The sequence below is a fragment of the Miscanthus floridulus genome, chromosome 8, assembly GCF_019320115.1.
Source record: "Miscanthus floridulus cultivar M001 chromosome 8, ASM1932011v1, whole genome shotgun sequence".
NCBI lineage: Eukaryota > Viridiplantae > Streptophyta > Magnoliopsida > Poales > Poaceae > Miscanthus > Miscanthus floridulus.
Genome location: NC_089587.1, coordinates 161539303 through 161611391, shown reverse-complemented (window position 1 = coordinate 161611391; position 72089 = coordinate 161539303). Strand labels below are relative to the sequence as shown.

Sequence of the window (72089 nt, the reverse complement as noted above, 5' to 3'; positions counted from 1 at the left end):
GAATCAAGCCATGGGCATCCCTGATGACCAAGAAGGTGTCTGTGATGTCCTCCATGGCTTGATGAGGACATTCATGTGGCTGCAGCAACTCAACCTCACTGATGAGCAGTGGGAGGATATCCTTCCCAAGCCCGACGTTCCTGAACTCGTGGCCCTAGCGCGCAAGGCCTGCCGAGATGGCTGCATCGCCCACGCCATGCTTGAGCTTTGGGTCGATGAACAGTTGAAGTTCATCGTGTCCGAGGCGCTCTTGACGGTCTATGCGAAGGTAGAGGCAGCGCCAGCAGGGTGTCGGGATTACAGCATCTGCCTGGAGGATGAAACATCTAATCCTGTGGCTGGCCTTGTTGTGGAAATGCCCGGCTATGGCCACGCATTCCACTACAAGTGTATCAACAAGTCGTTCGGTCAAAGATCCACTTGCCCGATGTGCCGACGAGATTTGTCTATGTATCTTGACCTGGCAGTACAGAGATTCCTCTCGCACTTCACCGAAGAGGAATATTGATTAAGCTCATTGTTTTATGTTGTATAAAATACTTATTACGCATCATACTCCTCTTTATATATTTGGTCAAAATTTAGAATCTTTGAGTAAATCTTCGCTCTGTCGCTCTAACCGTCGTGATCTTGTCCGCAACTCTGCTTGTTTTATTTCCTACCTTCTCGGAGCTCTCCCATTCTCTCTGTAGATCAAAACCGTGAGGAACATGCAGTTGCCTTCTCGTACATGTGCTCAACACATAAAATACATGACTTCGTGCCATTAGGCCAGACACCCAAGGTAACAAAAAAAAACAAACAGAAACCAACTGAGGAAACTTCATCCACTAGAGCACCTTCACTGTCCGAGGCGTTCAAAAAATGATAGGCGGACTTTCTTGCTTGTTCAGTAACATTTCAACACCAATGACTCTTCTTTTCTGCATTAGATTAAGGCCATACTTGCTCCTCGGTTCAAGGTTCTAGCAAGTTTAACAAAGTTTGACACAGACATGCAAATAACACAACATACTATATTAGCAAGGGTTCCTACTACATGAGCTCAACACATACACTACATGACTTCATGTTGTCCCACAGATCAAAGCCAGTCATGGCTACTACTACTACTTGTGGCAGAACCTCCTAAATTATAGGGCCCATATGCACCTGTCATTGTCCAATGACCTTTGACATCAATGCATATGTTCTCGGTAACTTAAGAAGACTGTCGGGTGTCCTCGGGGAACCCCGAATCATCCATGATTTCTGAGCAGGATCACATTACAGAGTCATTGCAGTATTACCACATTTATTCAAATATCTACACCAGAGTAAAAACAATGGAAGTCTTACAATAATATAATTTACAAAACAGTAGTTTCAAACCTCACAACTAAGTTCGATGATTATTACAAAATGAAATAGTGGAGTGGCATTATAATATAATACAAAACACACAATGAAACTGCCCTGCCCAAGGGCCACACATTTACTTCTCATCGTCAGACCGAACAATAGTCATGCAGCACGATCCAAAACAGATCTGCTCATGAGGCTCACCTGCAACAGGAGTCAACGAACCCTGAGTACAAAAGTACTCAACAAGACTTAACCGAAATAAAAACTAATAAACTCAGGAATGCAGGCTCAGGGATTCAAGGTATGGCTTTAGCAATAATCAAAGTTCTTTTGTGTAAAAGCTCTTTAACAAAATTCTTTACTTCAAAGGTAAAACTTTATAAGTACCACATATGAATCTGCCATGATCCGTAATGAGATCATGAACTTCATATCAATCTCTTTCTCAAACCTTATTCAAGTTCCAGTTATTAATCTACGATGATGATCAGAGAATTGAGTCTCCATAACCGAGGAGCAACGATGATTCGAACCGATTAAAACCCAGCTGGGGATTCTAGACCACACGACATATGCAGGTCCCCGACTTACATATATCAACCTACCCTCAGATCCTCTAAACAAGAACGGGTCCACACCACCCGAGAATACAGTACTCCACCAATCCAGCCCATTGCCACGTGGGTACACGCTATTCTCGCCATCTCTCCACTCCCAGTGCGTGAGTAGCCATTCTCGTAATAGATTATCCAAGTTAAGGCTTACTGGAGTATGCGGTTAGTACTACAAATTCTCAACTCACACAGGTCAATCAACGGTACGGGCCTTAATCGACACAGGCGGAAAGAATCCGCTCACAAGACCTCCGTGTCTTGTGGCTCACACACACCGAGTCTGAACGGTCTAGATTTATTACTCCACATGTCCATATCACATGATAACATAAGTAATCATAGTCCCATTTAAAACTTGCAGGTGACAGGTAATCACCCGACTTTCATCGTTCTAAGCATAGCTAAGCATAACTAGGCATATATAATTTTTAGACTGGTAACAAGGTGGATACAGAGAAACAAGGTTGGTAATGCATCAAATTAGGTTTCCACTTGACTTCTAATTACTTAATGCAATAGATAAAAGCAAAAGCGGAAATAACTTTGTCAAACACAAGGTAGGTTTAAATGCATCCGGGGCTTGCCTTCGTTGACGGAAAAGTCTGGTTCCTGCGACGTGTCACAAGTATTCGATCCAACCTCAACAGACGGATTAACCTCCTCCGCAACTTGATTAACTACCACGTGTTCACCTTCGTTCACTACACATAGTAACAATGCCATGTTTAACATGATGCGGAATACGAAACATGATGCTTGATGATAGATGCAAAAGTTAACAACTTGAATACAACTTTCCTTCGCGGTACAGTTACAAGTCAAACCAATGAAACCTTATTCGTAACACCTAATTCAATTGCCAAGGATCATTACCAACTAATGACCCTAGGACATCACTCAATCAAAAATTCAATCAAAACCTAAATCATTAAAGGTTACTATTTGCTTTTATGAATTAATTATTTAATTAAGAATTATGAAATAAATCAACTTGTTCCAATAGAGTCCAAAATTTTTGTAAATGTTCATCTCATGATAACTAAGTGGCAAAACAATTTTCAGAATTTTTGGATACATAAATAAGCCTAGAAAAATCATGGAAACTCATTTATTAATTAATTGAGCAATTTTTATTTCATTCAAAAAGTACTGAGAAACAACATTTCATATTTTTATTAAATAATATACATCACATAGAGGTCACACAAAAATTTTCATAATTTTTGGAACTCTAAATAAATCTACACAAAAATAACAAAAACTATTACTATTCATCCATTTCTAAAAAAAGGAAAAAATCATTTTCAAATCACCCGCTCACACAAACAACTCGGAAAGAACCAGGAGCTCACACAAATAACTCGGAAAGAACCAGGAGCTCACACAAACAACTCGGAAAGAACCAAGAACTTACATAAACAACTCGGAAAGAACCAGGAACTTACATAAACAACTCGGAAAGAACCAGGAACTTACATAAACGACTCGGAAAGAACCAGGAACTTACATAAACAACTCGGAAAGAACCAGGAGCTCACCCCGAACGCACTGGAGCATAAAGCTAGATCGGAAGAACAATGAATGAGTGGTTCAACGTGCACAGGAAGCACCAGTAGCTCACCCCAAACTCGATGGAGCAAAGAACGGGGCTAGAGAAGCAACGGTGAAGCAGGTCGACGATCTGAGCAACCATGGCGGAGCAAAATGTCGACGGTGGCGGTACTCCGGCGACTGTGGTGGACAAAACTATCAAGCAACAAGGTATTAAGCACCACGGCATCAAGGCGAAGCTAAAGGTACACTGAGCAAGAGCAACGGCTCACTAGAAAGCGCTGGCCACGACGGTGAGGTTGCCGGACACGAGGAAGAAAGGCGCGCACAGCGGGTTCCCGGTGGAATCAGGCACCAAGACTCGGTTGGCTAGGTGCACAAGGAGTAGGCGGAGCTGGAACAAGCTTTGCTGAAACGGTGGAGGCACTACGGCGACGGCAAACGCACGACGGAGCAGCGGCGATGGCGACTGGAAAACAGAGGAGGAGAGTGGCGAAAAACGGCGACGGTGAAGTCCTTATAGAGCGGCTCAGAAGCAAGGAGAAGCCATGCAGGAGCCTTTCCCGTGCCAGCGCGAAGCCAAGGGCGGCCACCGTCGCGTCTGGAAGCAGAAGAAAGACCGGAGACGGAGAGTTGGCTTCCGCGGTTACTGTTCATAAAAATTACCAAACTGCCATTCGATTTTAAAAAAATCCAAATTACTCCCAAATTTATGTAACAACTCAAAAATCTCCAAAAATAAAAGTTGCTCCAAATTTAAAGTTCTACAACTTTGCTTTTATAAGCACCCCCTAATTCAGTCTACATTTTGAAATGCAAATTTGAATTCAAAAAGGGAACATTTAAAGAATCTCGCCTTTTCAAATTACTTCAAATTTTTCATAACAACTTTGAAATCTCCAAACACAAACTTTGTACAACTCAACAAGCTCTACACTTTTGCTTTTAGGCTCAACCCCAAAATATACTTAGATTTTGAAATGGGTTTTCAGGGTAGAATTTAAATACTGAAAATCAGAGTTTTCGGAAATTCAATTCAATACAAAGAATTTTAACTCAATTCAAGCCATACAAGTCAACACATGTAACATAAAGGTAAACTTGTTTTAGTGTGTGCATATCAAAATTTTTACTAACACATAAATGATGTGCTATGCATATGATGACATGGCATGTTTTAGTATTTAAACACCCGAGGTGTTACAATCCTTCCCCCTAAAAGAAATCTCGTCCCGAGATTCAAAGTCCAAGGGTAAGTAATGGAAAAAAGAAATGTGTCAATCCAAAAACATTCACAACTTGTTCATAAAATAGCTAAGGTTCCTTTACAAACAGGGTTCGCCACAACAGAGCAAACTAGCATTATGCTATATCGACGCAAGAAACTCTGGAAATTTTTCTAAAAAGTAATCTTCTGATTCCCAAGTAGCTTCTTCTTCTGAATGTTGATTCCATTGTATCTTGTAGAACTTGATTATCCTCCTTCGAGTAACATGATCTTTCTGATCCAAAACTCGGATAGGATATTCGGAATAAGTCAAATCTGGTTCAAGTTACACTCCTTCAACCTCAACATTCCGCTCAGGCACTCAAAGACACTTCTTCAATTGAGAAACATGGAACACATCATGTACCGCTGATAGATGTTCTGGTAATTTCAAGCGATATGCCACTTTTCCATACCTCTCCAAAATTTGAAATGGTCCAATATATCGAGGTGCCAACTTTCCTTTAACACCAAAACGGGTAACTCCCTTCATTGGTGATACTTTCAGATATACAAAATTTCCTTTGTTAAACACCAATGGTCTTCGTCGTCTATCCGCATAACTCTTTTGCCGGGACTGAGCTATCTTCAAATTACTTTGTATTTGCCTAACCTTGTCTTCTGTTTCTTTCACATGGTCAACTCCAAAGAATCTTCTTTCCCCGGGCTCAGACCAACTCAGCGATGTTCTACATCTACGGCCATAGAGTGCTTCAAATGGAGCCATTCTAATACACTCTTGATAACTATTATTGTATGAGAATTCTGCCAAAGGTAAGCATTCGTCCCACTTGTCGGAATAGTTAAGGACACAACACCTTAACATATCTTCAAGTACTTGATTGACTCTTTCCGTCTGTCCATCCGTCTGCGGATGATAAGCTGTACTATACAGAAGTTTTGTACCTAATGAAGTATGCAATTGTTTCCAAAAACTAGAGACAAACTGTGTACCCCTATCTGACACAATGGTCTTCGGTACTCCATGCAGACTCACAATTCGCTCTAAATACATCTTGGCATATCGGATAGTGGGACATGCATTTCGAACTGGAAGAAAATGTGCTGACTTTGTCAGTCGATCTACAATCACCCATATAGAGTCAAATCCCTTTGATGTCTTGGGTAGACTGACAATAAAGTCCATACTAATGTCCTCCCACTTCCAAGATGGAATAGGTAATGGTTGTAATTCACCAGCAGACCTCAAATGTATAGCTTTCACCTTTTGACAAGTATCACACTTTGCTATATATCTAGCAATTTCTATTTTCATTTTAGTCCACCAAAAACTTTGCTTCAAGTCATGGTACATCTTGTTGCTTCCTGGATGGATAGATAACCTAGTAGCATGTGCTTCTTCCAGAATTGACTGCCGCAACTCAGGAACCTTTGGTACCACCAGACGATCCTTGAACCATAACACACCTTCATCATCTATGCTAAAGCATTCTGCTTTTCCATTCCTGACCCTTTCTTTGATATGGGCTATACCCTTGTTTTCCTTCTGAGCAGCAATAACTTGATCTTGAATAGTGGCTTCAACAATTATGTTGGTCAAGCTACCTTGTTGAATTACTTCTACATTCAATTTCTCCATTTCTTGACATAAAGTCAGACCCATTGTTCCCACTGCCAGACAATTACAATAACTTTTGCGACTGAGGGCATCTGCAACCACATTTGCTTTACCGAGGTGATAATGTACTTCCAAGTCATAATCTTTAATCAGTTCTAACCATCTTCGTTGTCGCATGTCAACTCTGATTGAGTAAAGATATACTTCAAGCTCTTGTGATCTGTATAAATATGGCACGTATTACCAAGCAGGTAATGCCGCCAAATCTTCAGAGCATGGACCACAGCTGCTAACTCCAGATCATGAGTCGGATAGTGTTCTTCATGTTGCTTAAGTTGCCTGGATGCATAGGCAATGACTCGGCCTTCTTGCATCAACACACATCCAATACCAATACCTAAAGCATCACAATAAACATCAAATGGCTTCTCGATATCAGGTTGGGCTAATACTGGTGCAGTGGTCAACAGTCTCTTCAAGGTCTGGAAAGCCTCTTCACAATCAGATGACCAGACAAACTTGACTTGGTTCTTCAACAACTCTGTGATGGACTTTGATACTTTCGAGAAATCTGGAATAAACCGACGGTAATACCCTGCCAATCCCAGAAAACTCCGAACCTGATGAACTGTGGTTGGCGGTTTCCAATCAAGCACATCCTTAACTTTACTTGGATCAACTACAACTCCTTCAGCTGACAAAACATGTCCAAGAAACTGTACTTTCTTAAGCCAAAAATCACACTTGCTGAACTTGGCATATAGTTGATGTTCTCTCAAGCGGTTCAGAACAGTTCTGAGATGTTCCGCATGTTCTGTCTTATTCTTAGAATATACTAGAATGTCATCTATAAACACCACTACAAATTTGTCTAACTCAGGCATGAATACTGAATTCATCAGGTATATGAAATGAGCTGGAGCATTTGTCAAACCAAAAGACATTACCAAATATTCATATAATCCATATCTTGTGGTAAATGCCGTTTTGGGAATATCTTCAGGCTTTATCTTGATTTGGTGATATCCTGAGCTCAAATCTATCTTGGAGAAAACTTTGGCACCGGCCAATTGATCAAAAAGCAAATCTATCCAAGGTAAGGGATACTTATTCTTGATGGTCACTTCATTCAACGAACGATAGTCAACACATAACCTCAGGGTCTCATCTTTCTTTTTCACAAAAATTGCCGGACATCCCCAAGGTGATGAACTAGGTTGGATAAACCCATTCTCAATCAATTCTTGCAACTGAGTCTTCAACTCAGCCAATTCCTTAGGTGGCATCCTATAAGCTCTCCAAGAAATCGGAGCTGTTCTAGGTTGCAACTCTATGTTAAACTGTACATCCCTATCAGGTGGTAGACCGGGTAAATCTTCAGGAAACACATCTGGAAATTCACACACTACCGGGATATCTCTAATCTCTTTGACAGCAGTTGCACAAATCTTGCCCACTGATCTTCTTAAGGTGGGAAGTTGGACTAGAAGTTGAGAATTACTATCTGGCAAACTCACCCTTATAGTTCTATTCAAAGCATCTATAACAGCCTTATGCTGGTACATCCAATTCATTCCCAAGATTACATCTATATCCTGATCTTTAAGGATAATCATGGTAGTGGGAAAAATATGCCCACCTAGGTTTATGGGTACCTGGTATACCATTTCCTTAGTACACAGACATCCCCCGGGCGACTGTATAAAGAAACTTTCCTTTGTTGCCCCAATTGAAATTTCATACTTCACGACAAATGTTCTATTGATGAATGAATGCGATGCGCCAGAATCAAAAAGTATAACTGCAGGGTGATTGGCAATAGGAAACATACCCATCATCACTAGCTCCCCTTCCGGAATTTCTCCAGCTTGATTGGGGTTCTTGTTTGGTGCCTGACCCTGTTGTTGATTGGCAGGGGCCTTCTAAAAATTTTGATTAGCCTGCCTGGGATACGGACATTCCCTGGAGAAATGACCGGTCCTTCCACAATTATAACATGGATAATTGTGACCCTGGGACATTGGAGCATTGCCACCAGGAGCATTGGTCTGTTGAGAATTCGGGTAGGTTATAGCAGGACGGACATTTGACTGTTGCTCGGCTTGAAACTGCGGCGAACGATAAGGAGGACGATTATGATGTACTGGATGATAAATCACCCTCTGCCTCTTCTGATTTCCCCCAAAAGATCCAGATGGCATACTCTTTTTCTTCTTGAGCTCCTTATGCTGCCGATACTTTGCCTCTGAAGCAATTGCAATATTTACTGCCTCATGGTAAGTGACATTGGTACAAGTTGTCATCATAGTCTACAACTTGGTATTCAGGCCTCTCATAAACCACCTCTTCTTCTTGGCATTAGTATTGACATGTTCAGATGCATATTGTGACAGGTGATTGAATCTTCCCACATACTGCATCATGGTTTGATCCCCTTGCTTCAAAGCAAGGAATTCATCCAGCTTTATAGCCATAACTCCTTTAGGGATATAATGGGCTCTGAAGGTAGTACGAAACTCAGCCCAAGTTATTGGAATGCCAGCTGGTTGCATAGCCACTAAGTTTGCCCACCAAGCACTTGCTGCTCCTCGAAGTTGCTGGGCGGCAAACGCAGGTTTCTGATACTTCGTGCATGGAATAAGATCAAATTTCTGCTCCATGGTTCGAAGCCAATCGTCAGCCTCCAATGGTTCATCTGCCTTGGTGAACACCGGTGGCCTTGTGTCTGTAAAATCAACATATGTAGCCTCCTGCCTGTTATGATGGTGACCACGGTTTCCTTGCATCTGATTCTGATTACTTTGAGCTATCTCATGAAGCAAATGAGAATTTTTGGCCGTCACATTGACAAGTGCGGTTATAGCATCAGCCAGATTTGTTGGAACTGGTGGCGGATCTAGAATACCGTCCTCATCTTGTGAAGTTCCCAGAATATATGAACCCCATGTACGACGCATCTTCTCATAACAAACCAAACTTTATTCATAAGTCTTTATTGAATTGCACAAAAGCTTACTCCAGACACATTACATAGAGTTTACTAATATAAACACCAGAACCTGTAAGTACCAAAACAAGACTACATAACTTAACTAGAACTAACTATTATACAACTCTACTCCTTTCCTTGATCACTTCAAACTTCCAGCTCGGTATCCATTCCGGAAATATTACCGCCTTCATTATCACTTTCATCGATCATTACTAATTCTTCAGGATCTTCTTCTTCTTCTTCTTCTTCTGATTCGTCATCATCAGCAAGGATGACACCGGGGTCCATGGCATCAGCTTGGGGTTCATGATTTAGATTTAGGAGATTACTTAGCCTATGAACTTCCTCATGCAGATAAGTATTATGTTCTTCTAAATCTTCTACATAGAATTCTAGCTCATGAGTTCTAGCTCTAGCTACATTCTCTCTATGCCAAGCTTCATTTCTTCCTTCCACCGTACGAACTAACATACGTTCGTAGTTCCTGTGCACGGTGGTGAGACGTCTCAATTGATCCTATAGTTCTCCTACCTGGATAGCATCCAAAGCCCTATCTCTAGTAGCTTGTGCTAACTCTGCAGAAATCCTCTGTATCTCTGCCTGGGAATCAGGCCTAGAGCTGCTACTGCTAGCACCATCATTCCTAGGGGCAAGTTGGTGACGAGGAACTCCTTTGGGTCCAGTGGACTTATGGGGCATCATCTTGGTATGAGCCATACTGTAGGAAGCTAATTTAATCCAAGTAAGACCACTTGATCAAAGTCTAAAGAGCAGCTATGATGGATTACATTACTCAAACCAGACTCACTACTAAACTCCAGACTTAGAGGTGAAGGAAGTAACAAGTGAATTAATTATGATGCATGAATCGTTCTTACGAACAAAAACATCAAAGCTTATAATGCACATAAACAACATTTGTTTTTATATAGGGCATAGTAAGATTACTACTCCACCACACAAAGCCTTTTAATCAAAATAAGGAATGGCGAGAATGAATTAAGATAAGTCAGAAGCAATTTGGACCAAATTAACAAGTTAAGTAGATTTGTCCCAAAGCATTTTGAAGTTTTGTAAAACAATACTACAAAAACCTTGTAACGATCGCTCCGATACCATTCTGTGGTAGAACCTCCTAAATTATAGGGCCCACATGCACCTGTCACAGTCCAACGACCTTTGACATCAATGCATATGTTCTCGGTAACTTAAGAAGACTGTCGGGTGTCCTCGGGGAACCCCGAATCATCCATGATTTCTGAGCAGGATCACATTACAGAGTCATTGCAGTATTACCACATTTATTCAAATATCTACACCAGAGTAAAAACAACGGAAGTACAATAATATAATTTACAAAATAGTAGTTTCAAACCTCACAACTAAGTTCGATGATTATTACAAAACGAAATAGTGGAGTGGCATTATAATATAATACAAAACACACAATGAAACTGCCCTGCCCAAGGGCCACACATTTACTTCTCATCGTCAGACCGAACAATAGTCATGCAGCACGATCCAAAACAGATCTGCTCATGAGGCTCACCTGCAACAGGAGTCAACGAACCCTAAGTACAAAAGTACTCAACAAGACTTAACCGAAATAAAAACTAATAAACTCAGGAATGCAGGCTCAGGGATTCAAGGTATGGCTTTAGCAATAATCAAAGTTCTTTTGTGTAAAAGCTCTTTAACAAAATTCTTTACTTCAAAGGTAAAACTTTATAAGTACCACATATGAATCTGCCATGATCCGTAATGAGATCATGAACTTCATATCAATCTCTTTCTCAAACCTTATTCAAGTTCCAGTTATTAATCTACGATGATGATCAGAGAATTGAGTCTCCATAACCGAGGAGCAACGATGATTCGAACCGATTAAAACCCAGCTGGGGATTCTAGACCACACGACATATGCAGGTCCCCGACTTACATATATCAACCTACCCTCAGATCCTCTAAACAAGAACGGGTCCACACCACCCGAGAATACAGTACTCCACCAATCCAGCCCATTGCCACGTGGGTACACGCTATTCTCGCCATCTCTCCACTCCCAGTGCGTGAGTAGCCATTCTCGTAATAGATTATCCAAGTTAAGGCTTACTGGAGTATGCGGTTAGTACTACAAATTCTCAACTCACACAGGTCAATCAACGGTACGGGCCTTAATCGACACAGGCGGAAAGAATCCGCTCACAAGACCTCCGTGTCTTGTGGCTCACACACACCGAGTCTGAACGGTCTAGATTTATTACTCCACATGTCCATATCACATGATAACATAAGTAATCATAGTCCCATTTAAAACTTGCAGGTGACAGGTAATCACCCGACTTTCATCGTTCTAAGCATAGCTAAGCATAACTAGGCATATATAATTTTTAGACTGGTAACAAGGTGGATACAGAGAAACAAGGTTGGTAATGCATCAAATTAGGTTTCCACTTGACTTCTAATTACTTAATGCAATAGATAAAAGCAAAAGCGGAAATAACTTTGTCAAACACAAGGTAGGTTTAAATGCATCCGGGGCTTGCCTTCGTTGACGGAAAAGTCTGGTTCCTGCGACGTGTCACAAGTATTCGATCCAACCTCAACAGACGGATTAACCTCCTCCGCAACTTGATTAACTACCACGTGTTCACCTTCGTTCACTACACATAGTAACAATGCCATGTTTAACATGATGCGGAATACGAAACATGATGCTTGATGATAGATGCAAAAGTTAACAACTTGAATACAACTTTCCTTCGCGGTACAGTTACAAGTCAAACCAATGAAACCTTATTCGTAACACCTAATTCAATTGCCAAGGATCATTACCAACTAATGACCCTAGGACATCACTCAATCAAAAATTCAATCAAAACCTAAATCATTAAAGGTTACTATTTGCTTTTATGAATTAATTATTTAATTAAGAATTATGAAATAAATCAACTTGTTCCAATAGAGTCCAAAATTTTTGTAAATGTTCATCTCATGATAACTAAGTGGAAAAACAATTTTCAGAATTTTTGGATACATAAATAAGCCTAGAAAAATCATGGAAACTCATTTATTAATTAATTGAGCAATTTTTATTTCATTCAAAAAGTACTGAGAAACAACATTTCATATTTTTATTAAATAATATACATCACATAGAGGTCACACAAAAATTTTCATAATTTTTGGAACTCTAAATAAATCTACACAAAAATAACAAAAACTATTACTATTCATCCATTTCTAAAAAAAGGAAAAAATCATTTTCAAATCACCCGCTCACACAAACAACTCGGAAAGAACCAGGAGCTCACACAAATAACTCGAAAGAACCAGGAGCTCACACAAACAACTCGAAAAGAACCAAGAACTTACATAAACAACTCGGAAAGAACCAGGAACTTACATAAACAACTCGGAAAGAACCAGGAACTTACATAAACGACTCGGAAAGAACCAGGAACTTACATAAACAACTCGGAAAGAACCAGGAGCTCACCCCGAATGCACTGGAGCATAAAGCTAGATCGGAAGAACAATGAATGAGTGGTTCAACGTGCACAGGAAGCACCAGTAGCTCACCCCGAACTCGATGGAGCAAAGAACGGGGCTAGAGAAGCAACGGTGAAGCAGGTCGACGATCTGAGCAACCATGGCGGAGCAAAATGTCGACGGTGGCGGTACTCCGGCGACTGTGGTGGACAAAACTATCAAGCAACAAGGTATTAAGCACCACGGCATCAAGGCGAAGCTAAAGGTACACTGAGCAAGAGCAACGGCTCACTGGAAAGCGCTGGCCACGATGGTGAGGTTGCCGGACGCGAGGAAGAAAGGCGCGCACAGCGGGTTCCCGGTGGAATCAGACACCAAGACTCGGTTGGCTAGGTGCACAAGGAGTAGGCGGAGCTGGAACAAGCTTTGCTGAAACGGTGGAGGCACTACGGCGACGGCAAACGCACGACGGAGCAGCGGCGATGGCGACTGGAAAACAGAGGAGGAGAGTGGCGAAAAACGGCGACGGTGAAGTCCTTATAGAGCGGCTCAGAAGCAAGGAGAAGCCATGCAGGAGCCTTTCCCGTGCCAGCGCGAAGCCAAGGGCGGCCACCGTCGCGTCTGGAAGCAGAAGAAAGACCGGAGACGGAGAGTTGGCTTCCGCGGTTACTGTTCATAAAAATTACCAAACTGCCATTCGATTTTAAAAAAATCCAAATTACTCCCAAATTTATGTAACAACTCAAAAATCTCCAAAAATAAAAGTTGCTCCAAATTTAAAGTTCTACAACTTTGCTTTTATAACCACCCCCTAATTCAGTCTACATTTTGAAATGCAAATTTGAATTCAAAAAGGGAACATTTAAAGAATCTCGCCTTTTCAAATTACTTCAAATTTTTCATAACAACTTTGAAATCTCCAAACACAAACTTTGTACAACTCAACAAGCTCTACACTTTTGCTTTTAGGCTCAACCCCAAAATATACTTAGATTTTGAAATGGGTTTTCAGGGTAGAATTTAAATACTGAAAATCAGAGTTTTCGGAAATTCAATTCAATACAAAGAATTTTAACTCAATTCAAGCCATACAAGTCAACACATGTAACATAAAGGTAAACTTATTTTAGTGTATGCATATCAAAATTTTTACTAACACATAAATGATGTGCTATGCATATGATGACATGGCATGTTTTAGTATTTAAACACCCGAGGTGTTACACTACTACTAGTACTACTGATATAGGACAATGAACAGTACCTAGAGCACACACAATCCCAATGTCAGTGAATCGGTTTGGTCTTGTTGAGATAGTTGAGGTCATAAGGACTTCCGATCAAGTTGAGATAGTGAACCATCTTGAAAATTACGCAGTCTCCACTGACATCGACACTATAGGCAGAGAGCCGATGGGCATCCACAATAGTGCTGCAAAGCACAAAGATTTCTCTAGAATTATGGTCTTCAGCAACTCTGGTAATGCATTGTTGCCCAAGAACCACACGAACAACTTAAACGATTAGGCATCGCGTAGCTCGGTCATGTACATGACGCCCCCAAGTCACAAGCAACCTATTCTATTCTCCTGGCTCCACAACTAGCTACCAAAACACATTGTTTGTTATAGAGTACACATCCGTGGTATGGTAAGTAGTTGCCATCTATAAACATGATTTTGGTTAAAACAAATGATAATCGAGGAAAGGGGGAAGCAATGAGGTTAGCAGACACAATAATAAGTTCATACAAATAGTACGGTTTAATATGAAGAACATTACCTTTATCTAGATCCTAAAACCATCAGGGAACGCGATTGGGAAAATGCAAATGTGTGAGGGAAGGGGGGAGCAAGCAGATTGATGCAATGTTATCGGACGAGGGAAGGGGGGACACTCCTTTCATATAGACCTTGCACGGTTGATGAGAGTGAAGTGAATGCGGCAGGAAAGCTGGACACAAGGAGCTTTTGACCACCATGACACGCTTGAGACTTGAATGCCTGGTGCAGTTGTGATGGGTCTTTTCTATACTTTTATTTGACTCCAATCCAAGCGGTCACAACAATCGAGGGGCAGACTAGTTGCTACGACATTCAAAACTAACGACCCTTTATACTGTGTCCTACGAGATTAAATATATAGCGGCCGGACTTTCTTGTGTTCGTAGTAAAATTCAACAGCTATGTCTCATCTGTTATGCATTAGATCTAAGATGATACTTGTTGAGATGAACTCCTCGCTGCATGGTTCTTGCAAGTTTAACAAGGCCTAAGATAGTCTGATACTAAAGAAATCATGACAGGCCAGATCATAGTTTTGATGAAACAACCAAATACAGATCGTGTCAACTCTTGTGCCGTATATGTGGGGTCGTGGGCGTGCACCCACGCACGTGTGGGTCGTGGGGTGGTCGACCCCATGTCTTGTGAAGGCACGAACTACTATATAACAACAGAGACAAAGGGCGAGAGGAAGGCTCATCCGTTATGCATTACATCTAAGGCGCGAACTACCAAACACGTATCAATAGTACTAGTAGTCATGAGTGGCTTTGATCTTGCAAGAACCAAACACATATCAGTAGTCTTCAATAAAATTTGTTGAACCTGCAAGAATCATGCATCGAGGAGTTCATCTCAACAAGTATCACCTTAGATGTAATGCATAACAGATCAGCCTTCCTCTCACCCCTTGTCTCTATTGTTATATAGTAGTTCACGCCTTCATGGGTAGTGGGGTCGACCACCCCACAACCCACACACGCGCGGCTCACGCCCACAACCCCACATATATGACACAAGAGTTGACACGATCTGTATTTTGTTGTTTCATCAAAACTATGATCTGATCTATCAAGATTTCTTTAGTATCAGACTGTCTTAGGCCCTATTAAACTTGCAAGAACCATGCAACGAGGAGTTCATCTCAACAAGTATCGCCTTAGATCTAATGCATAACAGATGAGACATAGCTATTGAATTTTACTGCGAATGCAAGAAAGTCTGGCCACTATATATTTGATCTCGTAGGACACAGTATAAAGGGTTGTCAGTTTTGAATGTCGTAGCAACTAGTCTGCCCCTCGACTGTTGTGACTGCTTGGATTGGAGTCAAATAAAAGTACAGAAAAGACCGATCACAACCGCACTAGGGATTCAAGTCTCAAGCGTGTCATGGTGGTCAAAAGCTCTTTTTCTCAAGTATGAAGTCATGTTAATCATCTATAGTTAGAACTAGTATGTTTTGGTAGTGGTGGATGACATTGAGTAGTGGGATTGCACTGCTCTCCTCTTATTTGCATGTATTAGATAAAATTTGTTGAACTTACAAGAACCATGTAGCGACGAGTTCATAAGACCAAGTCTCATTTTTTCTCATCTTCCTATGATGCTTGTTACTGTGTCATTTACAATTTTAAGTTTGGGCCTTGTTTTTAAATCTAGATCGACGCGTAGGATTGTCCGGCAGCTGAGAAACAACACGGGCTAGACTTTAATGCACCATGCAATGTGACATACATCAAATGGAACTTTGTTTACTCCTTTGCTAATTTTCCAAGAACAAGGGAACATGGAGCCCCTGAACGAGCACCTCGCAAACTTGAAGCACCTCCAATTGAGTATGGAGCACCTAAACAGGAGAGAAACAGATGATTACAGATCTTCTGTTAACACAAGATTTGCTACGATTCACTTTCCCAAGACACGTTTACATGGACGCCTAGAACTTGAGCGAGGCGTCGTTTGGTTCCTTGAGAAAGAACCGTCGCATTAGACGATTCACTTCCTCGAGACACGTTTACATGGTATACGTGATCCTTCAAGAACACAGAGTCTCTGCCTACATAAACCGCCAGCCATATTTCCCCAATGCTCTCCACCTCGTCATAGTTGCGCCTTCGTACTCTGCTCCGATGCCGCATCCATCGTCGTTCCTCATGCGCGTGCTCTAACTCTACTTCTTCCTTGACCACGTCATGATGGATTGGCTCCCGATGGAGTTGGCCACATACATTGTTGGCCGTGTCACTGAACAGTCATATGCCCCCATGGACGACCTTGCTAGCCTACGGGCAACCTGCTTGTTCATGTGCTCAAATAAATGTGAAATTTTTATGGTAGGCTACTAATGCTATGTGTATGCTGTGGTAACAATTTCAGGAGTTTATGCTTGATAGTTTAAGAGCAATAAAAATAACAAATGTCCTATGTTGCTTTGCTCCTAGTCTGAATAGGCATGCATGTTTGTATTAATTCGCTCAATTAAGTTATGAATCATGCCTTGATAACAATAAATGACTTGTATTTATTTTCTTAATATTTTCAAAAAGATAAAAAGCATAATTTTTGGTTAAGTAGATTTTTAGTTATAGTTGCTTAAATTTCTGTGGCTGTTTCTGCCCAAACCCAGACAACGTTTCCTTGTTGGTACTGTGGGGCCTTTTTAATAGTAGAATTATCTCTAGGTGTTTATAAAAAAGTTGTTTAGAATTTGCTAATATTTCTAAAAACTCTAGAAGCACATTTATTGGACATGTATAACTCTAGTTATAGCTGTTTAAAGTGGCATGTCAGATTTTGTCCATGTTTTGGACAGAGATGCATTCATTAGATTAATTGACCTTATTATCTGTAGAATCATCTTAAGATGATGATAAGAAAGTTGTAGGTAACTTTATAATCTTTCCAAAAAGTTAAGAATTATGTTTTTTGGAGGTCTAGAACTCTAGTTATGCTTCTCTGAAGTTCCTATTAGTTTTCTGTCTATAATTATACCACTGCTATTTGGGCTGCATGCGCAGTTTTGCTTGTGTAATTATTTTCGTGGTGTAAATAATGTTTTCTGTGGTTGTAGTGAATACAAAAGTTGTAGCTAATTTCATAATCTTGCTTGTGTTAAAATTTAAAGACCATAGGCCAAATAGTTTAGGAGTTACGAATTTGACAAATGATCTATCATGTTTGGTCTATGCTCTGTGTAGATTTGAAGAATTGCATTGTTTGACCTAATTAAGTATGAAATCATGTCTTAGTGATAATATAATAGTTATAGTTATTTCATTAAGCTTTCCAAATTATCCTATATCACCCCTTTTGGTTTTGTAGAGCACTAGTTATAAGCTTGTGAAGTTGCATGGCAGAATCTGTCCAAGTCTGGATAGAGGTGCTCAATTGTGCTTGATTGACCTTGTTAATGGTGGAATCACCATGTGAGGATAATAAACATGTTTTAGATAATTTAATAATATTTCTATCAAGTTAAGGTTCATGCTTGTTGGATGTCCATAACTCCATTTATGCATTGTTGAAATTACTACTACTTTTCTATCCTAGTTCTGTGCAGATCTGAAACATTGGCATTTTTTACCTGGTTACCTTTGGAATAAGCTTTTGGTGATAATAACAATATTGTAGGCATTTTAATTAGCTTTCCATAAAGTCTAGGATCATTTTTTCTTTGGATGTCTGGATCTCTAGTTATGGTTAAAACAAGTGACTGTTGTGCAGATTTCTATGCATGTGCTAGGTGATTGCTTTGGCTTGCTCTTGTTTTGGCTAAAAATGTTGGTTAGTTCTTGATCGATGTATGTGTGCAATATCTGAACTTAAGTTCACTTATGTGCCATGCCTAATATGCTTGCTATCCCTCTATAATAGGTTGTGTGATGTTTAGTTAAATAACTCTAGGTACCTATGTCTTGCATGATCTTATGTTTGCCTTGAATGCTATTATGTTATGCATCTCATATTACCATTCTTCATATTCATGCATCTGCATCTTGCATCTCATCTAGATACACTAGATGAACCATGTGAAGGACATGATGTTAGAGCCGTACCCGAAGACGGTGTATGGTGGACCTATCCCGAAGATGGAAGGACTAAGCAAGTGCCGAGATGGGAGATGCTTGCCAAGCGAGTGTCATCTAACAAACACTGACCTAGTGTTGGATCACAGGCAAGCCCTGGAGCATTCTAAGCCTCCTATGTTTTTATAAATATCACTTGAGTCCTTTATGTTTGATGCATTAGGTTATATGAGTTGATTGGAACCACTTGATGCATATAATTTCCTTATCTAGAAATATATCTTTAACCCTGTGTAGGTCCAGGATCGAATATATGCTTAGCCATGCTTAGACTGGTAGAAGTTGGGTGATTTCCCATCACCTGCGAGATATAGGTGGATACTGAAGCACGGTTGGCTATATTTGCTATCGTGGAAAAGAACCATGGGGTATTGTAAATGGACGCCGAGCGGATTCTATGTGTAGGTTGACTCATTTGTCGATTAAGGACCGTACTATTATTGGCACTTCTGACAAGATTGAACGCAAGTCTAGCACTTAGCTGGTCGAATAACTCATTCTGACCATGAAGCCGAGTAGCTCAACTCAGGCTAGGCTCCATTCTATAAAAGTGCGCACTCTGGATGGTAGTAAGGATGTGCGGGGAGCCAGACGTGAGCCCAAGGGTAGGTTGGGCCTGAACATCCTGGCAGCTGGTTGTCCCAGATTGTGCGCGCTGGGTGAACCCATGGAATGTGGACCTGAGTTGTACCAAAGGTGACCTAAGGCTACCATGGCTGGTAGACCTGGGTTTGTGTTAGAAATAAATTCCTAGCTGGTTGAAATCAATTCGAATCGTCCTCTCTCCTGGACAGTGAGAAACTTCTAATGAATATGAAAATCTTACACCGGCTATGGTTACTATTGTTATGCTACTAAATGATATACCACATATTTGGCATAGGTTAGTTGCTAATCTAAAGATGAATAGCTATAATTAACTTTGTCACCGAATTGAAAAATGTATAGCTCAACAAGTGGCTTTTATGCAAAATTTTGTCAAGCTAGCTCCACCTATAAAGCCTGGCATACTCCTTGATGCCACTTTATTTTTGGTTTATGATGTGTAAGTCTAGCTGAGTACATTCGAGTACTCATAGTTTATCCCACCATATTGCAGGTGAAGTTCTTGGCCTCCTAAAGATGGTGGCTAACCGTCGGTGGGCTCGGTGACTCTATATTTATTTATCATCTATATGCTTTTATCAAAGGATGTCACTTAAGCTAGCAATGTATTTGGAACTTATATTAATGTAATCATTTGAAAGCTATGTTGTTTTCACTAATCGGTTTTGAATCCCAAACTTGTACTATTATTTATGAATCCATTTGTAATATTTTTCCGCTACAACTCTGTGTATATGATGTGTATTTGCTTAATCACTCGATCTTGGTTATGATGTTGATTTACCGAGGTCCTTCGTGACACTCGATGGACTAGCGGGTTTATATAAGTGAAAGTATGCCCGTGTCAACGTGCTCAACGGGGACAGCCATACTTGATCTTGTATAAATTGGATGGTTCTATCACAGCTGGCATCAGAGCAAGATTAGGCATAATACTATCATGTACATAGTTTTAAAAACAAAGTTTGGTCTTAAAAAACCTATTTTAACTAAAACTTTAGCTACAGGAAAATTTGTCAAAACTTATTTGCAAAACTATGCTAGCGACATCCGCCTTTATGCCCAGTTAAGGACTATTAGGTGGCTATCTAAGTACTAATTATGGGGGATGTACTTTATTGCAATTTTTACTTTCATCATCCATACGATGTGCTATTGTATGGATGCCGTTCACTTGAATGGTAATGTAGGGATCACTATACCACTACGCCTAGGTAAGAAGGTAAGTTGATGAGTGGCATGACCACAAGTGTGAGCGTGTGGTCGAGGAGAGCTAGCTTTGATACGACTGTATACGCATGCTTGCATGTGTGTATGGTGCGTATTTAATTGTGGGTAGCAAATTTAATGATCGGGTAGCTTTGATACGGAAGTATATATATGGGTATATATATATGGAAGTATTTAGCTTGCAACCTAGAGCCTAGACTTTCATTTTTGCATATATAATTGTGGGGTTGGGCTGAAATGAAATCCTCCTGCAGGTACGCTAACCATGAATACGTAGATTGAATGTAGCTGATGACTAGCTATATATCAAGAGAGTACGTGTTATGCCACCGACATAGAATGTGATTGCCACCTTAGGCTGGCAATTTTGTGAGGACGAATAGGATGGCCATGCATCATGATTGTGCTTGTGCATAAATATGCTTCCCTCACTTTGTTCTAATACTAAGTAACTTGTGATCAATGTGATATTACTATCTTCCCTATGTGGAGCTAGGCAAAGTGCCTTGTCCCATGCCGCTTGAATAGCTATGCTTGAAGATAGTGTGTGATTAGCTTCGCCTTGTATGTCGCTTCCAAAGGAAATAGATCGCAAGTTAGTAGTTAGCAAAAACTTCACCCCTTCGAAAACTAATTTGCTAAGTATAAGTAAAACTTGTTTCGAAGAGATATTCACCTACTCAGTAAAAAGCAAATAAAAGATAACAATACCTTATCACCATGTTTTGCATGATATGTGTAGTGGTGTTGCTATAGGTAACTGCTTGTTATGTGCAAGCTTTGTGCTTAGTAATAGTCACTTAAGCTAATTGGATTGAGTGTTTTGAATTGCTTGTTTAAGACCATGATGTATGTGTGGATGCTCGATACCTAGGTAGTACCGTAGCTGTCACCCCTTTTGTCCTCAGTAAGCATATGAATGTTGAAGAGCGCTATCCTAGAACAGCGCCCAAGTTTTGATAATCTCATGGTTGTCACCTCCAATTAAGTTCTCTCTTAGGAGCCTAAACCTGTACATGTGGTTGCTAGCCCTTGAACGTTGCGCTACAAAGACCTATATCCATGCCTTTGCTTGACCTTAAGCCCAAGCTTAGTTCCCTTAAATGCTTGCATGTGTTGTGGTTGTCCCGCTCCTGTGTGGGAGGACCCTGCTCAAAAATCCTTGTTGGACATCATTGCTCCTTCTCCTACAGATGATCTAGTGCAACGCTAATCGCTATCTACCCTAGCTTTGGAACCTTTTCCTCACAGATCATGTCATTTCCTTATTAACTGAATCCCTAGTCAGTGCATTGGCTCTATCCCTTGAATCTCGTTTGTTTATTTCCAACTCTTTCAAGTCTCTAGATGTTTATTAGTCTTGATCTTAGGTTGCTGCTCGGCAAGATCAAATCTTATGTTAATCTTTACCTGGTAATCACCTTGGTGAACACAAGGCGTATATGGAAATTAGGCAGGAGTTCCCTGCTCAGTTGTCTTCGGTAATTAAGCTATGTTCTATTGCGCTATGTTTTGATCTTCAGATCACCTCCTTGTTGACTCCTAACCTTGTGACTACCTTTGCTTGTTATTCCTCCTTCACAAGGTGCTTGCTCCTATGCAACCAAATTTGTGCCACATGAGAATTCTTGTGGGTTGTATGTTCAGTAATGGTGCCATGATTAGCAATCTACGGTGCCACAACGAAACCGAGAGCCCCTATGGGTGCACACATAAGGCTGTGCTACTCGGCACGTGCTGGTATCGAGGTTCCTTGTTATGATCCATTGCAGAACTACACCGATGTGTTTTTTTCATGCGAGCTCTTCCTTTGTTATCTCTCCGTATCTTGTCAGAAGATCAGTATGTCGAACCAAATACAATAGTACTTCCTTCTGGAGTCATCCAAGGATAACCTTTGAAGAATAGGTCACTGACATGAACTTAACAGACTACAAGAGATGGTAGACAAGTGACTCTACTTGACTGTCCCTATCATAACATCGGTCATTTAGTGAGCAACTTATGTTATCCCCGTTGAATCAGAAAGGTGCACCACACTTAAGGTTGAACAAGTTATCAGTCGGATGATAAATGGACTAGGATATTATGTCCTATGATAGGTCACCTGGTGCGTATGAGCTTTCTATCTTAGCCTTGATCTTTAGGTGCAAGATGATCAACTGACCTCTTCGGTGTGACCCTTTTCTGTTGACCTTGATATTGACTGTCAGAACACGCATCAACTATGATTATTGCTGTCAAGCAGGAAGTTGTGGAGATTTTAAATGTTGAGAGACAACTAATTAGTTACCAATAGGAAAGTTAAGTTACAGCCAGGTAATAACTCTTTGGTAGCTCCGAAGGCTATGTCTCACAGAACAATGTTAGATGAAAAAACAGCAAAACCAGACAGCAATGCAAGTACCGCCTTCTTCTTCGAACCCTATGGTATCAAGTCAATTCCATCTTGGACAATCGCATGGGTAGTGCAAGCTACTGTATCGGCTAAGTAAAGAGCTAGAGAAAGCACATCCCTAGTCTCGGTCAGCATCATTATGTATATGGTGCTATCAAAGAATTTGTTCAAGACCCTATTGGAGAAAGTACAGAAGGGTAGTTTGAAACGGTCCCTTATCTTGTAGGACTGCCCCTCCATGTGAAGTATGCATTGTGCCCTACGAAAATAGCCCACCAGTCCAATGCTTGTGTATCGTTGAGCTGGTGCCTAAATTAACGGTTGAAGTTGTTCCCTGGGAAGCATATGAGGAAAACCCTAGCCTCCATCCTCAGCAAGAAAATTACCGCTATCATAAAAAGAGTTAAAGACTATGAACACACTTCCCAATGTGTAAATCAAAGGAAAAGAAGAACGGGAAATCTATCGAGATTTCATGGCACTAAACCGGTTATCTTTAAGCCAGTGATTAGTGGCTCAAACATAGTTTAATTCACACAAAACTTGGTGATCTCATTCCTCGCTTAAGGTATTTTGATGTCTTAAGTTGGTTTGAGGATTGGTTGAGTAAAGCATCCGATTTGAGAGATGTTTTGATAGTTCGGTCACAAAATTTCAGAACAAAGCAGTTTTGGTAGATGATTTGTTTGGAAAGTCAAACGATGTCCGTTTGAGCTGAATTTTGGTCAGTAGTTAAAGGACTCTTGGATCTAAATTCCTACCAAAATTTGTGCACCATGGAGCAGTAGTTTGCAGGATATGAACTGATTACCGAGAGGTACAAAAGCTGTGATTTCTCTATTCACTACTATCATCCCTCCAAATAGAAGGTCGTGTTTGTAATTGATACAAAGATTAGCAAGATGGTCAATGTTTTGTCATTAGATAATCCTGTAGGTGCCCTAGAGGAGACTCCTTAAACCCCTTCATGCCTCGCTTTTGCCCTCTCATATCAACAATGCTTGAGCAGTCCCGGTATTCTACAAGTCAATTTGTGCTTTTGCGAGTCAAAAACAATTTGAAATGTGTCAAACAACAGATTTTAGATTTTGCTTACGAGTTGTTGATTGATAGTAGAAAGGAGGCCTCAATGTCAAAAGTAGTCCAACCAGGCTAATTTTGTGACAGTGCAAGTCAACCCAACTTACTGTGCCACTGCACCATGAAGGCAAATAGTGCTCAACCTGCTTGGTAGTGTAATGTTTTTCCAGTCGGTGTATACTTGCAACTTTCGTTGCCCTCCAGGCCTCGCTATCATCCTTCTTCAGTAAGAATTTCCAAGGAGGACATGTTCTTTGGTACCTTCCATGTGTTTTTACCCAAGGGGTTGCATCAGATTCAACCCAGATAATTGTTGCCGCTTGGATACAAGGATTCCCTCAAATGATGATCGTCGAAAACACTGAGTCAACAGAGTCAGCTATCACCTTCACCACTCACTCAATGGACTCAGACAATAAAGTATTATCATTAGAGAAGGGGAACTGCACACATGGAACATTATGTAGTTTTTCCATTAGTTGGCATCTAAGTGATTGAACGGTTACGACCGACATAGATATTGTCTATTGGTTACTCAGTTTCTCACAACCTTAGAGGATGTTTACCCCATCTATGATCTCATCCCTTATGAAAGGTTGTACTCAAGCTACTTTGGTAGAGAACTGCTTTTTGAACTTTGTGAATGAACATAGAACCATTGTAATGAGTAGCTTTCAGAAGCTTGCAGTCTAGTGCAAAGTTCACATGGTCCATGCTTGTCGATAGAATATCGTCGGTAGTCCACCGAGGGATATCCTACGATGGTAGATTTGTCATAGAGGTGCACATAATCAAGAACAAGAAGGCAACAGAGACACAAGAGTTAGACAGGTTTAGACTGTCAGCACGACGTAATACCCTACTCTTATGGTCTGTTGATTTGTATTGGCGATCATATGATATTGCGTGTCTAGATGCCTTAGGCTAGGCCTAGGATCTGTAAGGGGATGTCCACTAGGGGACCCCTGCCCCTCCTTATATGCTCTAGAGGGGTAGGGTTATAAGGAAAGTATCCTATTTGGTATTATACAATATCTTATTGTAGTCTTGCGGTGCACGCCTTGATCTTGTGGGCTGGGCCACCTCTAATGGTGTAGCCCATGTCTTGTCTTGTGGGTATCGAGGGTCATATCCCCCACAGCTAGTCCCCGAGCACCTTGTATCCTTTGAGCAATGCTGTCTTGAACAAGTCCGAGCATTTTGACGTGAAGCCGATCAGTTTAACTGGTGATCCGAGTAGTGGAAGTCAAAGCTAGCCAGTTTTACTGGTGACCTAGGCGGTGAAAGTGAATGCTGACCAGTTTAACTGGTTAGAAGACCTCGGACTTAGCCAAGTAAGGCTTGCTAGAAGGATGTAAGGGGCTCAAGATGAAATTTGAAAATTCTTCCACTTAGGAGAAGTGTAGCCACTTAGACTCTGTCAATAAGGAGGGTAAATCAAGAAATAAGCATTGCATTCACTGCTAGGTGAAGTGTAGCCACTTAGTCCCCGAGCCTGCTAGAAGATGAAGAATGAATCTTGTAGCAGGGTCAAAGAAAAGAAGTCTGAAAGCTTGCCAATGTCATCTGTCATGTGCGTATCAAGACCCTAGACATGCTACCCAAGATCAGCACCCTGATCCGAATAGCATGGAGCAACTTGATAGCACATCGATGAGACATAGAAAGATCTGACCACCAAGGGAGTCCCCAGCTTAGCTGGTGATGCTTGCACATAGAAACCGAGCACCGAGGAGTCCCTAGCTTAGCTGGTGACGCTTGCACGAAGAATCCGAGCACCGAGGAGTCCCCAGCGTAGCTAGCGATGAAGCCCATGCGATGAGCAGTCCAACCAACTAGTCACCGAGCAGGAGTGAGGGCCGAGCAGGGGTGAGCGCTGAGCTAGAGTGAGCGCCAAGTAGTCCAACTAGTTGGTTGGCAGTGAAGTCCGTCTGATAGGTGGTCCGACCACCCAGGGAGTCCCTAGCTTAGCTGGCGATGAAGCATGAGCGACGATCAGTCCAGTCAACTAGTTGGCAGCGAAGTGAGCATTGAGTAGAAGCGACCGGTGAACAGTCCGATCAACTGGTCGGCGATGAAGTCCATGAACCTAGCGGTCTGACCAGTTGATCGGTGGAGAAGTCCGAGCACCAGGTGGTTTGACCACCTGGACAATGATCCTACAATACAAATACAAATATGTAGAACAGGTAGTACATGATGTAAAATATATGAACTCCAGAGAAGAATCAGCAATGGTGATGAAATAGCATATGCAGCTCGGCGATCAGTTGTTGTGAACACTTAGTGTTATTATGAAGATATATTTATATTTAATATAAACTGCCCGACCAGTTAGTGTGTAGCTGAGTCTCCATCCCTAGCTAGCCTGTTAACCATAACACGGAGCATGGAGCCTGTGTGCGTGTAGGAACAAAGCGTTGCTAAGGAGCCGCTACCGACCACCCATAACATAGAGGGCAGACGCTCGTGCATGTGTAGGGAGGAGCCAAAGACAGGGCCATCTCTGGGGACATCCGAGCATCAACATGACTATTTGGGGATTTGCCTTAGACTTAGCTGTATGTCATCTTTAAGATGGTATACATGAAAGAAATTTGTTTGGAGAACAAACATGGAGAAAATAGCTCGGAGAAACATCATGGCGATATATGAAGATTGGAGAATATTTATAAGAATATTAAAGTGTGACTTAGCTTTAGACAGAATGTTTGGTCGGTGGCGTATGGCATTATCTGGTCAGCATTGATGGCGAGCACCCGGTAGGCGGTGAGTTTTCGATCTCTTCTGTTCTTGATGGCGACGAGGCCCCTAAAGATAGTGGCAACCACTTTGTCATGATCCTAGAAGGCATTATTGTTGTCCTTAGGTGGTCGGCAAGCGTCTAGCTAACCTGATCGATGGATGGGATCAGATTGTCATTGCTGATCCGCTTCCTTGGGTAGTGGGGGAGCGGGTGGCGAGTTGTTGGTGAAGGCGACCTTGGAGGTGGTTTTGAGATCGGATCTGCTGTTGTAGGTGTTGGGGTGGTCGGCACATAATCGATCTGCATCGGCTCGATGAGCTCTTTGTCTCCATCAGCATTGATGACCCAGGAGATCAATCTGACCATGAAGATCTGGCTGGGCTGTGGGAAGGACAAAGAGCCTACAAAACGTACCATCTTGTTTGACATGGAAATAGCACACACACCCCTACCTGGCATGCCAACTGTCGATAGAATATCATCGCCAGTCCATCAAGGGGTATCCTGCAATGGTAGATTTGTCATAGAGGTGCGCATAATCAAGAACAAGAAGGCAACAGAGACACAAGAGTTAGATAGGTTCGGGCCGTCAGCACGACATAATACCCTACTTCTATGGTCTGTTGATTTGTATTGGTGATCGTATGATATTGTGTGTCCAGATGCCTTAGGCTAGGCCTAGGATCCATATGGGGATGTCCACTAGGGGACCCCTGCCCCTCCTTATATGCTCTAGAGGGGTATGGTTATAAGGAAAGTATCCTATTTGGTATTATACAATATCTTATTGTAGTCTTGTGGTGCACGCCTTGATCTTGTGGGCTGGGCCACCTCTGATGGTGTAGCCCATGTCTTGTCTTGTGGGTACCGGGGGTCATATCCCCCACAATGCTATATTCACTAGTGAAACAGAGATTGTGGGTAATTAGTTTATGCTCCGTAGTACTCTTCGTATCCCAAGAATGAAGTATTGTGATGTCTTAGATTTCTCCCAAAGTAACAATGTTTCATGGAAGCCAACGAAGAAAAATTTTTAGACAAAACTTACTACAAAGAGCAAGTATTAGAAAGTGTCTTGACCAAATTAGCCTCTCTGATACTTTGATATTGGAAAATGGATGACATGCTTCTCTTCCATTAAAAGTCTTTCGCACCGAATCTCGGGGCGAGATTCTCGTAAGGGGGAGGGCTGTAACACCTTTGACTTGGACAACGCACCTTTGATTACATGTGGACCCTTGTTAAGATTATGCAAGAGTAATGTTAAACATGCTTATTTCATGTACATTACATCAACATGCATCCATCTTGACCAGTGAAAAAGTTTCATGAAGTTTAGAATCAAGAAGTCACATGAAATGATAAGTTATAATATTTCTTAGATTGCTTTATTAAGTAAATGGGAATATGAGATATTGACCAAACCTTGATACCTTGACCAAATGACTCTAATTGAACTCTACAATAAAAGTCATGAAGGGTTCATGTTGAGCAAAGGTCAAAAAAATGCCTTAATCAGTCAAAAACTCTAATTTAAGCTTATTGTGATGCTATTTTGACCTATGTTGACCAATCACTTACAGTGCTTGCATGGAGTTGCACCTTAAATAAAAGTTGAAGTTTCAGTGGAGTAGAACAAACTTTGTTTTTAGACCAAGAGCCAGATCAACTTGGAACTAAGTCAAACTGAGGCTTGAAGATTAAATCAACTGCTGTCTTAGGCTCCCGGTAAAATTTTCTAAGTCCCTAAAGTGACAGCAGTAAGTTAACTTCTTTGCGACATTTTATTGTCCAAATTCATGCGGTGGCTCAATTGGATTCCTTAAGATGTGTTTAAGTACAATTCATGGTGAAAACAATAGATCAAGTCTCATGAAATTTGGAGTTCATTTGGATCTTCAAAAATAGTTTTCATTACAGCAAAAGTTTACTTTGTCACTTAACTAACAGCAACACCGGCATTCCGCGTTCTCCAAATTTTGTTAAGCAACTTGATTTGGTACAAAAATAAAAGTTGGAGTATACATGATGGAGAAGAGCATTTATAAAGATGGCACCAGTTTGACTTCGTTTTGACCATCGATTTAGAGTTTTCTTTGTCGCTGTCATTACGTTGACACTGTCCACTTGGAGCAAAATTAGTTGCTGATGGAGGACCCTAATGGCCATGCACCCTTAATAGAAATTGTAGACCTTTCAGAGTGCAGCCACTTTGCTTAAGGCACCTAGAACCAAATATGCCCTGAAGATGCCCAAAACTTGGTTCTCATGTCACCACGTCATCGCCTGCCAGGTGCTCTGGGAAACTCCTCAATGGGGGAGCATGTAGACACCATGCAGGGCATCAGTGCCCCACCTCCATGACACATGGTCGTGCCCTTGCTCCTCCAAAACCGAGCGCCCGAGCTTCTCCTCGCCTCCCTCACTCGCTTTGCCGCTCCTCGCCTCGCCCAGTCGCTCTGAGCCAGAGCGCGGACGTCGAGCTGCAGCCATGGCCGCCGGTGGTTCTCCCATGGCCGCAGTGCACTCGACCTCTCCCATTTGCCTCTGGGCCAAGCCACCACCAGCCCTGTGACCTCCCTCTCCGCCTTGTGCATGCTTGCCTAAAGCATCTCACCGCTATTGCCGCTGCCTTCACCGTCGCTGCAGGCCGTCGCCATGCCATGCCACCCGTGCATGTGGCCAGGAGACCACAGACCACCTTGGGCCAAGCCAGGCAGCCCTGAGGGTGTGCACGACTCCCCTGGTCCGTCCCCGCCACTCCATCGCTGCCGACGTGCATACTCCTACCGGATTCCGGCCTCCCCACCGGCCCTCCCCTGCTCTCTGTTAGTAGGAAGAGAGGAGGGACCTCACGCTCAAATAAGAGAAAAGGAAGGGGCCTAAGTGTAGAAATCATGACTTAGTTGAATAGTGTAGTAGACTGTGGGTTGATTCAGGAAAAACTCAGGGGCCTCGATGTAATTGTGTTTTTCCTTTATGCATTTAATTTGGCTGAAACTTTGGAAAATCATTGTAAATTGTAAAAAAATCCAAAAATAGCAAATGAGTACTTTTTGGAATCCTTGTGAAATTATATATGCAATAGATCTATTATATGGCATGATTTAGTTTAAAGTTTTTGCTATAAAAATCAATTTATTCAGTTAGGTTTTTAATACTAGTTGTGTCTTGTCTTTTTCATAACTATAGTTTTTGTACTCAAATAAATGTGAAATTTTTATGGTAGGCTACTGATGCTATGTGTATGCTGTGGTAAAAATTTCAGGAGTTTATTCTTGATAGTTTAAGAGCAATAAAAATAACAAATGCAATGTGTTGCTTTGCTCCTAGTCTGAATAGGACTATATGTTTGTATTCATTGGCTCAGTTAAGTTATGAATCATGCCTTGATGACAATTAAATAAAGCATAATTTTTGGTTAAGTAGATTTTTAGTTATAGTTGCTTAAATTTCTATGGCTGTTTCTGCCCAAACCCAGATAGGGTTACCTTGTTGGTACTGTGGGGCCTTTTTAATAGTAGAATTAGCTCTAAGTGTTTATAACAAAGTTGTTTACAATTTGTTAAGCTTTCTAAAAACTCTAGAAGCATATTTATTGGACTTGTAGAACTCTAGTTATAGCTGTTTAAAGTGGCATATCAGATTTTGTCCATGTTTTGTACAGAGATGCATTCATTGGATTAATTGACCTTGTTATCTATAGAATCATCTTAATACGATAATAAGAAAGTTGTAGGTAACTTTATAATATTTCCAAAAAGTTAAGAATCATGTTTTTTGGAGGTCTAGAACTCTAGTTATGCTTCTCTGAAGTTCCTATCAGTTTTCTGTCTATAATTGTACCACTGCTGTTTGGGCAGCATGTGCAGTTTTGCTTGTGCAATTATTTTTATGGTGTAAATAATGTTTGCTGTGGTTGTAGTGAATACAAAAGTTGTAGATAATTTCATAATCTTGCTTGTGTTCAAATTTCATTACCATAGGCCTGATAGTTTAGGAGTTATGAATTTGACAAATGATCTGTCATGTTTGGTCTATGCTCTATGCAGATTTTAAGAATTGCATTGTTTGACCTAATTAAGTATGAAATCATGTCTTAGTGATAATATAAGATTTATAGTGCTTTCCTTAAGCTTTACAAATTATCCTATATCACCCCTTTTGGTGTTGTAGAGCACCAGTTATAAGATTGTGAAGTTGCATGGCAGAATCTGTCCAAGTCTGGACAGAGGTGCTCAATTATGCTTGATTGATCTTGTTAATGGTGGAATAACCTTGTGAGGATAATAAACATGTTTTATATAATCTAATAAGATTTCTAGAAAGTTAAGGTTCATGCTTGTTTGATGTCCATAACTCTAGTTATGCATTGTTGAAATTACTACTACTTTTCTGTCCTAGTTCTATGTAGATCTGAAACATTGGTATGTTTGACCTGGTTAGCTTTGGAATAAGCTTTTGGTGATAATAAAAATGTTGTAGGCAATTTCATTAGCTTTCTAGAAAGTCTAGGATTATTTTCTTTGGATGTCTGGATCTCTAGTTATGGTTAAAACAAGTGACTGTTGTGCTGCTGTCCAGATTTCTATGCATGTGCTAGGTGATTGCTTTGGCTTGCTCTTGTTTTAGCTAAACATGTTGGTTAGTTCTTGATCGATGTATGTGTGCAATATCTGAACTTAAGTTCACTTGTGTGCCATGCCTAATATGCTTGCTATCCCTCTATAATAGGTCGTGTGATGTTTAGTTAAATAACTCTAGGTGCCTATGTCTTGCATGATCTTATGTTTGCCTTGAATGCTATTATGTGATGCATCTCATATTACCATTCTTCATATTCATGCACTTGCATCTTGCATCTCATCTAGGTATGCTAGATGAACCATGTGAAGGACGTGATGTTGGAGCTGAACCCAAAGACGGTGTATGGTGGACCTATCCCGAAGATGGAAGGACTAAGCAAGTGCCGAGATGGGAGATGCTCACCAAGCAAGTGTCATCTAACAAACACTGACCTAGTGTTGGATCACAGGCAAGCCCCAGAGTATTATAAGCCTCCTATGTTTTTACAAATATCACTTAAGTCCTTTATATTTGATGCATTAGGTTATATGAGTTGATTGGAACCACTTGATGCATATAATTTCCTTGTCTATAAATATATCTTTAACCCTATGTAGGTCTAGGATCGAATATATGCTTAGCCATGCTTAGACCGGTAGAAGTCGGGTGATTTCCTGTCACCTGCGAGATATAGGTGGATACCAAAGCACGGTTGGCTATATTTGCTATCATGGAAAAGAACCATGGCGTAATGTAAATGGAGGCCGGGCGGAGTCTATGTGTAGGTTGACTCATGTGATTTCATTTGTGCTAATTAATGACCGTATCATTGTTGGCACTTCTAACAAGATTGAACACATGCCTATCACTTAGCTGGCTAGATAACTCATTCCGACCATAAAGCTGAGTAGCTCAACTCAGGCCAGGCCCCATTCTATAAAAGTGCGCACTCTGGATGGTAGTAAGGATATGCGGGGAGCTAGACGTGAGCCCAAGGGTAGGTCAGGCCTAAACGCCCTGGTAGCTGGTTGTCCCTGATTGTGCAGCGCTGGGTGAACCCGCAAAATGTGGACCTAAGTTGTACCAAAGGTGACCTAAGGCTACCATGACTAGTAGACCTAGATTTGTGTTAGGAATAAATTCCCAGCTGGTTGAAATTGATTCTAATCGCCATCTCTTCCGGACAGTGAGAAACTTGGCTAGCCCCAACATCATAGTAATTGGATTATAGAATATGATGGTTCTGATGAATATGAAAATCTTACACTGCTATGGTTACTATTGTTATGCTACTAAATGATATACCACATGTTTGGCACAGTTAGCTGCTAATCTAAAGATGAATTGCTATAATTAACTTGGTTATCGAATTGAAAAATGTATAGCTCAACTAGTGTCTTTTATGCAAAATTTTGTCAAGCTAGCTCCACTTATAAAGCCTGGCATACTACTTGGTGTCACTTTATTTCTGGTTTATGACGGGTAAGTCTAGCTGAGTACATTCGAGTACACAGGGTTTATCCCACCTTGTTGCAGGTGAAGTTCTCGGCCTGCTGAAGATGGTGGCTAACCACCGGTGGGCTCAGTGACTCTATATTTATTTCTCATCTATATGCTTTTATCAGAGGATGTCACTTATGCTAGCAATGTATTTGGAAGTTATATTAATGTAATCATTTGAAAGCTATGTTCTTTTGACTAATCGGTTTTGAAACCCAAACTTGTACTATTATTTGTGAATCTATTTGTAATATTATTTCCACTGCAACTCTGTGTATTTGATTAGATGTTGATTTACCAAGGTCCTTCGTGACACTCGACGGACTACCGGGTTTATATAAGTGAAAGTATACGCGCGTCAACGTGCTAAATGGGGACAACCATACTTGATCTTGTATAAATTGGATGGTTCTGTCACAACATGCGCCGCACTTGTCATGGCCCAGCAGGAAGCCACCTAGGTGCGAGAAGACAAGGCGGCCATAGTGTCCAAAGCCGTTCGTCAAGCGGCTACCACAGCGCTGGCCGCTGCCCAGCTTTAGTTTGGCGAGGCGGTGAACGTTCGGGTGGTGGAGCAGGGTTTTCTGCTAGGATCGGACAACAATGAGATCGATGATCTCATCGAGAGCCTCTAGCCAGCCGCCAACGACATCTTAGCGAAGCTGAACATGGAGTAGATCCTGCACACCCACCTTGACCCTTGATCTGTGGGATGTATCAGTAGTTAGAACTAGTATGAAGTCATGTTAATCATCTATAGTTAGAACTAGTATGTCTTGGTAGTAGTTGGATGACATTGAGCAGTGGGATGGCACTCCTCTCCTCTTATTTGCCTGTATTAGATAAAATTTGTTGAACTTGCAAGAACCATGGCAGCGACAAGTTCATACGAGAAAGTCTCGTTTTTCCTTGTTTTCCTGTGATGCTTGTTACTGTATCATTTACAATTTTAAGTCTAGGCCCTATTTTTAAATCTGGGTCGGCGCGTAGGATTGTCCGACCACTGAGAAACAACATGGGTCGGACTTTACCGAATGGCAAGGGCAGGGATAACACAAACTTTTCCACTATCCATGTGTATATGCGATGATGGTTCTTGTTGAATATTATTAGATTAATTATGAAATATCTCTCTTGAATCTTGCAAAATGTATTTTCATTGTTTATGATATCAAATAAATATCATTAGATTAATTACGAAATATTTTTGTTGAACTTGCAAGAACCTTGCAGCGAGGAGCAAGTTCACCTCAGTCTAATGCAGAGCAGAGGAGCCACTGATACAAACAGGTATGGACTAATAACACAACTAATTGGCTAATTATTAGAAACTCTTAGAGATGCTCTAAGCACCTAATCTTGAAGAACGAGCACCTCGCAAACTTGAAGCACCCCAAATCGAGTATGGAGCCCTTGAATAGGAGAGAACCAGATGATTATAGATCTTCTGTTAACACAAGATCTGCGAGAAGATCTACAATCATCTAGGTCAAGCTCCTGTTCAACGGTAGCACCTCACAAAGGATGGAGAAGGAGCACCTCGCAAAACTAGCACCAGCACCTCTAGGCGATGAAGATAGATGATTGGCTCATGAGTGTGTGGATTCAAGAGTGTGCGGATTGAGCCCAAGAGGTGCATCTAGACCTGGGTTAAATAGGCCAGCCAAAGATGGAGAAGTGCAAGTAATAGTGATGCAAGTACTAGTAGTTGGGAATTAACTCTGACTTTACCGCCGATAGACCAAATCTGACCGAGTTGGACACATCTCACTCTTCACTCTTTAGTCTACCCTTTGACTACTATGACTGCTTGAATTGGAATCAAATAAGTATAGAAAAGACCTATCACAACTGCACCAGGCATTCAAGTCTCAAGCGTGTCAGAAGCTCTTTTTCTCGATTCACTTCTTGTGTCCAGCTTTCCTACCGCATTCGCTTCACTCTAATATTTTACTATGCTCATAAGAAAGTTTGATGCGGCACATTTCATCTTATCAGACACAATATAGTACAGAGCTGTGAGTAAAACTATTGCCTATGGAGTGGCTTTGATCTGTGTTGAACCCAACTCATCTTATTTTTGTGTATTTGATAAGATTTGAACTTGCAAGAACCATGCATCAAAGATTATTTTATTCAGAATTTTTATACTTCACAGAATCACACAAGGTCTGGCCATCTAAAACCTTGACTACCCGAATGACGTGGTCCTGCATTCTCATGTAGGCACACGCGCGTGGGTGGCGTTAGCAGCCTGTTACAGCAGGGGACATCACTTTCGGCCCGTCGCATTGACGTGACGGGGTAAAGCCCCACCGTCCACCCACGCAAACGTCTCGGGTGTGGGGTGGTCGACGTCCCCAAACTATAGCACCAGAGACAAGGGGCGAGAGGGAAGATTATACACCTGCTGCCTTATCTCTCCAGAGCTCCCGATTCCATCCTAAAGCTTTTGCCTTCCACCCTACTATGCCACCGATGCCTCCTACTAGGACCATGGTGGAGCCAATGAGGTTGTCTATTGATGGGGAGGCCCCGGAGGCCTTCCACGCCAGCAATCCTCCACCGACAGATGGACCTCTCGTCAGCGTGGTCTCTCACCCGCCAGTTCCCCCTTTGGAGGTGGATCATCATCGTACACTGTTCATGTTTTGAGCCGGCCACCAACGCCGTCTTAGCGAAGGTGGATGTGGAATAGATCGTGCACGCCCGCCTTGACCCTTCTTGGTATTTATTAACTTATCACTTGTTTTAGAAGCCACCTATTAATTACCTACATCTCCTAACATTACTTTACTAGTTTTTCATCCCTAGTGATGGTGCCAGAGATGCTTGTTGGTACTACCTAGCATCACTACTAGAATGATACTAAGTAGTTATTTATCATTTTATGTGACTAGAAAGAATATAAAGATGTATGAATGAAAAGAAATCTATAAGCACACAGATAATTATACCATTATAGCACTTCACCCGGGAGTATTCTAGGTATCGTTATTTATATTTTACCATAGGGAAGTTCTAGCATGGACATATATTGATAACTTATATCATTGATGGAGAAGTAAACCATAACCAATATTCTACACATAACAGGGGTAAGTCATAGGATTAAGATATATATATATATATATATATATATATATATATATATATATATATATGATAAGTATTGATCATCAATAATGATAAATCACTCAGGAGTACTCCTTTCTATGGCATTAGCATGGTCAGGTAGAATATTAGAGGAATAATTCCTAAGTCATTCTTAATTACAAGTCAAAGCATACATTGATTAGTGTAATTACACCTAGTAATCATGGCTAAGATCATCTTATATCTACACATAAGGGATATTACTAAGGAAGATTAAGAACAGAGCTTGTCTTTCTTCATAACTAGATCCTACTTGTATACCTATATTTGGGGAATGGACTACAAAGGACTCAACAGGGAGTGTCACATCTGCGATCTATCACATGGCCCAAAATATAGGGTGTATTCGTAGGTAAGCAACATATAAGCACCACGCTTACACAATGTTGACCACTTCACCCCATGTACTTTGGAGCGAGTGCTTTGCAAACTTATCCATAAACATAATGATAAACTAGCTATATTAAGTATATAATCAAAGTAGACGATGAACATTATAACAAAGAACATGAAAAAGATGAATACTAATATTGTCATAGCAACTATAGCAAACATATAAAAATAATGGAGATATAAAAGAGAGGGGATACAATGATTATACCAAACCACGCTCTTGACACAATCAAGAATCCAAGCGAAGCCTGCTTGCCTCCCTCTAGATCTAACCTAACTAGCTATGCCCTAAAATATGGTGGAGCTCTGACGATGATTAGGGTTTATGTCTTCTCAAATGACTTGATGCCTCAGGGGGGTGGTAGGGGCTAATATATATAGCCAGAGCATCAAACAGTGAGCCCTTGGATCAAACCGACTTAAGGAACTACGTAGATGCAACCTAGGAGGCGATGGAGAACCGACATTGCAACACGAAGGCTGATAGGGGCCCTAGGGGTCGGGTGGCCTACAGGTGGGGCTGGGTGGCCCCACCTGGCAGCCTCTGCCTCTCTACCTTGGCGTGGTGCCTCTAGTGTCCTCTAGAACCTTCTAGTCTCCGTTTCGTGGTGAATAAGTGCAATTAAATCTGACATATAGGTCCACCTTTACGACCTTCTGGTTAAACCTTGCAGAAAATACAGATTCAGCAAAACTTATAGGAATTTATTAGTTTAAATCCCTAGATCTTTGTTGGTGATCATATTTATGCCCTTATTCATGTTATATTGATGGTTTATAATGGTTGTTAACTACCGTCAACAACCCTTGATCTGTGGGACGTACCAGTAGTACTAGTACTCATGACTAGGTTTGATCTGCTGGGACGCCCTTGCAAATATGTGAACTCTTATTTGCATGCATGTTTGTGTGAACTTTTGCTGCACTTTGTATTAGGTGGGTTAAACTCTATTGAAGCGTGGCGTAGCTCAGGTCGTTTGGTCATTTTGTAGCTAGTTTCTTTTCACTGCAGATTTCTTTCTAGTTGTCTTTGATCTAAACTTAATTTGCTAAACATTCATGAGTGCCTTTGATCTTTGTTAAAGCCAACTTGTGTCTTTGATAAAATTTGTTGAACTTGAAAGAACCATGCAGCGAGGAGTTCATCTGAACAAGTCTCGCCTTGATCTAATGCAGAACGGAGGAACCAAAGTTGTTGACTTTTACTGCAAACGCAAGAAAGTCTAGCCGCTGTGTATTTGATCTCGTAGGATAGTAGAGTGCCGTAGCAATCAGTCTACCCCTCGACTATCATGACTGCATGGATTGGAGTGAAATAAGTACAGAAAAGACCTATCACAACTGCACCAGGCATTCAAGTCTCAAGCGTGTCATGGTGGTCAAAAGCTCTTTTTCTTGATTCACTTCTTGTGTCCAGCTTTCCTGCCGCATTCGCTTCATTCTCATATTTTACCGTGCTTGCAAGAAAGTCCAAATGCGGCACATTTGATCTTGTCAGACACTATATAGTACAGAGCTATGAGTAAAACTATTGCGTACGAAGTGCACTCGGTCACAACATTCGTATTAGTAGTAGTAGTAGTCATCTGTGGCTTTCCCCTTCGTCGATTGACACTAACCAAAATCATGCTTACAGATGGCAACTAGTTACCATACCACGGATGTGTACTCTACAACAAACAATCACAACTTTTCCCCTGACCACATCCCTCAAGTATATTTGATGAAATGCCGTTTGCTTGTTTCTTGTAAACCGTTTGCTCGCCTGATAGTCCGAGCAACATAAATTTGAATGGGCCAGACATGTAACTAGTTTCAATTTTATTTGTTCCTTTAGGGATTCAACGAATGTATTCGTACAAAATATGTTTCCCTGTATAACATGAGATGTGTCCGGCTCGGTCAAATTTACGATGCTTGAACTTTTTGCGTGTGTTGTAAAATTTGAATAGTTATGTGGCTCCTCTGTTAGGCATTACATCGACGCAAGACTTGATCGAATGAATTCTGTTATGCATGTTTACCATACTATAGATCAGAAAGAGTATCAGGAAGAAACCTGCAGGCAAAACCAACAAACAAGGGCTAGAAATCAGCTACCAATTGACCAAAGGACCTGATCTACACCATGGTCAACAGAGCTTAACCCACCTAATACAAAGTTCAACAAAAGTAAACACAAACATGCAAATCAGACTTCACAAATCAAAATCTCTGTACATTTGAACGTGTCTGACATAAAATACAAGGGAAGATACATAAGGAAGAGTAACAACATAAGGAAAGAGTAACAACATGTACTCCATCTGTACTCCCAACATAAGGAAGATACATCAAATGCAACGTGAGATATATCAAAAGGAACTTTATTTACTCCTCTACTCATTATCGGTAGCACTGTCCTCATCCTTGTCCTTGTCATTGGTATCAATGTCGTCGTCATCCTCCTCTATAGCCATGAGGCCCTTTTGCTCATCAGCGGTGATGCGGTTGGCCAACAGTCCAATTGTCTCTATCTCCAAAGGGGTCCACCAGAGCTTCATCTTGATTCACCATAGGCACGGCGTCATCCTCCTTCACCATGGGCACGGCGTCATCCCCCTCCCATGCGTGCTTCGCAGAAGACTCACCCTTCACCATGGCAGTGGCTAAGAGTGAAGTAGGTTTGGAGAAGGCAACCGCACGTTCCTAGCAATTTTTAGATCTGCAGTGGAAATGGGAGGGCTCGGGGAAGGAAGGAAAACAAGCAGAGTTGTGGAAGAGATCGCTGCGGTTAATATATCACTACTACAGAGGAGCCATTGGTGTTTTTTTGGGGAACAAAGAGGAGCCATTGGTGTTGAAATGTTACTGCACATGCAAGAAAGTCCGACCTCTGTACATTTGAATGCGTTTGACACACTGCACACACATTAGTTTATATTACAAATAAGTTAAAGTTGCTGCAAAATAATGACAACATCCATCCAAGAGGAAATTAACATGTCCATAGTCAATCAAACAACATTGATCCATTTAAACATGTCATGACAGAGAGATACATCAAATGTTGCTTTATTTACTACTTTGCTAATGACTCCAACTCCGAGAACAAGGGAACATAGGGAAGATAGTAAGGTCTGCCGATGATTTCTGGCAGGATGTCACGTCTACCATACAGAATGTAATGTGTAGGGATGACATGAACTTTTCTGATGTCCATGTTATATGTGATGACGGCTCTTTCCACCCCAACCCCAACAAAGGAAACCAAATTCTATTCTGGGTGAACTATAACCGCTGTGTAGCATGACTCCAAATCAAAGTAACCCATTTGTTTCTTAGTCTTTCTAAACAACTTACGTAGGCTGATAGTATGCTTCAATGTCCATTTATTATTAGTACCATAGTCTTCAAGGATCCGGATCAAAAGCTTAGACATATTACGACCACCAATAGTACATTGACACAAGTGACCCTATGCTTGATGGATGGAGCGAGAAAAACCATGCGGCTAGTTAGGAATTTTCCTCCATGCCTTTCCCTCCATATCCACAGCAGTATAAGATGGTAACCCTCACAGAACCCAATATAGTGCAGACAACCATTAAGAAACACAGTTGCTGATTTTAACAATGTTCACTCAGCCTCCTCACCCCATTTAGATTTCTTAAAGATCTATGCTGCAGTTTTAGATGAGTAGATGTCCACACCCACACACTAACAATCCTCCTCCATATATTCAAACACATGGAAGTGCATGGAAGCTATCGGATCGAACACCAATCGAGCCTCACCAACAGAATGGATTCTAGGTGACAGTACCTTCAACTCCTGGGTTGCCATATTACAGACGACATAGCAGTATCTATCAGTTCCAAGGCACCAGCATAGGATGAGGCTGTTGCAGCAATCTAAGACAGCTACATTGTTCATGGTGAAGGGCAAGAAGGACAAGGAGGGGTAAACACCTGATGATGCTGGTGAAGTTTCTTTGGCCATAGATTCCATCATAGAAGAAGTCAGCCACAGTCTAGGGCATCAACTTATGGTTGTTCGAGATGAGGTGTCTCTAGGAGCGACAGACACATTTGCAACAGAACAATGAATGGGCAGAGAGGCGGCGAAGGATCTTGACAAAGACATCATCCATGAGGCTGGCCAGTGCGTTCCTCTTGTTGGGGGCCTCCTCCATTTTGTCGTGTGCATGCAGTAGAATAAGAGCGTGCTTAGTAATGAGATCACTGAGGAGGAAAATAATCCAAAAAAGATCCATCAATGAAGTCCACAACTCATACCAAAGTGCAACTTTAACAACCATTAACAGTATTCATGGTACGACCTCATCTAAATTTAGAGTAGCACCACATAGATATATAACTCAAACTATAGTAGCAGTTAATGGAGCTATAACCATTACAATTCTAGCTAAATCAAGTCTAACCACCACACTTACAATCAGTACACAAGCTCAGAGCTTCTTCCATAGGATACAGACAAAGATTAAGAGGACTACAATTACAATAGTTTTGAAAGACGAAGAGGGTGGAGCAGCTATTGGGTTTTAAAGATAGAAGTCATAATCATCAGTTAAGGCTAGATTTGAGTTGGTTCTTAACTTAAAGGCAACAATTCCTTCTTCATAAGAGTTGTACTTTTTATAACAAGCACCATGAAACCTATGAACTTGTCTATGATAGTCAGGCCAGTTGTAGTAAACTCCTGGCTCATGGCCATCGAACACAACATAGCAGAGATGACTCATCTCAAATCTGCACAACCTGAATAGGCTGCCTTAGTTTTCACAAGTATATTGTAAGTGAACAAGTAGTAGTGATCATCATTGGCATCAGTACCAACATGTGCATCTTAGACATTAATTAGTGGCCTCAGTCATGTGAATGATGGACACAAAGCATTGATTTGCTTTCGATGTCCTTCATCTTGTTTGGAACCAAATGGATAACTTGGTTGTCAACAAGGAGAAGACACAGAAAGCAAACATATGAGCTGCATCCTAATACATCCAACAACCATGAATACATCATTGGCACAAAAATGTGGCCTCAGATATGTTACAAGTTCAAAATACCATAAGGACTCACTAGGTGGCACTTGAGCATACGAAACAGAAATATAGAATCAAGCAAGCACTGGATAGAAAAAATAGTTTAAGGTAGAAGCGAAGGGCCTATTTGTTTGCCTAGATAGATCTGCAAGGGACATGCGATCGGCAGAAAACCAACCAGTGTCACCTTCTAGTTCTTTTCATCATCATATCATTGGCCTAACCTAGATCTCCAATGCTAGAATGTTTCTTGTATACCTCATGTTCAAGCAAGGACCAAAATAGTGAAGCGAACAGAAAAAGGTGAGAAAGGAGACCTACGGATCGGATCTGTCGCCTCTACCACGGCACACGATGGACATGGACTGCCAATGCCGCCATGCTCCACCAGGAAGACCCACCGCCTAGCCTCCAAAAGGAAGCCTGAGCCACCACAGCACACTGGGGATCCTCTGTTGTCCGCCGCCACTGCAGCCATCGCAAGTCCAACGGTCATAGATTTGTTTCCTACTTACAGGGGATAGGGATATATCCAATATATAAGTCAACATGTCCACACAGAGAACATATACTACTCCAAATACATGTCAACATAACCAGTCGTCTAGCGCAATGGTGAAGACGGTCTATTCCTTGCTCTAGGGTCCCGGGTTCGACTCCCAGGTCTCATGTTTTTTTAGTTTGAATTTATTAAACCCCGGCGGCAACAAGTGGCACGCAAGCCGTAGGGTCCGACAGGTTGGATGGAGATGGAGAAAGGTCCCATAGATACACGTGACACATAAGTCATTAGGTCCCAAAGGTCAGATGGTCCCATAGGTACACGTGACACGTAAACCGTCAGGTCCCACAGGTCGGATGGAGATGGTGAAAGGTGTCAGTCGGGTCCCACAAGTCGGATGGAGAAGGGTCCACAAGCACAAGTGACACACAAGCCATCGGGTCCCACTGGTCTGAATGGACATGGAGAAAGGCTCCACAGGTTGGGTCCCATAGGTCGGATGGAGAAGGGTCCCATACGTACACGTCGCATGGAGAAAGGATTGAGCGGAGACTTTTATGATGAACTGCAAGCGTCACGGATGAGTAACTGCAGGTCCCACAGGTACACGTCGGATAGAGAAGGTACCACGTGGAGATCTATGACGAAGTGTCATCATTACAGATCGAATATTGTCGTCACAGATTAGTAATTAATAAAATGACGAAGCCTGTTCGTCATAGTTATGAATAAGATCGTCACAGACGAGTAGGAACAGTCATGTGAGTGATCTGTGACGAAATCATGTGCTGTTCTGTGACCTTTTTTTACGATACCCTGATTTCGTCATAGATAAGGGGGTTCGAGGTTCATCACAGTGATCAACGACGAAATCGAAATTTTCATCATAAAAAGCGATTTTTATGACGATTTTGGATTCGTCATTAAAATTTTTGTCATATAAGTGGATATTCCTAGTAGTATTAGTGCCACTAAAATGAGTAAAGAACATTGGGTGGTTTTTCCCTGAAGTCATGGTATTCTAGAGATGCAACTAAAAAATTGCATACGACAACATCAAAAAATAAATCGTAATGCTTGTAAATATCTGTACATTATTCACTAGCATGTACATTCATATATTTTTTGCGAGATCTAGTTACAGATACGAGCGCACACTCACCTCTATGAACACACGCACGCATACCCTACCCCTATGAGCATATCCGAAGAACTGAGTTGGACCGGCAAATCTCGAGATTGACTGAATTCACCACTGAAAGAATAGCGTTGTTAAATCCTAGAATAAATCCAGGAAAATATGAGCACTCAGTGTCAAGTCGGGGACTTGAACCCTAGTGGGCAGGTTCCACCACAAGGAAACCCAACCAGCTGAGCTACGCTCGGACTTAGATCAACCTTGTGGTTCCTTGTTCCATTGCTGATTCTCTTCGTGTCATATTTGACATTTGAATTCCCTCAGCAATAGGTGAATTGTCACCAACACTTGTTGTTGGCATTCTATTACGCCTCCTAGCATTTTCTGCCCAATTGGTAAGGCCTTGGGAGATATTATCATCGAAGATCGCCTTCTTGAAAGAACTTCCCATCTTCATTAGTGCAAAACATTGAACATTAGCATCAAACTAAGAGTATGATTGTAGTATTATGCTAATAGTTGAACCAAACAAATTAAAATGGAATATATTACCATATTGATGTGCACTTTATAATAATCATTTTGCTTTTTTTACTTAACTAATTTATGTATTGTTTAAATTGGCTAGTCCATAAGTTAAAATAAATTACCAAAAGGTGCCTAAACAAAATGAGTTCAATATGAAGCTAAGTTTAGCCAACTTACCTGAGAGATGAGAGCATAGAGAGGTAGGGTGCTGTATCCACATAGGAGTTGGCTGATGACACTGAAAATGCATACGTAACATGAATGCCTGCTTCCTCGAAAGTTTAAAATGGCATAATTGACAAATATTGTAGGTTACCTTAGCACCACACGAGTAATAACATATGCCGGTTTTCCCAAAATGCAGGAATTAAACCCATATGTTACCTGCAAGGTTTGGTGAGTGTTAAGTCGAGCTTGTTTTATACATATTATCGAAAACATACATAGAATATCCTAAACTAAATGAAACATGTAGCAGTTTGGTATTATGTTCTATATGTTTGGGTGTCGATTTGATTTTATCATGATGACATATATTTTTTATCTAATAACAGTCCATGATGTAACTATGAATTGTTTCAAAAAAACCAGTAGACATTTGTAGGGTGAAAAAAAGGAAAATGGCTTATTGTTCTTACCCACAACCAAAAGAACAATGCAATTTCAAATGCATTTTGGAACAAGATGATATGAATCAAGAGAAGGACTAGTTTAGGACGGTGGAACCAAAAGAGTTCATCTGAAGGAGTTACAACTAAAACCCCTTGTATTGCCGTATGCTTTTGGGTAACCTCTAAAGCCAACTCCGTGATAATATGCTCCATCTTACTTCCGAGCACAAGTAGCAACTGTATGGAATAAAACACAACCAATATATATGTCATGATTTATTAGTGACATGGAACTTTATACAGTAGATATATTTGTTGTGAAACAATTTTACTACAAAAATGCAATAATATGTATTATTTATATTTCTGTAGGTCCAACAAATAAAAACAGTAGGTGCAAATGCTTTTAAATTTCTATCTTTATGACACACGAGTTGTTTACTTACAATGAATGGGACTACTGTTATCCAAATGTAGACGTACCATCCTATGATGACAACAATAAAAGAGTAGTGTTAGTCTTTCACGTAAGACATTTCATTTAATATAAAAGTTAAATGAGATGTACGTGATGCAGCCATATAGGTATATGACAACAATCCACCACCAGTATCATAACTTATTTATGCATAAGTGTAAAAATTTTAAGCAATACTCATTGAGCTTAGAAACATACCATGAACATTAAGTAGCAAGAATATCATTAGCATAGCCCAAAGGTACCAGCTGTGACAAAAACACATATACATTTATTCATCAATTATGATGTTTTTTATTATTAAGAGACTATGTGAACAATATGGATATCAACATAGTGGCTTCAGTTGTTTACCTTATGCCAACGACTTTCTTGAAATCCACTTCCAATGCTCTATTCATATAATTATAAAAGTTGAATTTTGGATGTCCCCTGCAGTGTTTCTACCAAAAACGGACAAGAAAAACGTAAACTCTTCTATATTTACAAAATGAATAAATTAGGAAATCTGTATGAAGTTGTATATATGTCAGGCTACCATGATGAAGCCAAGTCGCAGGGTTGTATAGTCCTCCTCAGTGACTGACCCATAGAATTGTTTGAAAAAAGAGCGCTGGAGTAAAGTGTAAACAATATTATTTTGTATGAACTGATGCTAACAACATAAATTACGCGCTAACTTTTTGAAAAATACATGGGAAGCATGGAAGATATATACCAGCCAACCGAATATTTCCCATCGTTTTCCATGACCTCTGAAGTGACTTTTAATAAATTTGAATTCTTGCACATGCTTGATCATTTGAGGAGCTACAAAATTTGGCCCCGACAACACATTATAAACAAACAGTTTATATATAAATTAATATAATAAAAAAATGTAGCGAACTTGCTAAACTAGGCAGTATATATATGTGTATACCACTATCATCGTTTTGCTGGATCTTCTCCTCCCAATATTTCCAATTTCTTGTCTAAAGATAGAATGAACAAAATATTTAGAAAAAGAATATTGTGATAGTACATTTTGAACACAAAGCTTCACATTTTCCATACCTGTGTGATTCCAAGAATAATTGTAACAGCACTGAGAACCACATGCGTGACTGCCAAGACGAAGATAAATATGTGCAACTCATGAATGGCAGTTATCGAAAGAATTGGAACTTTGCCCTGTAGAATATGATAGAATACAAGCATGTTATGAAAGGTGAAGGGCAACCATAAGTAAAATGACAGTATATTATATCGTTTGTAAGCAACATTTGGAAAACTGCTTTTCCTAAAAAAAAGAACATTTGGAAAATTGCATTATTATAAACTTACTTTTCGATATAAATAAATGTATATTATATCGTTTGTAAGCAGCATTCGGAAAACTACTTTTCCTAATTAAAAAAAGAACATTCAGAAAATTGCATTATTATAAACTTACTTTTCGAGATAAATAAATGTATTGATATTATCATTTCAAAATGTCCTAAATACTAAACTCGCCATTAAAAATAAGTGGATGATGACTGTAAAGTTCACATAACTGAATTTATTAATTTTTTTGACATCACGATCCAATTGATTATTTTATTGATGAAGAGAGTACCAAACCAATTTTAAATTAAAACATGCATGGTCAACAACAAGAAGGTGAGACGGAAGCTGGTGAGCCGGTAAACGCCGGTAGTAGTAGATTTGATCGCTTCCAGATTCCAGTAAACGCCGGTACGGTGCCGGCCGTGGACTTCCCTTCCCTTCCGTTCCGTCTGGGCCGGGGGTCCGGCAAACCCAGTAATGCAAAGCAAATACGCTACGGCAGCGCTACGCAGTACGCACACGCACCTTGCTGAGGCAGTAGTCACTGGAAGCGCCTCCTCCCGCCAGGAGCCTCCTCGTGCCGCCGGCGAGCACGAAGTGCGCGGTGGTCTTGACGGCGTTGGCGGCGGGGAGCGAGCAGGGCAAGAGGTGGTGCATCAGGCTCTCCCGGACGCATATCTTCTGCGTGGCACCCTGGAACACGTTGAGCAGCAGGGAGATGAACCCCAGCAGCATCAGCTCTGCGTTCGTTTCGTATGGCCATCAGCACAAGACGCAAGTCGGCGTTAGGCACGATGACCGGTCAGCAACTCAGCACAAGCAGAGAAACACAAGCATGCATGAACATGATGATGCTGGTAGCCTGGTAGTAGATGTGGAACAAACCTTCTTTGACCTTGAGGAGGGCATCATACAGTGGCTTCCGGCGGCCTTTTGTTAGCCTCTGCATATATGATCATGCAAGAAGAAGAGTTCATATACACATGCATAAAGCTCAATCAGACAGATGATTAGATCGGACGACGATCCATGCATGTGACCGGCGGTGGACGGACGTACCTTGCCGAGGCGGTGGAGCAGTCGCTCGAAAAGCAGGGAGATGACGACGATGATGGAGCATACGGAGGCGACGATCCACGTGGGCGTGTGCTCCAGCGTTATCTCCTCCGCGCCGTCGGCTTTGGCGCCGCCGCCGGCCATGGCCGCCGAAGCCCACCCAGCTCCGCAGCAGGCAGGTCCTTGGCGGATTTCAATCACACCTATGCCACCGTACCTGCGGTGCTTCTTAAACTTATTCCGTCCCCTTAATTATTTACGCCTTATCTTGGGCAGCAATGTCAAACGGGCGGGCCAGACTGGTATTCGTCACGCACAGAAGTGGTGCGCATGGATATGATTGAATGAATGGGCTGCCTCTTCTTATATATTGGCCAGTCTCAAGTTTGACTACTAATAGTCCAAGAAAGAAACAACAGCATGAAATATCTTGAGACCTTCCTGTATTTTACTGGGCAATAATGCATGCGCATACATATATGAACAAAATTGCTGCCAACAACCGATTAGAACATGGAAAAAGTCTACTTAACCCTTACCTTTCATACTTGGTCTACTTCACCCCCCAACTGTGAAACCGTTTGTTTTACCCCCCCCTGAACTTTCTAAAACCGTCTATTTTACCCCTGGGCGGTTTTTGACAGCGGTTTTGCCACAGTAACGGTGGGTTTGCTACAGTAGTGGTGGGTTTAAATTTCCTTTTTTTATTTTCGTTGAATCTTTGAAAAATCACAGTAAATCATAGAAAAATCATAAAATAAAAAATCTAATTTTGTTGGACTCCACATGAGTAGATCTACATAGTAAATATATAATACGGTATGCTTTAGTACAAAATTTTTACTGTAGCCTTAGATTAATTAGAAAATCTAATTTTGTCTATAATTAATTGGAATAATTCATAGCTGCAGCTTCTATGGTCCAATTGTGGTGAAATTTTTATGGTACGCTAATTATTATATGCTTGAACTACAGTAAAAATTTCGTACTCATTGGACTATGTATAACTTAGTTATAGATAAATTCTAATTAATTACAGACAAAATTGGATTTTCCAATTAATCTAAAGCTACAAAAAAAATTTGTACTAAAGCATACCGTATTATATATTCACTATGTAGATCTACTCATGTGGAGTCCAATAAAATTAGATTTTTCATTTTATGATTTTTCTATGATTTACTATGATTTTTCAAAAATTTACCGAAAATAAAAAAAAAGAAAATTCAAACCCACCGGCACTGTAGCAGACCGCTGTTACCGTAGTAAAACCGCCGCTGAAAACCGCCCAGGTGGTAAAATAGACGGTTTTAGAAAATTCAGGGGTAAAACAGACGGTTTCATAGTTGGGGGTGAAGTAGACCAAGTATGAAAGGTGGGGGGTTAAGTAGACTTTTTCCATTAGAACATGTATTTTGTCTTGTTATTAATCAACGAAGACTGAGTTAGTTAGGGCAGTCCCAATGAAAAAAACTAGTAGTTTCTATAACATAGGATACTGCACCAAAAAAGTACTACTTTTCAACCTATGGTTTCTATGAGTAATAATTATTTTCTCTTTCTCTCTCCCAACTCTATCTTCTTCCTCCAATGGGAGTGCGACACGAGCTCCCTAGAAACTGGTGGTTTCTCCCCAATGGCGATTTCATGATTTTTTGGTGCATTGGGTCAAGAGTAGACCTGATTTCTTCATGAAGAAACCATTTCTATGATTTTTGCTCTCTTTCTTTATGAATCACGTTGCCATGTCAACGTTTTACCTACGTGGAAGTCATTTAATAAGGATAGAAACCATCATCAATGCACCATTGGGACTGCCCTTATATTCTCCCGTTCAACTCAACGGTGAGCCAGCAGATCGAACCTGCTCCACATATATAGCCCCCTAGCAGTCTAGCTCATGTAGTACGATTTTCATTATTCTGTCCTTTTTTGTTGCTAGCCTCCAATGCAATGTCCGTCCGCATGCACACAGAAGCGTCAAGAGACCGGCGTGCTGTTCCCGTTGGAGACGGGCTAACCTCGCTAGCCCTAGCCCCTGCGTGCTGATAATATGACGCGGCGATGGATAAAAAACATGGACGGACCAATTAAGCGACAATTAACCCCGTGTGGAATTGAAATATGATCAGATAAGAGATGGTTCAGATCGAGTACGAGTAGTGCTTGGGTTTCCGTTTCTCTTCGTGTTGATCAATCAGGAGATCAGCTCTCGTACGTCTGGACTCTGCACACAGGCAGACCAAGGAACACAGGACCTCTGTTCGATCAAACTTGAAAGCCGGGTCGCTGTCGTGCAGGTGCTTCTGGTGAAGAGCATGTCTGTCTAACCTAACGAACGAACCCAGTTGTTAGATCTGCCACTCAAGTCTGATACTATGTATGTGCGAGGCAACACAGTGCAACACGTCAGGGTACCTTTCTCCGGATTTGTCTAGTTAGTAGGGAAAGAAATACTAATATGAGCAAATGGATGGATAGTCGTCGACGTCGTCTTCAGCTCAAGAGATAAGACATCGATCGTCGGAACAAGTGTGGGCTCCTGTGCCATCCCAGACTTGGAAAAATTATACCACTCGATGAACTGGTCATCAAAACCACTGCAGATGCATGGCAGCTGATCGACCAGAAAGGAACAAAAGGTACAGTTGAAAAGGCAACAAGTTGGATAGCACGTCGCACAAGGTGATCGAGCCCGCTGTATCAGACGATTGAGACGAGAGATACATACATAAAAACCCCGTGCCTTGACCGTCAGCTAGCTAACTAGCTACGACGGTCCGAGACAAAACACTGCAAGTATGCAACTACGCGGCTGGTTGCAAGCAAGCCGTTGCTGACTAGTTGCATCGGCAAGCAGAATTCAGCAGCGGACTTGACTGGTGCGGGCGTAGGAAATGAACAAGAGAGGGACAAAGAAAATGGCGCGTGCGTTCTGGAGCGTGCAGCACTGCAGTGCAGAGACAATCGTCGATCGGACGCGGACACCCCGCGGTGTCCACTGTCCAGGGGTTGGTGGCTCATCAGTCATCAGGCACCGCGTCGCGCGACGTGTACGTCGTCGATGAGAACTGAGAAGGACGACGAGGTATACATACTAACATACACCGGCTACTTTCTATAGTACTAGCTACTATATAGCCACCAATAATCAAGTACCAGTAACAATGGTGTTTGGCCTGGTTTATTAACCACCCCCCCCCCCCCCCCCCCCCCCCCCCCCCAAGTCTTGAGAGACTTGAGCAGTCAAATCTTTGTTCGGTTGTACTACACGCGCGTCAGGACTGAGACCCACTCAAAACAGAAGTATTGTTGAAACTTGAAACGGGCAGCCGCATCGTTTCGATAACCAGTCTGAGTGGAGAGTTTCATTACACGAAGTTTCGTTTCATAGTTTCATAGATATTTAATTCTATAACTCATAAAGAGTTGGTAATCGTGTCAATAGAGTTTCATCCCCACGAAACTCACTTCTCTCTCTTCATAAAAACATTGTCATGTCATCAAAAATGTATACGTGGCACGCTATTAAATAAAAATGAAACTATTTTGAAACTCTCGGTGAGACTGCCCTAAAGCACAACCCTGAGTTCCGACATCACGTTGTTGATGTGTAATTTGACAATTAAGTTTGCCGAGTGTTTTTCTTTAGCACTCGGCAAGGAAGTAAGTTTGCCGAGTGTTTTTCTTTAGCACTCGGCAAAGAAATAATTTTTTCGAGTGTTTTTTTTTGCACTCAGCAAATAAATAAGTTTTTTTCTCTTCTAACCTTAAAACTTTTTCTACTCTCCACATACAACATGTGGTACTCCATATTAAGATTTGATATAGATCTATTTGCTATATTTAATTAATTTATTAAATTTCAAGGAATTTTTTTGGTATAAGTCAAATTTGAACTGCAATTGATTCAAATAATAAAATAAAATGACTAGAAAAATGATATTCATGTTATTGAGTCCGGTGTGAGGCCTTACCCGGAAAATGAAAAGAAATTTTGAAGATCTTGTTCAGGAAACACGACCACGAATGTGTGGCTGAATGATTTTTAAATTCTAAAAAACAAACGAAGTCTGAAAATCATGAGATTTGTCAAGATCTCATGATATCATATGTGGAGGCCGTGGTAAAAAATTGAGAAGGTTTCGCACAATCTGTCACATGCGATGTTTACAAACCGAAGTATCTCAGAAGAAGAATCGTAGTGTTGAGAATGATTCGGTAGGATTTGGAGTCAAAGTGACACTCGAATTGGGGTTTGACTTCAAAACTTTTTGTATAGGCAATAGAGAACATAAATTGATTCATTTGATATTTTGGTAATTTTTTTTATCCGTTTGATAATTTTAATTTAGTAAGTGCGATTATACGATTTTAATTGATATAAATTGAATTTGAGCTATAACTGCATGAAATAATAAGTTCTTTTTCTCTTCTGACCTTGAAACTTTTTCTACTCTCCACATACAACATGTAGTACTCCATGTTAAGATTTGGTATATTTCTGGATCTGTTTTCTATATTTAATTAATTTATTGAATTTCAAGGAATTTTTTGGTATAAGTCAAATTTGAACTACAAGTGCTAAAATAATAGAATAAAATGAGTAGAAAAATAATTTTTATGTTATTGAGTCCAGTGTGAGGCCTTACCCGGGAAATGAAAAGAAATTTTAGACATCTTGTTCAGGAAACACGACCACAACACATGTGGCCGAATGGTTTTTAAATTCTAGAAAAAGCAAACGAAGTCTAAAAATCATGAGATTTGTCAAGATCTCATGATATCATACATGGAGGCCATGGTAAAAAATTGAGAAGGTTTCACACTTCACACAATCTGTCAAGTGTGATGTTTACAAACCGAAGTATCTCAGAAGAAGAATCGTAGCGTTGAAAATGATTTGGTAGGATTTAGAGTCAAAGTGACGGTCGAATTGATGTTTGACTTCAAAACTTTTTGTATAGGCAATAGAGAACATAGATTGATTTATGTGATATTTTGGTAATTTTTTGGATCCGTTTGATAATTTAAATTTATTAAGTGAGATTATACGATTTTAATTGATATAGATTGAATTTGAGTTATAACTACATGAAATAATAAGTTTTTTTTCTCTTCTGACCTTGAAACTTTTTCTACTCTCCACATACAATATGTAGTACTCCATGTTAAGATTTGATATATTTCTGAATCTATTTTCTATATTTAATTAATTTATTGAATTTCAAGGAATTTTTGGTATAAGTCAAATTTGAACTGCAAGTGTTGAAATAATAGAATAAAATGACTAGAAAAATGATATTCATGTTATTGAGTCTGGTGTGAGGCCTTATTCGGGAAATGAAATGAAATTTCAGACATCTTGTTCAGGAAACACAACCACGAATGTGTGGCCGAATGGTTTTTAAATTCTAAAAAAACAAACGAAGTCTAAAAATTTTGAGATTTGTCAAGATCTCATGATATCATATGTGGAGGCCCTGGTAAAAAATTGAGAAGGTTTTGCACAATCTTTCATGCGCGGTGTTTACAAACCGAAGTATCTCAGAAGAAGAATCGTAGCGTTGAGAATGATTCGGTAGGATTTGGAGTTAAAGTGACAGTCGAATTGGGGCTTGACTTCAAAACTTTTGTATAGGCAATAGAGAACATAGATTGATTCATGTGATATTTTGGTAAATTTTTAGATCCGATTGATAATTTTAATTTATTAAGTGTGATTATATGATTTTAATTGATATAGATTGAATTTGAGCTATAACTGCATGAAATAATAAGTTTTTTTCTCTTCTGACCTTGAAACTTTTTCTACTCTCCACATACAACATGTAGTACTCCATGTTAAGATTTGGTTTATGTCTAGATCTGTTTTCTATATTTAATTAATTTATTGAATTTCAAAGAATTTTTTGGTATAAGTCAAATTTGAACTGCAAAGTGATTGAAATAATAGAATAAAATGAGTAGAAAAATGATATTCATGTTATTGAGTCCGGTGTGAGGCCTTATCCGAGAAATGAATAAAAATTTTGAACCTCTTGCTCAGGATACATGACCACGAACGTGTTGTCGAGTGATTTTTAAATTCTAAAAAAAGCAAACAAAGTCTGAAAAACATGAGATTTGTTAGGATCTCATGATATCATACGTGGATGCCATGGTAAAAACTGAGAAGGTTTCGTACAATCTGTCACGTGCGATGTTTACAATCCAAAGTATCTCAGAAGAAGAATCATAGCGTTGAGAATGATTCGGTAGGATTTGAAGTCAAAGTGACGGTCGAATTGGGGTTTGACTTCAAAACTTTTTGTATAGGCAATTGAGAACATAGATTGATTCATGTGATATTTTGGTAATTTTTTGATTCATTTGATAATTTTAATTTATTAAGTGTGATTATACGATTTTAATTGATATAGATTGAATTTGAGCTATAACTGCATGAAATAATAAGTTTTTTTCTCTTCTAACCTTCAAACTTTTTCAACTCTCCACATACAACATGTAGTACTCCATGTTAAGATTTGGTATATTTCTGGATCTGTTTTCTATATTTAATTAATTTATTGAATTTTAAGGATTTTTTTGGTATAAGTCAAATTCGAACTGCAAAGTGATTGAAATAATACAATAAAATGAGTAGAAAAATGATATTCATGTTATTGAGTCTGGTGTGAGGCCTTCTTCGGGAAATGAATAAAAATTTAAACCTCTTGCACAGGAAACACGACCACGAACATGTTGCCGAGTGGTTTTTAAAATCTAAAAAAAGCAAACGAAGTCTGAAAACATAAGATTTGTTAAGATCTCATGATATCATACATGAAAGGCCATGGTAAAAAATAGAGAAGGTTTTACACAATCTGTCATGTACGATGTTTACAAACTGAAGTATCTCAGAAGAAGAATCGTAGCATTGAGAATGATTCGGTAGGATTTGGAGTCAAAGTGACGGTCGAATTAGGGTTTGACTTCAAAACTTTTTGTATAGGCAATTGAGAACATAGATTGATTCATGTGACATTTTGGTATTTTTTTGGATCCGTTTGATAATTTTAATTTATTAAGTGTGATTATATAATTTTAATTGATATAGATTGAATTTGAGCTATAACTGCATGAAATAATAAGTTCTTTTTCCCTTCTGACCTTGAAACTTTTTCTACTCTCCACATACAACATGTAGTACTCCGTGTTATGATTTGGTATATTTCTGGATCTATTTTCTATATTTAATTAATTTATTGAATTTTAAGGAATTTTTTTGTATAAGTCAAATTTGAACTGCAAGTGATTGAAATATAGAATAAAATGAGTAGAAAAATGATATTCATGTTATTGAGTCCGGTGTGAGGCCTTATTTGGGAAATGAATAAAAAATTTTAACCTCTTGCTCAGGAAACACGACCACGAACGTGTTGTCGAGTGGTTTTTTAATTTTAAAAAAAGCAAACACCAGCTTTACTCTCTATTAGAAAACCCCTTCAGTCCCGGTTTCCCAATTGGGAGCACGAATGCGGGACTAAATGGTCCCTCCTTTAGTCCCGATTTCTCGCTCAGGATAGTCCCGGTTGGTAATACTAACCGGGGCTAAAGAGGCCTCCCGACCTGGCCATGTGGGTCGGCCCTTTAGTCCCGGTTGGTATTACCAACCGGGACTAAAGGTTTTCTTTTTTTTCTTTTTTTTTGTTTCTATTTTCAATTGATGATTTATTTTGGTTTTCGAATAGGTTTTCGAATACGCATTCTACGCTGCTAATAATATACGTATTCTACACGCTTATAATGTTCGAATATTTTGTATAAACTAAAGTATGAAACTAACGTATATATTACATGCATATACATATATTGTATGTTATTTTATGTACATATAATATGTATATATATTACAAATAAAGCTTGCATTGTATATTCTATCATATCCTTAGGACAACAAATTCACTCCATCTGCTTTGGCTTTCATGTTTCGTTCACGTCATTGTAGAACTCACCGGCGGGGTTTAAGACCTAGTCATTAAGAAATCCTGCTATGGTCTCTTGAATTGCTTTCAGTTGGTCACGTCGTATGACTTTTTCCTTCAACCATAGAGTCTTCAATAAAAGTTAAAGGAAAAGTATTAATATATATATATGTTGGTCACGTGATTACTTATATATATGAGCAATAAAAGAAATTGTGAATATATGAATATATTTATATAACGTACTTTGAGAATCTCTTTAGGAGTTCTTCTTAGTCATCAAGGGAGTCCGGGCAGCCGTTGGAGACCTCCTTGGAGGCGTTGGAGACCTCCTTGGAGGCGTTGGAGACCTCCTTAGAGGTGGCTGTGGTGGCGGTGTTGCCACCTGATTGCTCGGAGCACTATGATGATCTGGAGATTGAATAATTGGACTTAGGTTGGCGGAGGCCCTGCTGTGTGAGTATAAAAAAGAATAATTTGGTATATGAAATTATTATTATTAATCATGCATATCAATAGAAAATTAGTGAAAAAATTGTTTCATTCACTTTTGTCCGCACCTATTGTCTGGTAGTTGAGGAAGCGGCGGTGAACTAGAGACCCCGGAAATAATGATGTAGCGCTTGCGCCATAGTATGAATGTCTTCTCTGCTTCTCCTAGAGTCTTCTCCCCGTCACCTCCTGGAATGTCAAGAGCCAGATCACTAAAATATTTGTTAACTCTATCCACTGAGACGCTAATATATCCAGGTGGTATTATTGCCCTATGGATTCTTAGTGTCTTGGTAGGATCTAGAGGAGAAAAAACACCGAGAGCCACCATAATTATGGCATTCCCTTTTGGAATATGTAGCTCACATGATGTAAACGGTGCAGTGATGTCATCCATGGAGAAACATAGCGTTGCATCATCTTGATTTGGCAACTCCGTGGAAGCACAGCTGCTTTTCAAGTAATCAAGGGGGCTAATATTAATGTTGATTTCTGGATCTGATGCCTGCCTTTGGGCACTCATTGCTATTTGCACTTGCTTTATGATTTTGTCCTGCATTCTAGCTTGCATGTCTTTTTCGCGCTCCTGTGCTTGAAGCAATGCCTCCCGTGACTCACAAACATATTCCTCCAACCTGTTGATCCACATTGCTTCCTCATCCTTCCTTCTCTATCGGCTTCTATAGGTATCTCTGTCGTCAGGGAAATCATGCTCCCAAGAAATGTTCTGTCCTAAACTTCTCGTTCGGCCACTGTGTTCAGCAGTCCCGATGGCATATATCAGTTCATCCTTCTCTCTATTAGGCCTGAACGCACCAATAGCTTTAGCTTGTAGAGCATAAGAAAATCTTTGTGTTGCTCTTTTGAGTTTTGGGCCATGAACTAGCTTCTCGGTCTCTAGGTCCAGTCTTCCCCCATGAGCAAAAAACCAATTCTTCGCACGTTTGGGCCAATTGAGTGATTCTGGTGTGATACCCTTGGCAAGAATGTCCGCTTCCATTTTTTTCCACTTGGGAATGGCAGTCGCGTAGCCACCTGATCCCATGCCATAGTGGTATATCTTCTGTTAGGCATTCTCTTAGTTCCTTCTCACTCGTTCCTCACCCTCTTCCGATGTCTTATACTGTACAAAATCATTCCAGTAGGGCCTCAACTTCGCAAGCGGGCCCCTAGTATTGAAATTGGGCGTTAGGTTCTTCTTGACGTATTTTGTGTATAGGGATTTTTTCCAAGTCTGGAATTGTGTGGCCATCTTCTTCATAGTCCACTTTCGAACTAGCTCCTTCAATTCATCATCGTTGATATCATCATAATCATCCACTTGCAATGTGAAATGTTGAAGGATATCATCCCAAATTAAATTCTTATCAAGATCAGAGACAAAACTAACATGAGGCTCATTGATCTTTTGCTTCCATTCATGGGCACTGATCGGAAGTATATCCCTTATAAAGTACCCATAGTGTTGCATGAATTTCCTTGCATGTGGACTAAGTGGTTCGCCTATCTCGATATTGAATTTTGATATTATGTAGCGCCCCTCCAATGGCTTTTTTGGGCCTCAAATATTTTTGCTTTTCACCGTTGTGGTCATCGATCCAGAGGGCTACGTATAAAAAAAGAATAAATAAATATCATGTGTACACATAATAGATGATAGATATTCAAATATATATATAATATTCAAATATATATATAAATATATATACCTCGCCAGTATTTTCTTGCACAATATTTTCTTGATTATTTTCAAGAGCCAAGTATTGACTCTCGTCATCTACATCCTACTGGTCACCATCGGCAAATTGAGTGCCGATGTTGATAATATCCATTATTTCTTCATCCATGTTGTCTCTCGGGGCAGCCATCTAGCTTTTACACCACTAGATATATCTATAAAAAATAAAAACCATATATCTATAAAATGGATCGAGTCATGTGCTTAAAATTAATTAAATAACTACACTCAAAAATCCATTCGTTTTTTTCTACATAACATTTATATATATATAAACGACTCTTTGAGGAGGCGGAGGGAAGCAGGATAGGTGGTGCTTTGTTCATGGAAATATAGAAGCTTGGTTGTTGTAAACCGGTATACTAACTGCTCCCTCCGTCCTAAAATATAAAGTATCCTAACGATATTTAGATAAAAAAAATAAGAAGATAAACAAAGACCACTTTGCCCCTCATTAATTAGAATAGAGGGGAGTAGTTTAGTTGTTATTTTCCTTATTTACTAACTGATTGTTTTGGATGAAGCTAATAAGTTTAAAAAGAATCTCAATACATCCTGGCCAAAAAAAAGGAGAGAGGAGGTTAAGGATCTAGGATATCTTGTATTTTGGTACAAAAATTTGAATTTCTAGCCTTTATATTTTAGGATGCAGGGTCCATCATCCATTTGGGTATAATACTATTAAGTACTTCATGCATGCCCCTGGTAGCTAGATTTGTTGTAGAAATAAACCTTCCTACGTGTCTCTCATGCTCCCCTCCCATTCCTCTATATAGGCCAAAGAAGCAAACTGATCCAACATGGCATGGATCTGGTAAGGCACGCAACACACATCAGGTCAGGCCAACCCACTAGCCTAGTCAAGGACCCAAGCTTGAACTACTTTACAATAGCCGTGCTATGTAGGCCTCTGCGTGTCGCATCCACTGTTCACAGTGGGCATTGCTGCCGCGGGCGCCCATACCTCTGCGTGCCGTGCGGCCAAGCAAAAGCAAAAAGGCATCCTACCGCATAGCTACTTTGGTATGCCTCGGCACTATAGCGCTGCTGAAGCACAAAAATAGCACTCACCTCGGCATCACACATTATTGCTACACTAGCCTATAGTGGTAGCTACCTCAGTCCACTCATCGTCCCATCCCACGTATAGCATAGGCGCAGTGAGCTTCCATTGGTTGACGCGTCTGCAGAGGTGGCCAGGTTCAGTAGCGCACGGCACGGTAGTCGGCAGCGGCAGCACAGTGCACACCACCATCTCACTTTTACTGTATAAATCGAGGGGTAAAATTATAGGATATCACGTACACGATATTTGGATAGTAATAATTTTACCCCTCGAGACTAAAGAGGATTTCTGTAATAAGTTTTTCTGTTTTCATGTCTGAGGTGCCGTGTTGGCCGAGCGAGGTTGAATAGGAATTGGATTGGAATCGAATACTCCAGCCGTGACACGGTGGTGATGAAGCAGATTCACCGTGATACGGCAATTCCCCAAATCCATGGTTCCTCAGCCACTAACATGGTGGTGACGAAGCAAGAGCAACACGCGGCGGAAGGGGAAGGCGTCGAGGTCGGCGGTGACATACTGCCGGTGGCGAAGTGTGGTACGGAGGTGCACTAGTCATGGTCCGCGGTGCGGATGTCGACGATGCTCCTCCAGATGATGGAGGGCCGCTGCATGGAGGGCAGCGTCCCCGTCGAGGGCACTGGACTCAGGTCCACCGGTCTTAAGGAAGATGAGACCTGCAGGACAGGAGGGGGTCTCATCACCGGCTCTAGGGCTCCTCATCCTCGGCGGTGCGTCAACTCGAGCGGCTCCTCTACTACAGCATCAGGCATGGGCGCTGGGAAGGTGCGGCATCGGGCTCGGGGAAGGTGCGGCGTCGGGCTCAGGCGCGGGGAAGGTGAGGGCGGTGATGACGAGGGCGGCAGCGGCGGTAGTGGCGATGGGCGACAAAGACGAACAGTGAGGAGGAAGAAGAAACAACTACCTTATATAGGGGAGGGACCTTTAGTCCCAGCTCCTGTAAACGCCTGGGACTAAAGGACCTTTAGCCCGGCTGGTAATACCAGCCGGGACAAAAGGTATTACCTTTAGTCCCGGCTTATAATACCAGCCGGGACTAAAGGATACCTTTAGTTCTGGTTGGTATTACGAACTAGGACTAAAGGTGTATTTTGGCGGGCCGCAAAAAATGCAGCCCACCTTTAGTCCCTGGTGGTAGATCTACCCAGGGCTAAAGTTGGGCTGCAGTTTCACTTCCTGCCCATTTCAAGCTCCATTTGTTTTTTTATATATTTCTTTCTATAAAATGTTAAACTCTTATTAATTGCACAATAAATTAAATACAAGGCATAAAATTATTTTAAAAGAATATGGATTTACTTTTGCTTTATTGCACATAGGAAAATTGTGTGACCTAAAGTTTTTTGTTTTTTCTTATAAATATTGAAACATATTGTCATTAATAATTACTATTTCGTTAATGCAAAAATATAGTGTTTAATTTAAATCATTAAAACTTTTGTTTTCGATTGGAAATTTGTTTTCACATCATTTTAACATAAATCTTTTCATTTTTTCATCACTCATTGTCCAAAAGCAACATGGGAATCCCACCATCAAACACAAATTTAATATGAACATAGAAAAAAAAGAAACACCTAATAAACGTCTCTGAATTCACAATTATCACATAATACCTCTAATACACACTATTAAACATCACTTATATATATCAAGCGGGCCTAGTAGTGAACTTCTTCTTAACGTATATCCCTTGGTTATGATCATGCCGTAACCACGGAGTGTCCTCATTATTTAGCTAGATGCTTGGGTCTTTGTTCACTGTGAAGGGTGGAATTCAGTCATCCTTTTCATAATCTTCTGATATGTTTGACTTGTCTTCAATTCTGACGATGTTTCTTTTCCCTGAAAGAACTATGTGGCGCTTTAGCTCATTGATTGGGTCATTGTTGTTTTTCCCTCTCTTCGGTTTTGTAGATATGTCCTTGACATAGAACACCTGATTCACATCCTTGGCAAGGACGAATGGTTCATCTTTGTACCCAATATTATTGAGGTCCACGGTTGTCATTCTATACTAGTTGTCGACTGCTACCCCGCCTCCAGTCGCCTTTACCCATTGGCATTTGAACAAAGGTACCTTAAAAGTAGGTGCATAGTTTAGTTCTCATATTTCCTCTATGCGGCCATAATATGTTTGCTTATTTCCATTAGGGTCGGTGGCATCTATGCGGACACCACTATTTTGGTTGGTGCTCCTTTTATCTTGGGCTACTGTGTAAAATGTATTCCCATTTATCTCGTACCCTTTGTATGTAAGGATATGCCACGATGGCTGCCTAGCCAACAAATACAGTTGCTCATCAATACTCTCATCACCCTGACATTCTTTTCACAACCAGTCGCTGAAAGTTTCCATGTGCTAACGCGTAATCCAAGCTTCAGACTTCCCTAGAAACTTGGATCGGAGCAACTCTTTATGTGTCTTGATATACGAATCCACCAAGGAGGAGTTTTGTAGAACTATGTAGTGTGCTTTATTAAAATAATTGTCTTGCATACCAATATATGGTTTCTTCCCTAGTGTCCCCTTTCCACTTAGTCTCCCCTCATGTCGCGATTTGGAACACCAATTGGGTCAAGGTCGGGAATAAAGTCAACACAAAACTCAATGACCTCCTCTGTTCCATAGCCCTTGGCGATGCTTCCTTCTGGCTGAGCATGGTTGTGAACATATTTCTTTAGGACTCCCATGAAGCTCTCAAAGGGGAACATGTTGTGTAGGAACACAGGACCGAGAATGCTAATCTCCTGGACTAGGTGAACTAGGAGGTGTGTCATGATATTAAAGAAGGAATGAGGGAACACCAACTCAAAGCTGACAAGACATTGAACCACATCATTCTGTAGTTTCGCTAGATCCATTGGATCGATTGCCTTCTGAGAAATTGCATTGAGGAATGCACATAGCTTTACGGTGGCTAGACGTATATTTGGAGGTAGAATTCCTCTTAATGCAACTGGAAGCAATTGCGTCATGAGCATGTGGCAGTCATGGGACTTTAAGTTTAGGAATTTCTTCTCTAGCACATTTATTATACCCTTTATATTCGAGGAGAATCCAGATGGTACCTTGATGCTTGCTAGGCATTCAAACATGCTTTCCTTCTCTTCTTTGCTAAGAGTGTAGCCGGCAGGACTTAAGTAATGGCGTCCATCATCTATCTTCTCTAGATGTAGGTTGTCTCGTTCTTTCAAACACAGTAGGTCATGTCGTGCTTCAAGTGTGTCCTTAGGCTTCCTATACACACCCATGAAGCCTAGCAGGTTCACACAAAGATTCTTCGTCAGGTGCATCACGTCTATCGCGCTACGGACCTCTAGGACATGCCAATAGGGTAGCTCCCAAAATATGGACGTCTTCTTCCACATGGGTGCTTGACCGTCGGTGTCGTTCGGAATAGGTTCACTGTCATGTGCCTTTCCAAATACTACTTTCACATCCTTGACCATATTGAGTACATCCTCACTAGTTTGGTTGCCCGGTTTGGTCTGGTGGTCTGCCTTACCTTTAAAATGCTTGCCTTTCTTTCTTAGGGGGTGATTCATAGGAAGAAATCGATGATGGCCAAGGTACATGACCTTTCGATATTTTTTCAAGAATATACCTTTAATGTCATCGAAACAGTGCATGCATGCATTATATCCCTTGTTTGATTGTCCTAAGAGATTACTTAGAGCAAGCCAATAATTGATTGTTACGAACAACAATACTCGCAGGTCAAAGTGCTCCTGTTTGTGCTCATCCCAAACACGTACACCTGGTCTGTTCCACAAAAGTAGAAGTTCTTCAACTAGTGTCCTCAGGTACACATCGATGTCATTGCCAGGTTGCCTTGGGCCTTGGATGAGCACTGGCATCATAATAAAGTTATGCTTCATGCATAACTAGGGAGGAAGGTTGTAGATACATAGAGTAATAGGCCAAGTGCTATGACTACTACTCTGCTCCCCGAAAGGATTCATACCATCTGTACTTAAAGCAAACCTTAAGTTTCTTGTGTCATTTGCAAACTCTGGGAATTCTCTATCGATTGCTCTCCACTAGGACCCATTAGCAGGGTGTCTCAACATATTGTCTACCTGACGGTCTTCTTTGTGCCATCGCAACAACTTTGCATGGTCTTTGTTTCTGAACAAACATTTTAAGCATGGTATTAGGGATGAAAATGGATTGGATACGGATGGATATCACCGATATTATATTTGTTTTCATATTTCTGTCTGGATTTGGATTCGAATACGGATAGTGTCAACTATGTCGGATAGGATACGATTGGATATTGACATCATAAATATGCGATTTGAGTATTTGGATACGGATATAGTATCGGATGTTGGATATCCAGACTCGGATACGGACAGATCTCAACCCCTCTAAATGGATTCGGTTTCAAATATGGTCGGAAAATATCCGTACCATTTTCATCCCTACGTGGTATTATAGGAGCATACCACATAATCTTGGCAGGGATTTTCTTCGTGGGACGTTCGCCCTCAACATCACCAGGGTCATCTCGCATGATCTTATACCGCGATGCATGACATACTAGGCATGCATCTAACTTCTTGTACTCCTCGCCACGATAGAGGATGCAGTCATTAGGACATGCATGTATCTTCGGGATTTCTAATCCCAAAGGGCAGACTACCTGTTTTGCTTCGTATGTAGTGGCGAGCAATTCGTTATCCTTCGGAAGCATCTTCTTTTGGATTTTCAGTAACTCCCCAAATCCCTTATCAGATACACCATTCTTTGCCTTCCATTGCAGCAATTTCAGTGTGGTACCCAACATTTTCTGCCCCACATCACAAGTTGGGTATAGCAATTTCTTGTGATCCTCTAGCATGCGCTTGAACTTGATCTTCTCCTTTTCACTTTCGCATTCTCTTTGTGCGTCATGAATGGCCTGACCAAGATCATCAGCGGGCTCATCTTCTACCCCTACCTCTTCTTCAGCTTCCCCCATTGCAGTATCATTGAAGGCACCATATTCAGCAATAATGTCATAATTGTCCCATTGTTTTTCTTCACCTTCTTCCATTACAACCCCAGTTTCTCCATGCTTCGTCCAACAAATATAGTTTGGCATGAAACCCGACTTCAACAAGTGTGAATGAAGACTCCTTGAGCTAGCATATTCCTTCAAATTCTTACATATGGCACATGGGCAGCACATGAAACCATCGCGTTTGTTTGCCTCGGCCACATGTAAGAAAGAATGCATGCCCTCAATGAACTCTTGGGAGCGGTGATCAGCATTGTACATCCAATGCCAGCTCATCTGTATTACATGACATACATACCGTATTAAAACCAAGAACATAATTAGTTAATTATATGACATCCATGCCACCACACAAGGTATTAATTTATGAAAGTCTCGCTACAATGTAGACAATCCCAAATACCACTAAAAAACTAAAGCTAAGATGCACTTCAGCAGCATAAGGATTTCGCGACCAATCCCAACTAAAATAGACAGATCATGCGTTTGTTTAACATCTATAGGCTTCTTCCGTAGGATCACTGCCTCATCAGCCACCATAGCCGCCTATGCAAGAGAGTTTTGCACGTGTTCAACATACTCTTCCTCCTAGTATCAGCCTAAACATCTAGTGCCATCCCACTAAAATTAAAACAAAAATCAGAACTTTAATCACAATCATCATGAAAATAAGTATAAATTAACCATAATCATCAAATGTGACAAAATAACTCACATTACGATCTGGACACTTGTAGAAGATACGGCCCTTGTTGGGACACTCCTTCCTCACCCGGTACTCCATCATAATCTTCTCACACTTGCCGCATACAATGAGAGGGAGGTCCGGCCTTAGCCACTTTCGAACTCGATGAGAGGCCGAGGACCCTAAAGCCGTTGCCATCTACTCTCTATACTCATTTCTAATATAATATAAATTTCTCATTTTATAAACAAATAAAATTAAAAAAACTCTAAAATTCTCTATATCTCTAAACCATGAAGTGTGCTATGCATGCTAGAAATGAAAGCTGAATACTAGTTTTGAATAACTACTTTAACCTTCCTTCATCCAAATATGCAAACTTTAAAGTGATTTTGAGCTTAAATGGCTTACAAATAAAAAAATCCACCATAAAAAACCACATATATCTAGTCCACAAAATGAGATATGCTACTAATGAAACATGAGAGTATAAAGTTGGTAACCTTTAGAACCGAAGAATCGATGGAGCAATCGATGAAATCTTGTGATTACCGATGATGAGGAAGAAGAGAGGCCGGCGATGAAGCAAGAACACTGAGGTCGAAGTGGCTCGTGCTCGGGGAGGAAGAAGTGGTATATAGGAGGGGACCTTTAGTCCCGGTTGGAGACACCAACCAGAATTAAAGGTCCTTTTCTAGTCCTGGACGAAGCCTCCAACCGGGAGTAGACTTTTACTCCCGGTTGGAGGGACCAACCGGGAGTAAAAGTTAACCTTTAGTCCCGGTTGGTAGCTCCAACCGGGACTAAAGGTCCCCTACAACAAAAGCCTGCCACAGTAGTCATTGGGCAGGGATCTTTAGTCCCGGTTGGAGCTATAAACCGGGACTAAAGGTCTCTCTAGTCCCGGGCGCAAAAAATACTAGGACTAAAGACAAATTTTGAAGTGGACAAAAGTCATTTCTCTACTAGTGAAACGAAGTCTGAAAAACATGAGATTTGTTAAGATCTCATGATATCATACATGAAGGCCTTGGTAAAAAATAGAAAAGGTTTCGCACAATCTGTCACGTATGATGTTTACAAATCGAAGTATCTCAGAAGAAGAATCATAGCGTTGAGAAGGATTCAGAAGTTTTTGGAGTCAAAGTGATGGTCGAATTGGGGTTTGACTTCAAAACTTTTTGTATAGGCAATAGAGAACATATATTGGATCATGTGAAATTTTGGTAATTTTTTTGATCCGTTTGATAATTTTAATTTATTAAGTGTAATTATAGGATTTTAATTGATATAGATTGAATTTGAGCTATAACTACATGAAATAATAAGTTTTTTTCTCTCCAAACCTTGAAACTTTTTCTACTCTCCACATACAACATGTGGTACTCCATGTTAAGATTTGGTATATTTCTAGATCTGTTTGCTATATTTAATTAATTTATTGATTTTCAAGGAATTTTTTGGTATAAGTCAAATTTGAACTGCAAGTGGTCAAATAATAGAATAAAATGAGTAGAAAAATGATATTCATGATATTGAGTCCGGTGTGAGGCCTTACCCGGGAAATGAAAAGAAATTTCGGACATCTTGTTCAGGAAACAAGACCACGAATGTGTGGCCAAATGGTTTTTAAATTCTAAAAAAAGTAAACAAAGTCTAAAAATCATGAGATTTGTCAAGATCTCATGATATCATACGTGGAGGTCATGGTAAAAAATGAGAAGGTTTCACATAATCTATCATGTACAATGTTTACAAACCGAAGTGTCTCAGAAAAAGAATCGTAGCGTTGAGAAGGATTCGATAAGATTTGGAGTCAAAGTGGCAGTCGAATTGGGGTTTGATTTCAAAACTTTTTTATAGGCAATAGAGAACAAATATTAATTCATGTGAAATTTTGGTAATTTTTTGGACTCGTTTGATAATTTTAATTTATTAAGTGCAATTATAGGATTTTAATTGATATAGATTGAATTTGAGCTATAACTGCATAAAAATTCAAATAATATTCCTAGAAAAATCAAATATATATTGTTCAGTAAATTTGAAAAGGTATTTTCAAAGTACATTAGAACAAATTGAGGAAAACACATTATGGAAAAGGAGGAAAATGAAAAAAAATACGTTTGTCGAGTGGCTATGATCTGACACTCGGCAAAACTAGGGTTTGATGAGTGTCAGACCAGGAACACTAGGCAAACCGCTTCATGGCCCCACACACATGCAGTAGTTTATGGTTCAAAAATGAAAAAAAATAAAATGGGTTTACCGAGTGCCCGCGATCTAGCACTCGACAAACCTTGGCTTTGTCGAGTGCTAGATCGCGGGCACTCGATAAACCACCATCGTACACAGCCCCGGCCACGCACATACTCACACACGTACACCTGCCCCCACACACACATGCAGCCAGCCACTGGCCCTGGCTCCACACCCACGCCAGCCACCGTCCCTACGCCCACGCCTACTACTGGCACCATGCTCGCACCGCGCCCGCGCCAGCTGTCGGCATCCCATGCTTGGCCCCCATGCACAGCCACCGGCTCCATGCACGTGCCCGCCCTGCTCTAGTGGTTGCCACCAGCCACCCCACTCAGCTACGCCTTTGCCGGCTCAAGGCAACATGCGCGCGCCCGTGGCCCTCTTGCGCTCATCTAAGTGCCTAAGCTAAGCAGGAGCAGGTGACCCACCTCATGTGCAGCCACCCTCGATGCCCCGTGCATCCTCCCCCGGTGCCCTGCCCCATGCACGATGGCCTTTGCGCCACGCACGCCGTGGTGCCTGCCGCCGCGCGCACCACGCCCGCTGGCCCCCTGCCCTGGCCCCAGCCCTACCGCCCCCTGCACCTCGATCAGGTAAGCACCCTAGAATTCTAGAATGACTAATTGAAAGTGCATCTAGCCCTTTAGTGGGTTTTGGATGATTGAATGACAATGTGATTAAAGGTCTAACTCATTTGCTAAGTGTGGACAGGTAATAGGTTATCTCACAGGTACTTAATGAAAGCCAAAATAATATATTGTTGTATAAACAATCTAGTTAAAGCACGAGACAACAATACAAATGGAATTCATACAAAGGCTTAATTATTGTGGGATTTTCATGTACTATGTGAAAGCAAGCTTGTAAGAATTAATTAATGAGACATGAGGGATTGCATATGGAATGGTCTCATATTTGAAGCTTGCTAAATTGAAATGAAAAATATAACAATACAAATGAATGGATGATTCAACACAAGATATGACTTGATGGCTTGAGATGGTGAAGATAGCAAGGAAAGGCTTCGAGGTACTAAGCAAGGGTCAAGAGCAAGCGATGGCTTGGCGGTCAAAGAACCTAGCTAGGGTGAAGAAGGAAGTACTTGCATTTAGTTGAGGTACTAATCAAGCTATGATGGTCATGTCTATATCGAGGATCAAATCACTATTGGAGTGTTTGATGAAAGTGACTTGATATATTTGGTATTATATAAATTTGATGAATGGAATCAAGTCACATGCTCAAGATGGCTATGCTCAAGTGAAAAGATCAATATCAATATGTTGGCACCCTCACTTGATGAAGAGTGGAATACACAGCTTCGGTTGAAAGAGATCAACTCAAAAGGTTTAAATTCATTATACTTTTAAATTTGAGTTAATAGGAATATCGTACTATTAAGAGGGATGCATCATGTTGATAGATAATGTTTCATAAGTGGTCAAACCAACCCATATGAGTTTTTAGAGTGTTTGAGAGACAAAAGAGCTAACTGGTTTTTGCTGGTCTGGCAATACTAGACTTGTCCGGTATTTCCCCAGCAATGACAATATTGTTGATCTTGGGTTGGTTCGTCGGGAGTTTCGACATGAGTCAAAAGTTCCGACGGTTAGGAGTTCCAACAATGGTCGGGAGTTCCAACATCTCGTGCTTAACTGACTTGGAGAGTTCACTATGGTGGTAATACCGGATGTGTCTGGTATGGATGGCCAGAAGTCAATGGCTATTTTTTAAATGCCTTGAGGGTCGAGAGTTCCGATGTGAGTCAGGAGTTTCGATGGTCGGAAGTTCTGGCATGAGTCAGGAGTTTCAACACCTCACATACTTTAACTCAGTTACCATAGTTTTCAAATGTGTTGAGGGTCGAGAGTTTCGACGTAAGTCGGGAGCTCTGACGATTGGAAGTTCTGGCACTCATCGGGAGTTCTGATGCCTCACAACGTTACTGTAACTCAGTTACCGTTGGCATAGTGTAAGTCATACCAGACGTGTTCGGTATGCATATCGGACGGGCAACGACTATATAACGGCTAGTTTTTCCAAGGGGACTATAAATACCCCCAAGCCTCCACCTTTGGAGGCTACTGATGCTGCTGATACACTTACACATTTTTGACCCTTGCCAACTCTCCCAAACCCTCTCTTAGTGAGTGTGCGATCCAAATAGCAAAATCCATTTGTGGGTTAAGAGAGAATTTGAAAAAGAGAGCAAGCCACCACTTGAGCACTTGTGTATATTGTCTATTTCGTGATTCGCATTTGTTACTCTTGGACTCTTCGGTCCTAGATGGCTAGGCGTCGCTGGAAAGTACCCGATACATTGTGGTGTGCCTTGGAAAGTTTGTAATGGATGATTCCGCTGCTTCGGAATCAACTAGTGGAAGGAGGAAAAGGAGTTGGAAAAGACTCCGGCTAGAGTGACCTTTGTGGTATCCTCTAGGGCTAACCTTTGTTGGGTCGTAGCCCCCTCAACGGAGAGTAGGACTCGAACGAGTTTGAACTTCGATAAAACAAATATTGTGTCTCAATTCGTATTTCATTTTATATTTGTGTTGTTCTTGCTCTTGTGCAGATTATCTGTGTATATTCTCATATCTAGTAGGTACCTACAATTTGATTTGAAGTTAGAAATCGAAAGAAGCAAGTTAAGGGTTGTTCCACTGAAACCGTGTATACCGTACACGTCCGGTATTGATCACTGTGCCAGGCTGTTCTACTAAACACGTGCATACCGAACATGTCTAGTATACCTACCGGACACGTCCGGTATTTCCTGCCTATGCTAAATATATTCATTCTATGTTCTAACTTTGTGTTGCAGGGTTGTAGCTTCTAGATATATTCTTTATACCTTGTGTACTCTGTGGCTAACTTATGAGGGGTGGTACTACTCTTTATTTGGAGTTTCCATTTTGAAAACTCCCTTTACTAATCGTTTCTACATTTAAAGGTGTTAATTTTTAGAAACACCTATTCACCCCCCCTTTAGGCTGCATCCTAGGTCCTTTCAATTGGTATCAGAGTTAGGTTCTCACCTAAAGCTTCACCACTGTGAGAAAAGGATGTCGACGCCTATCGAGTTGGAGCCGGTGCTTCTCCAAAATGATGGTTCAAACTTTCTACCTTGGTCAATTCATGTACTTAATGCTTTTAGGGATATTAGTCCTCTTGTTGAGCATATTGTGGATGCAAGCATACCTCTTTCTATAGTTGATTGGACCAACTACAAAAATTTGTCAAAAGAGGAAGAGATATGCATGCAACTCAATGCTCAAGCTATTAATGTCATGTTGAGTACATTGAGTGCAGAGGTTCAAGATGAGGCAATCTTCAATGGATAACCACCTCCGAAGAGTGCTCATCTCATTTGGACTAGACTTTTTGATTTATATGGAAAATCCAAATATGATGACGCACTTGAGATTAAGTCAATGGAAAATGTGTCCATTATGTCTTCATATAGCGAAGAAGCCTCACAAGACCTCAAGAGCGTCGAGCCAGAGTAAGAAGTGCAAGCAGCGCATGACCTGCTATCTGCCTGCACATACCGAACATGTCTGGTATGGCTGAGGTAGCAGAGCAGCAAGCAACTGTTTGCAACAATGCTCAAGCCCAGTGGTGACCAAGTGATGAGTCAACCTCAGTATCTCATGATACTCATCACTTGTGTCTCATGGCCAAGAAAAGCAAGAAGAAGAGTAACAAGAAAGATCAAGAAAAGGAGAAAGCACAAGTAGATGATCAAGATCAGAGTGATGTTGAAGTTGAAGACAACTACAACCTTGATCATCTCAACCGCAAAGACAAGTTTATCATCATGAAGATAGTTGAAAAGAATGATGAGCTTGAAGAAGAGATTGAGAAGCAAGAGTAATCACTTCAAAAGCAAGAATTGTTTCTCATCTCCAAGATGGAAGAACTAAAGGCTCTAAGTGAAAGGTATGAAAAATTGTCAATTGAGCATTCTTTAGTTACTAACTCCTCTTCTAGTGTTTCACAACTAGAGAAGGAAAACTTGGAGCTCAAGGCAAGGCTAGATGAACTATCAAGCAAGTATAATGTGCTACAAGCAAACTATGTTCATCTAAAGTGCTCTCATGATGAAGTAGTAGAATCAAGCATCATGCTTGAGGTAGCTCATGAGGTTGTGATCACATCGGTAAAATTTTCTCAACCTCTTACACATTCACTCACTAGTACACCATCTCAATTAAATATTTTTTGTACTAATGAATGTGCTCCTCAAGCAAGAGAATCTTTGATTGAGCTAAATCTCATAGAAAACATAGAGCTCAAAGAAAAGGTAGAAAGATTAAAGAAAGATGTGATTCGGTTGAAGGGTAAGGAGAAAGCACAACCTTCTCAAGATAATCGTGATAACATGGTGAAGAAGCTTGAGAAGGGTTAAAACCTTGCTTCCTCCAAAACCCAACAAGAGAATCACATCTCAAGCAAGGCCAACACAACCAAGAGCAAGAAACATGGAAAAAGGTTATGCTATGGTTGTGGATTATATGGACATGAGTGGACCATGTGTCCACATAAGAGTTGGGCCAACAAGTGTGAAGTGGCTGAACAAAAGGCCTCAAACAAGTTGGCTAACCAAAAGAAAAGTGATGGACAAAGTGCTTGTCTCATGAGCAAGAAATTGGGGCATCCTACCAAGAAATGCCCAATGTACAAAGAGGTAAGAAAAGAAGCCCAAGTTGCAACAAGAAGATGCTATGGATGCAATGAGATGGGCCACAAGGTTGATAGATGTCCATACAAGCAAAACAAGCATAGAGCAAACAAAGGCCGCATATGCTATACTTGTAGAAGAAAGGGGCATCTAAGCTATGAATGTCCAAATGGTAACGCTCCTAAGCCAAACACATTTGTTTATAATGATATACTTAGGAAGACCACAAATGGAGTTAGCACTAGCAAGGTGATGTGTTCACCACAAACTAGTGCTAAAACCATTTGGGTGCCTAAGCACTTGTTGACTAACCCAAAAGGACCCAACAAGAGTTGGGTACCAAAGCGTGCTTAGGTTAATGATGCAAGTACTTGGTGATGAGATGAAGGCTTTAGGGTGGTTGAGCAAGTAAATTAAAAATATTCACTCAATCTATCAATCAATTATCATCATAATCTCCTATATGGTTGACCCGAAGATAATTTAATGAATATATCATTTACTTTGTCCTCACCATTGGTAACAAGTACCTAAACCCTATAGCATAGCCACTTTGTATATTTTGTGCACAATGGCTCACAATTAAGTCTATTTGTGAAATTTTTAAAGTGGCTAATAAGATTTAATTAAAAAGTATTTTATTTTGCCATATGATGCTTTTAGTGGCTCTCTAGTGGAGCAATTTATTTGTTGAGATGCGAGGCATAAAATAAATAATATCACTAAAATGAAGAATCACAAGCAGCGGGTTATTTGCTTCTATCCTGCACCTATCAGACGTGTCCGGTATGGACAGGGACAGAAAGCAAGTGTTTCTGTTCTGCGTATTCCGGATGTGTCTGGTATATCTACCGGACATGTCTGGTATTGTAGGAACCAGAACACTAATAGGATTGCAACTGAGTCTTTGATCCATATATTTTCATATATCCTCCATTTACTCAGAAGCTTGTGGTTTACCAAATCTAAGTGAATTGTGAGCATCTCTTGAACTCAAATCCTGAATATGGCAAATTATTTGGTTGTGGTTCAAAATATAAAATTGACTCCCAAATTCTTAATAGAATAAAGTGCTAATTGAAAGTCATTCAAATTACTTAAAGCACTTATT

The 72089-nt window shown here is 40.6% G+C and overlaps 2 protein-coding genes across 2 annotated transcripts; one reads left to right on the top strand and one right to left on the bottom strand.

The window, feature by feature from the left end:
* The first annotated feature begins 10 nt into the window (after positions 1-10).
* Positions 11-508, top strand: LOC136470091 (uncharacterized). The gene has a single exon (XM_066468050.1). It carries the CDS (start codon positions 11-13, stop codon positions 506-508), a length of 498 nt encoding a protein of 165 aa, XP_066324147.1.
* Positions 509-42944: 42436 nt separating this feature from the next.
* LOC136473871 (MLO-like protein 1) lies at positions 42945-47370 on the bottom strand. The gene is made up of 14 exons (XM_066471509.1): positions 47061-47370; positions 46887-46944; positions 46527-46741; positions 45747-45863; positions 45613-45664; positions 45409-45500; positions 45229-45303; positions 45045-45133; positions 44889-44938; positions 44659-44699; positions 44240-44449; positions 43918-43985; positions 43779-43839; positions 42945-43524 (listed from the first exon to the last, which is right to left on the bottom strand). The coding sequence occupies exons 1-14, from the start codon at positions 47199-47201 to the stop codon at positions 43324-43326; spliced, it is 1470 nt and encodes a 489-aa protein (XP_066327606.1). The 5' UTR covers positions 47202-47370; the 3' UTR covers positions 42945-43323.
* Positions 47371-72089: the final 24719 nt, after the last annotated feature.

Excerpts from the sequence above, each read along its gene's own strand:
- LOC136473871 (XM_066471509.1), bottom strand. The coding sequence starts at position 47,201 with ATGGCCGGCGGCGGCGCCAAAGCCGACGGCGCGGAGGAGATAACGCTG. Across the intron at positions 44,939-45,044 it reads AAGAAAGTCGTTGGCATAAG|CTGGTACCTTTGGGCTATGC; the intron begins GTAAACAACTGA and ends TTTTTGTCACAG. Across the intron at positions 44,700-44,888 it reads CTTGCTACTTAATGTTCATG|GATGGTACGTCTACATTTGG; the intron begins GTATGTTTCTAA and ends TTGTCATCATAG.
- LOC136470091 (XM_066468050.1), top strand. The coding sequence starts at position 11 with ATGGGCATCCCTGATGACCAAGAAGGTGTCTGTGATGTCCTCCATGGC.